This window comes from Aethalodelphis obliquidens, unplaced genomic scaffold (genome assembly GCF_003676395.1).
Source record: "Aethalodelphis obliquidens isolate GAN/ISIS:26980383/991018 unplaced genomic scaffold, ASM367639v1 scaffold5, whole genome shotgun sequence".
Classification (NCBI taxonomy): Eukaryota; Metazoa; Chordata; class Mammalia; order Artiodactyla; family Delphinidae; genus Aethalodelphis; species Aethalodelphis obliquidens.
In genome coordinates, this window is record NW_020837949.1 from 6,111,520 (window position 1) to 6,180,351 (window position 68,832).

Here is a 68,832-nt window from a genome sequence, read left to right on the forward strand (position 1 = left end):
TCTCGTTTTATGAAGATGTTCACTCCTTTCCTCTGTGCCTGAGAAAACTCTGACAATCCAGGAGGGCCCAGTATTCCCAGGAAGCCCTCCTGGCTTCCCCAGCCCACTCAGAGCCCTCCCTCCTCTGGACTCCCTTGCACATACTGTCAGTGGCACAGTGTCACACCAGATCGTTTTCATGACACTTCATGCCCATTGGTTCTCTCTCCCCAGTTAGATTATGGTGGAGTCCGTGCCTTATGTCTGTCTGTTCTCAAGAGACCCTCCAGTGAGGAGCACACGGCAGGGTGGAGCGGAAGATGGATGGGTCTGGGAGTCTTCTCACCTGCCCTAAAGGTGTCTCCCACTCCACTTATTTTTAGTTTGAAATAAACATGTAGGATGGACCAGGGTCCTATCTGTGGAGTAACCACTGGCCTCAAGGGCACCTCGATCAGAGAACAAAAGTAGGAGGTGGAGGTGGAGGCGGGTATTGAGGGAAAATGGAGAGTCGGCTGATGGGTGGAGGATGTGGTTGTGTAGAATTAAAGAATCACTCACTGTTGGGGCTGGAAGGGATCTCAGAGATCAGCTTGTTTGGTCTCCTCATTTTACAGGTAAGGAAAGTGAGATTGAGCGATCCTCCTACAATGACCCAACAAACGGGCCCTTTTCCATCACCTCTGACCTCGTTCACGTCTCCCGCATCTCTCCCTGGACTACTGCACAGCTTCACGTAGCCGATTATATTTTTCCAAGATGCTCACGCCAGTAGATCACATTGCACATGCTTTTCTTACGTCAGTGACACTCTTCCATTGAGAAGTAGGAGTCTATGTTCCTCTCGTTGAATCTGATGGGCCATGATTACGGCAGAAGTTATTTTGTGTGACTTTGTAGGTTGTTATTAAAGGTGGTACAGCTGCTGCCTGGACCTCTCTTGGGACACTTGCCCTTGGAACCCAGCCACCACGCTGTGAGGAAGCCAGGCAGCCACGAGGACAGGCTTCATGTAGGCATTCTGGCCCCGGTCCTGAGAGCCCAGCTGACAGCCAGCATCAGACACCAAATGTGAGTGAATGAGCCTTTCAGTCCCAAGCTGAGTGGAGCAGACACAAGTGAGGTCCTGGTGGAACCGGCCCAAATGGCAGACCCGTGGGCAAAATAAACGCTGTCATTGATTTAAGTCGTTGAGGGTTGGGATGATTGAAACACCTTATATCTGCCTCAGTCTCTCCAAACTATCATGCACATTTCATTCATTCAACAGACCTTTATTAGACACTGACCATATGCTAGGATCTGTACAAAGACAGACATGACTTCTATATTCAAGGACAATACATGTCAGCTGCACACAGAAGAAAACCCGCACTCCTCAGCCCTCTGCTCACGGCTCCAGCCTGTCACCCACCGACACCACACCAAACTGTTTTGTCCCCAGATCTGATCTCCATCCTCTGCTCTCTATGCCTTTGTTCATGTTGTCCCCGCCCCTGCAGTGCTTCTGCCCTGTCCCACCTCAACCTTCAAGGACCTTCGCTCTGAAACCTTGTCCCCTCACAAGGCCGCCCCCCGCCCCGACTCCTCCAGCGGAAACTAATCAACGCCTCCTCGCACTCCCACGGCGCTTCCCTCAGATGGCACAGCTTCTGTCTGCACACCACCTCTCCCGAGCTTCAGTGTTCTGTGAACCCCTGGAGGAGGGGCCCTGGCTCGTCCCTCCTGTCCCTCACAGCATCTCGCAGAGGGCCCAGTACCTATGAGGCCCCCAGGAAACACCTGTAGATGCGACTAGTAGCAGACCCAGAATTGAAAGCTAGGTGTTCTCCGGTGCCTTACTTCCTTCTTTGGATATTACCACGGCAGGGGAAAAGCCCCATCAGTGGAGGGTATCAGGTGGGTGGGAGAAGCCCTTGCCTGTGGCCGGGAGTTGACACGATCACTGCACGTGGAGCTGCAGGTGGCCACGAATGGACAGAGCTCTGGCTCCTGGCCAGGGCTTTGTGGTGGGTCCTCCCCCCCCCCATCTCCGTCCCTTCTCTTCTTCTCAGCAAGCCCTGAGCACCCACTTCTGTTTCTTTGATCTTCCTCTCCTCCAACCCCGGTTCATTTCTGAGCACATCTTCCTTCTCACAGGCCCTGCTGTGCTGGCTAAGCCTCCCCTGGCACAGCGAGGGGCGGTCCCGCGTTCTTCCCCATGGGGTTTCTGAGGAGCCATTCCGTGAGCTGCCTTTCCTGCGCCCACCTGACTGGGACTGCTTCCTGGCCCCCTGTGATTGTCACTTGCTCTCTTGGGTCCCATTCTGGCTGCATCTTGCCTGGCCCGTCCCTCGGGGGTACACCGGCAGGGTCAGGCTTCAATCCCTTTTCACTTCCCAGGACAGGATACCTCACACTGAACAGGAGTGGAGAGTGGGGTGGGCAGGATGTTTTCCAAAGGCTTTTCTCCCCAAACTGTCTCTTTCTAGGAGCTGGGAAGTGCCTCTGGGTCTCACAGTTGGTACAGCCTCCCGCTGCCTCAGCACAGTCACATCACAGGCCACAGTCACATCACAGGCCGGGTGGGGGTAGCTCTTCCTAGGACTGATTCCTGCAAATGGCTCACTGAGCCCCAGCGGGGCCGGGGCGGGTTCTGGCGGCTCGGGTATTAAGGTTGAGCACTTTCCTCTCTCTGAGGGATCTGAGGTTAGTGGAGGTGGGGAGGGGGTGGCAGGGAGGCTTCTCTATCAGCTCCTCTGTTGCCCGTTACCTCTTGGGGGCTGGTACCTGTGGCCCCACAAAGGATGCCTTTGGGGGAGCTCATCCCCATCTCACAGTCTCTCTTGCTTGTCCCAGGCTTGGCTGTGGGAGGGGCTCCGTGAGGCTTCCTTCAGGCTCTCTCCTCAGCCTCCAGGAAGGCGGAGATCTGCATTCAGCTCTGACTTCTGAGGTGTGTGTGTGTGTGTGTGTGTGTGTGAGAGAGAGAGAGAGAGAGAGAGAGAGAGAGAGAGAGAGAGAGAGGGAGGGAATACACAGGACGAGGGCTACTCTGTGTCCAGTCTCCTCTCTGTTGGGAGGATCAGTGGTCCCTCTGATTCCTTCATCCCCCCGATGGATAAGAGCAGAGGCCTGTCCTGGGAACATGGGAACCTCAGTGTGGACAGCTGGCCAGGCTAGATGAGATGCCCCTCTCTACTGCCTCTCTTCCCATGCCCATCCTCACTGCAGGCCCCTTCTCACTCTCTCAATCCCTTGACCTGGAGGGGAAGACACCCCAGTCGTAGGTTAATCACGCTGGACTTAGTGCAGTTAAAGCAGCATCCAGGGGTGGTCCCGGGGCGGGGGAGGAGCTGGACCAGTCATCAGCTAGGTTCCTCGCAGTACCCAGACGGGTGATGTGCCTGGTGCCAGGTCACAGGGGAAGGGGAGTCTGTGCCACAGAAGGCCTGGGGCGTCTTGAAGTGTGAGTGAGGAAGCTGCCGAGGTGGAGCGGCCGAGGGGATGACTGTACAGATAAGAGCCTCTGGTCTTTTTTAGCATCAGCTGGTGGAACCACCCCCTTCTCTCCCACTGGCTGCCTCCCTGAGTCACTGCCCACCCACCAGCAAATTAAAAAGGGGTGTCATCTGCTGGCCAGTCGCCCCATCTGGCCCCAGGGTTTGGCTCTTTTTGCTCCTGGGTGGAAGGTGAAAGTCTGGGTAGGGTGGTCTCATCAAGACCTGTTCCCCTGGGCCTTTCTCTTGCCAGACTCTGCTTCCTTCTCTGCCCTTTGTTCCTCCCCTCCCCCCCACCCTGCATCCCAGGATGGTTCTCCCCGGTGACAAGACCCACCCCCTTGCTCCAAGGACAGAGGCAGCTGCAAACCCTCAGGGGCCCCCACATGGCCCCATCCATCTGGCCTGTCTCTGATCTGGGCTGCAGGGGAGGGGACCCGCGGGGGGCAGCTCAGTTGCCGACTACGCCCCACCGGCCAGCTCAGCTGTCAACACTCGCCTGCCGGCCCTGGCCGTCCTGAGGCCCCGCCTGGCTGCTCAGGCCGGGGACACTGCGCCCCGGAGACCCTCAGTCAGACCCAGGCAGGCGGTGGGCAGGCGGCAGGCAGACACCCTGCCTGCCCTTGAGCATCCTCAGGCCTCCTTGCCTAAATAAGGGAGCTGTAGCTGGAGTGAGCCAGCCGGCCGCGGGGAGGGGCCTGCGGCTAGGCCAGGGTTTTCCGAGGGGCTGGGCCGCCGCAGCGCCGCAGGGCCCCGAGTCCGCCGATTGGGCCTGCACCGCTGGCCCCGCGCAGCAGAGGGAGGGCGGGCCGTTCGCACAAGGGGATCCCCAGGCTGGAACCTCGCGTTCAGAGGCCTCTCTTTGATCCCGAGGCTAGGAGGCTGAAACTCCTGTCACAATGTCCCGCTCTGGGCAGAAGGGCCTGGAGTAACCCCAGGGAGGGCTCTGTGTGCGTGCGCGCGTGTTGGGTGGCGGGCGCCCCTGCTCTGGGTGCGTGCCCCTCCTAAATCTCACCCACCCTTATTTCAAATCTCGGTGGCCTTAGGCCCCCAGATTGTCTTGCCCTTCACATTTCTCGGGTCTCCCCTGACCCTGGGCTCGTCTTCCCAGGGCCCAGGCCTCGCCCGTGTCACCTGCAGCGGGCACTGAGCGCAAGCTGTGTGTAGGAGCCCGTGCTCGGCGCGGTGGGGGACCAGGGCATAAAGGACCGGCCCTCTCCCTTCAAGTCAGGTCCCTCGGTCCTTCCAGCGGGGAGGGGGGGGAGGCGGGGCGGGGGCGGAATCCCCAGGCTCCTCCTTGGCCGCCTCAAAGCCGGCCGTCGCACCTGTCCTCACGGTTCCCCTACCTAAGGGCCCCTTCCCCCTCTTGGGGCGCGCGAGTCCCGGGGGCTCCTGGGCTGAGCGAGGGGCTGGGGTCGGGGGAGCCCTCGGCTCGGCTCAGCCAATGGGAAGGGCGGGCGCGCGGCTTGTGTGGGGGGAGAGGGCGGCGCTGCGGGCGCGCGGCGGGCGGGAGGGAGCCGGGAGGCGGGGGCCGGAGCCCGAGGGGCGCGCGCCGCGTTAACCCTTCCGCGGCCGGGCCGAGCAGCAGGCGCAGCCCCAGCCGCTGGCGCCGGAGCGGCTGTCGGCGCAGCGGGCGGGAGCCGGGAGCCCGGCGCTCGGGCAGGCGGAGCGCAGCGCGGAGACGCGGCGGAGGGGGGCCCGCGGCTCGGCTGGGGCCGGCAGACAGGTGTGCGGGCGGCCGGGCGGCCCGAGCTCAGGCAGCTCCAGGCCGGGCCCACGGTCCGGAGCCGGCGCCGAGCGGAGACCCCGCGCCCGCACCCCAGTCCGGGCCCCGCCCGTGCTCTGCCTGGCCGCGGGGTGCGGGGACCACGGCCGGGCCGGGCCACCGGAAGCCTGTGTTGGGCCGGGCCGGGCCGGGGTGGGTGGGGGTCCGCCCGGCCCGCCCATGGGCTCAGGATGCCGGTGCGGAGGGGCCACGTCGCGCCGCAGAACACCTTCCTGGACACCATCATCCGCAAGTTTGAGGGCCAGAGTGAGTGGGGGAGGGGGCCGGCGGGGAGGGGGCTCTGGGGGCGGGCCGAGCTCTCCAGAGTGTGAATGGGGGGGCGTGCCCGGGCCGTGTGCGTCCTGCTAGTGAGTCTACGGGGGCTGGTGACCCCAAGGCGCTGGCCAGGGGTCGCGGGGTCAAGGCTTGGTGCTGGGTGCCGTGGGCTTGGGGCCAAGGGGCCTGGTGTTGGGGAGCGCAGCAGGAAGCTCAGCTTAGGTTTCCGGGGTCGGGGAGTGTGTGTATGTGACAACCTGAGTGTGCAGGGAAGGGAGGTGGGATGGGAGTGTGCAGGTATCCTTAACTCTGGGTGCCTGGATGTGTGAATGGGGCTGTGTGGACGCAAGAAGGGGAGAATGTATCTGGCCCAAACTGTGGGCCCCGAAGAGTACCGTGCATGTGCCCGTCCAGACTGTGTTGCCGGAGACTGAAAGCCAAGTATGTAGGGTCAGTGCCTAACACGCTCTTTGGTGTGTGTGGGGTGTCTGTGTGTCATCCATGCCTTTGACCCTGCACGGGCGGTGGGGAGGTATCTTTGACAAGGCTGGGAACTGTGGGCCCTGGGGTGAGAGGGAGCCAGGGCTGAAGCTGGCCTTTGGGGGCCTAACAGTCTCCAGGCGATGACCCTATGTTGTTGCTTTTCCTGTCCTGAGCCCCTTTATGGGGACTACAGCAGCCCTAATGCTGGCCTGGTAGGGGAGCCTTCCAGAAGTGTCCCAGGCTAGGTGAATGTTCTGTGTGTGGGTATTTGCACCCTCCTGGCATGCGTGTTTGTCCCCAAGGCTGCATGTGCCCTGGTGGGTGTGACTGCCAAGGGCTCTGGGAGGGGGTGACATTCCTTGCCCATGACCCTGTGAGCACAGGACAACGTGTGCTTGTGACCGTGGTGGGGGAAGGGAGGGGTCAGTGCGCTGGGCAGCATTGTCTGAAGCAGAGGAACAGGGTGATCCTGAGGGGGAGGAGACTGCGGTGGTGGAGGGCAGTGAGGCCGGGGCTTTCACTCCCACAGGCTCGGGGAGGCTCTGTAGGCTGGAGGCTGGGGGCCTGCCTCTGGCCCCACCTTGCCACTGACTGCTGCGTGACCTTGAGTGACTCTCTTCCGAATCTGGGAAGGAGGGGGCGGCCAGAGGGGCCTTTCAGGTCCCTTCTGTCTCGCCTATTCTAGGAGCTCAGGGAAGGAGGCGGGGTGGTGGGGGGGTGGCAGGGGTGGGGCCTGCCTTCGAAGAAACTCACTCTCCTCTCCAGGCCTGGGAGCGGGGCCCAGGTGGTTTTTCCTCTCTGAAGATGGTGCGTACGTGGCTGGTATGTGGCTGCTACGAGGGACCGCCTCGGGCCCAGTCAGGAGTCTTTTCCTGTGACAGGGAGCCCTGCCTGTGGGGCTGATGGCTGCCTGAGAGTTCTGGGGGGCCTGGGGAACTGACCTAAAGATGACCCAACTTCAAAAAAGTAATTTCCTGGAGGCCAGGGTAAGGGAGGGGAAGGCAGGACGAGGCCAGATCCTGGTGCAGCAGCCTGGGCCTTGCACATGTGATTGCCCAGGGCTGCAGCCCGAGGGCTATGCCCACTAGGAAGGGGGAGGGCAGCGTTCCGACTGCTACCCAAAGCCCCAGCAGGAAAGGCCAAAGTGGCCGGAAACTTCTGTGTTTATAAAAACCTCTATCCTCAGAGCATCTCTCCTGACACAAGCTGGGGCTGCCGCCCGCCTGCTGCTCACCCACCAGCCTGGCTCTTGGGGCATGTGTGGAGGGAACGAGCCAAGTCTAGCTGCAGTGGGTCCACTGGGGCCTCCCCTTGAGGGGGCCGAACTGAGGAAGGCCTCACATCCCTGGAGAGCCGCTTTCATGGGTCTGTTTACAAGTGGGCCCCTCTCTCAGGCCAGGCTGGGCTCCAGGTGTTGCCAGGGTTTGGAGCTGCAGGTCCCTCTCCTTGCTCCCTATGACCTTGGGCCTCCGCCAGTGCCCCGCTTATTCCTCACCAGCTGCCAGGCCTAGGTTCGAAAGCGGGCTCTACCTTTTACAAGCTGCAAGATGAGGGCAAGAACTTCTTCTGAGTCTCAGTTTCTTCATCTACAAAACGAGGATAACGATGGGGTTGTCAGAGTATTAAATGAGAGAAAGGATCGTAGGTGCTCACGTGGTACTTCTTCCCTCATCCTCTTTGACGCGCCCACTCCCCAGCTCCTGACTGCCCTTGGAGGGGTCGCAGAAGTCCTAGGAAGTACTGACCTGGCAGGGTCCACAGATACTTGGGGCAGTGATTTCCTAGGGGTCCCCGGGGTAAGGAGTGCCCAGGGAGCGCCCCCCAGTCTAGAGAGCGGGGGTCAGGAAGAGAAGCCGGAGCGGTGCAAAGGGAATGGCAAAGGCTGGCCGCCATCTCTGGCCCTTCTCAGGCTCCCTCTCCAGGCCCAGTGTTTATCCCTCCGCCGCGGCTGCTGACACGCGTTGCTGACACCCGCCCAAGGCTGGCCTCGGCCTCGGGCGCGGAGGGGGCGGCGGGCCGCTGGCAGTCCGCCCGGGGGAAGCCACGCAGCCAGCCCGCGGGCCGGGCGGGGGAGGGGGCGCGCCGCCGGGCCGGGCCGGCCAAAGCACCTGTGTCGGGGCACAGCTGCGTTCGTCCCCTGCTGGGGACCCCAGGCCCGCTGTGCTTCCTGGGGCGGGGAGTCCCCGGGCGGGCAACTGTGTAGGACAAGAGAAGGCGGGGAAGGGCTGGGAACCCTGGGGGCAGGGGTCCCGCTCACGTGCCTGCTTATCCCCGCCCCCCAGGCCGCAAGTTCATCATCGCCAACGCTCGGGTGGAGAACTGCGCTGTCATCTACTGCAACGACGGCTTCTGCGAGCTGTGCGGCTACTCGCGGGCCGAGGTGATGCAGCGACCGTGCACCTGCGACTTCCTGCACGGGCCGCGCACGCAGCGCCGTGCCGCCGCGCAGATCGCGCAGGCCCTGCTGGGCGCGGAGGAGCGCAAAGTGGAGATCGCCTTCTACCGGAAAGATGGTAGGCGCGGGCTGGGGCGGGGCGGGGCGGGGCGGGGCCGAAAGGCCGGGGGTGGGGTCGGGGTCGGTGGGGTGGGGGCGGCCGGCGATTGGCCGGAGCCCCGGCCTGTTGCAGGGGGGCGTGACCTCAGCAGGGACCTATGGGGTGCGCCAGGTGGGAGGCGCGGGCTGGATATTGGCTCTCTTTATCCCGAGCACTCTGGTGGGGTGGTTTACGGGGTGCCCAAGGGGCTGCTTGGTTGTGGTCTGCAGTCTCTGGTTCCTTCCTCCCTGGGCAGATGTGGGCACGTTGAGCTAGGTGGGTTGGAGTTTGACGGCAGCACCGGGATGGCAGGTGCGTGCATGGATGGAGGTAATGGAAGTCCAGGCCGGTGGCTGGGCGCCGACCTCCGCCCACAAGGCCTCTAGCTACCCTCGCCTCTGCCAGGTGACTGACTGGTCTGGGGAGTCGTCGCTGAGGGCGAGGCGGGGAAGGGCTGCAGGACTCTGGCTGGCTCTCTGCCGCCCCTCTCCTGCCCCCTCTCTCTTCTGCTCTTCAGCTGCACCTGGCGGGAGGTGTGTGCCTCTCCCCACAACCTCAGTTCCCTTTGTCCCATCTTTTGAGCGCCCCGCCCGCCACCCCTTCCTGCGCCAGGTGTCTGCTCAGCCACCGCCTCCCCGCCCAGCTGCGCTGTCTTCCGGCGAGCGGATAAACAGAGCCATGGGCGGGGCTGCTCCCACACCGCCCCTGCCCTGGTGGGGTGGCCTTTGCTCAGGGAGGGCAGTGCCGCAGGGCTTGGGGGGACCTGCAGGTATCAGAAGGCTGGGGAGGGGGCTCTGGAAGGTGCCGCAGGGCTGCCCATCGGTGCCCGAACCCTGTCGCTCACCAGTGTGTATCTGATGGGCATTTACCGAACCCCTGTGAGCCACGTGCAGCAAGGTCTTGGAGATGGAGCAGTGCTCAAGACAGAGGAGGTTCCTGCCCACAGCAAGCTTACCTGCTGTAGACAGCGCTCTCTGTCTCTTCCTGGGGGCAGTGAGCCAGCAGCCCCCGTGTGCCTCTGGCCCTGTCCCTTGGAACCTCCCCTGTATGCTATGCTCAGGGTTGGCTGCAAAGGATTACATGCCCTGATGACCCTGCTTTTGCAGGGGTGCCCAGCTGTGAGATCCCTGGACAGAATCAGAGTTGGGGACAGTCACTGGGGACCTGTGGAAGAGGGTTTGCTCACAGCAAATGGGCCTCTGGCTGGGAGATTAGATGCAAACTCTGAAGGCAGGGCCTCCTTTCTGGTTCTTCACTGATATCTCCCCAGAACCTTCATCAGAGCAGATGTGCTTTTATATCTGCCTGGCTATCTAGTACTAGCTAATATCAGTGGGCGCCTTCTATGCGCTGGACACTGGGCCGAATGTTTCACTTGCATCATCTCATGGAATCTTCACAACAACCCTGGGAGGTAGATACTATTTTTTCTGCATTTTGTGGTTGAGGAAACTGAAGTTCAGGAAAATTAAGAAACTTTTGTAGAGAGCGCAGAGCTGGGAATGGAACCCTGTCTGTCCGATCAGAGCCCTGTCCAGTCTGCTCTGCTGTCATGTATTAAAAAGGAGGCAAAATGGTTGCAGGTATGTCTCTAAACCGCACGTTACTTTACGTGCACTTTTATTTTGAAAGTTCGCAAACCATTGGTGTCATGAGAAGAATGTGAATACACATGTCCTGGGTTCAGGTCTAACACCAGAAATTCTGTGATGCGGATCAAGTTGGTTACTGCCTTGAGCCCGTTTCTACTTCTGGGATAGTGTGCCCGCCGGACCCCTCGGCGGCAGGGGCCCGGGTGATTCTGTCTTCCCTGTAGTGTGTGTGAGGAGCTGCCCTCCCTCCTTCCTGCCCCAGGCTGGCTCCTTTGGGAGAGGATGGCCATGGGACCCCTTCTGCAGAGGTGCTCTCATGGAATCTTGGTGACCTTGAAGGTCACTTAATCCAGCCCACTCAAATTACAGATGGAAAAACTGAGAAGCAGAGGTCAAGTTACCAGCGAATCAGTGGAGGGAGTGTGGGACTAGAACCCAGGCCTCCCACCCAAGTTCAATCTCCTTCCCCACCCCAGGTTACTGCTCCAAATGGTGCTGTGACCCAGAAGGTCCTATGCCAGCCATCTCAGCCTGCCCCCTTCTCTGCTCTCACCTAGTTTCCATGGGGATCAGGTGTCTCCTGGTGGCCAGCAGGCTGGCCTTGGCCCTCAGGTTATGTGGGCCGCTACTTGTCCTGGCACTTGAGGCCTCGGGTGCAGACAGATTTCCTCTGCCTCCCCTCCCTCTCCCTCTGCTCAGTCCCTTGGGCAGATCTCTGTGCCTGACCCGGGCGGGGTGTGTGTGTGTGTGTGTGTGTGTGTGTGTGTGTGTGTAGATGTGAGGAAGCCCAATGCCACCTCTTGGCCACGGCAGAGCAGGTCCCTGGGCTTTAGCCCCAGGGAGGTGGGTGGCTGGGAAGGAGGCGGGGCCTTTTGCTGGCAGGCACCACTGTGGACAGCTGTGCTGTGTCGGTGCCTCTAGCCTAGCTCTGTGCAGCCTCAGGGCCTGGAGCCAGACAGCCCCATTATTTAGCTGCTGGGACTGCTGGGAGGTGGGGAGGCCAGACTGGGGGGTGTGGGCTGGAGGGAGAGACGCGAGGTGCCAGGCCCTCACTGGCCCTGTGTCCGTGCTCCTTCAGGTCAGGCCTGGGATTAAGGTGCAGCTGGGATCAGGGCCCCGCAGCCTGGGGCCGGCAGTGGCGGCACCCCTTGGGGCTCTGGGCTGTGCCTCGGCAGGAAGAGATGCTGGTGCACGCCTGCATTCCCACGTTGCCCCGGGGAGGCTTCGGGCCCTTCCACCATGGCTTCTCCTCACACGCTCCCCTCCTCTTCCAGGCCTCGGGAGGTCCCCTGCCCTCTGGCCCTCGTGTTCTCTCTGCTCTTTGTTCCCACCTCTCTGCCCTGCCCCTGCCATGCTCAGCGGCCGCCTGTGCCCGTGGTCTCTGCTTCAAGCCTCCCTGCCGGCTCTGTCCCCCGCGGTCTGCATCTCCCTCTCCCTGCAGCTGTCTTCTTCCCCCGCTTCAGTACCCCCAAGCCTTCCTCCCTGCCTCTCTCCCTCTGCCCCGGTGGCCCCCGCCTCTCTGGGCTCCATCTCCAAGTCTCTGTCTGGCTCCCCGTACCTCTGCCTGTCCTGGCCTGGTCTCCATGTCCCTGTGTCCCTGGGAGCCTGTGTGTGGGTGGGGATGGGGGTGTCTCTAGAGAAGAGTCTGTTGGCTTCTCCACTCCAGCTGCAGGCCGGTTGTCATGGTAACAGGGTCAGAGGGCCCCCCCGCTGCAACAGCTGAGCTGTGGGCTGGGGGAGGGGTGGGGACAGAGGGCCAGCGTGCTCCCCAGAGCCCATGGGGAGCCAGAGCCCCAGAGGTGACCCCACACCCACTGGTCTGTGGTCCCCAGACTCGGACCTCAGCCTCCCAGGTGCTTGCGCAGGTACTCCTGGCACCAGTGACTCTCCACACACCCCAGGCCATTTCACTGCCTCCTCCCTGGTCGCTGAAATCTGACTCTGCACTGTGACCCTCCCACACCACCGCCTTCTCCATCATGGCCCCAAGCTCAGACATCCACTCCTCCCCTCCCAGTCCTGTCCCCTCCAAGCTGTGATCCTCAGGTCCCCAGGCCCCCATCAGGCAGGGTGGCTGCTGCAGGAGCCCTTGGGTATTTTAAGGCTGGCAGGCAGGTCAAATGGAGCCTGGTACCTGCGTGTGCTCTGTGTCCTGAGATGGAGCAGGCCGGGGTGAGCCCCGGAGGAGTGAGGTTAGACACAGGCAGCACTTTACTTAGGGGCAGTGGGGAAGCCATCGAGGGGCCCCTCCACCTCGGGCCTTCTGGTCAGGAGTCCGGCAGGTGCGCACACCTGCACCATGGTGGCCAGGAGCAGGGCTCGGGGGCTGCGTCCGAGCCCAGCCTTGCCTTCGCTCCGTGGCTCCAGGGAGGGCAGCTGAGCCGGAGCAGGGTGCCCTGGCCTGCATGGGGGCTTCCTGTCCCAGCCCCACCCTGGGGGCCGGGCGGGCCTGCCAGGACCGAGGGTGTGGGCCGCTCCTGGGCTTCTCTGGGGTCTGGAGAGTGTCGGGCGGGTGGCTCCTCTGTGTTGTGTCTGCCGTAGCCCCTGAGAGGAGCTATGTAAATATTTGTGCAGAGGCATCTGGGATGGGAGCAGATTTTGACAGTGGCCTCGGGCTTGGGGAGGGGGGCCGTGGGCAGCAGGAGGGCCAGCATGGGGGTGTGAGACCGGGTGAGCCTCAGCCTCTTTTCTGCCCAGTGGTGGCTTCCAGGGTGGTGGGACTTCAAGGGGTCCAGGAAAGTCCTTTCACGATTAAACATCTTCCCCGAGGGTGCTTGAAATGCCTCTATTTGGGAACCTTTAGCTTGGGTGGAGAACGAACCTTTTTCTTTAAAAAGACATTCTCAAAAAAAAAAAAAAAAAAAAGACATTCTCTTCTCATCACTCCTCCCCTGTAAGCAGGGAGGAGTGTGGAAATAGCTCGCCCTCAGTGTGAAGGAGTTTCACAGAATCATTCCTCCCTGACATGGGGAGGGGCCCATGGGGTCAGGGCCAGAAGAGGGGGCACAGAGGGACACCTGGGACAGGTGATGAGTGTGGGAGAGGCTCTGGATGAACCGCTGTCCCCCTAAAGTCCCTTCCTGTCCTTAGTCCAGGGGCGCATAAAGATCTCCACGCTGTGCACTGTGGTTGGCCTTGAACGGACTTCTTTCCGTTTTGGTCGCGTGTGTACTGGAGTAGAAGCACCTTGAGGGCTGGGCAGCGTCTTCTCTTTAACCCACCATCTCCCTCACGTACAGTTCTGGGCAAGGCTGCCGTGTCTGACTCCCCCACTAGATTGGAAGCTCTGGGAGGGTAGACAGCGGCCTGCTTTGTTCTCTGTTGTATCTCTGTGTCTGTTGCATAGTGGGAGCTCAGTTCATGCTCCCGCTGAATGAAGGACTGAATGAATGTGGTGGGCAGTGTGCTGTGTTGCAGAAACCCTATACCAGGAGTCAGAGCCTTGGGAGCAATTTCTGGTTTAGTTATAGACTTGCTGTGTGACCTTGGACAAATCACTTCCCATCTCTGGGCCTCGGTCTCTCCCTCTGTGAAAAGCCTTAGAATAATAGAATGCCAGGGCTGGGAGGGGTCTTAGAGGATGGGGAGGCTATTGGGGCCAGAGGAAGATGGCCTGAGGTGGCCACTGAGAGAGCTGCAAGTCTTCCACCCCTGCCGTGTGGGGGACATTGTGGGGTACAGGGAAGGCATCTGGGGATTCTCAGCCTTCCTGCCTCATAGATGGACGGAGGAGGGCTGGATGGGGGAGCAGAGCTGGAGGAGGGGGTGGTGGCAGCTGCACTCATTGGCACCCTCACTGTTGTGACTGCACTTTTTTTTATTTTGTGGTATGCGGGCCTCTCACTGTTGTGGCCTCTCCCGTTGCGGAGCACAGCCTTCGGATGCAGAGGCTCAGCGGCCATGGCTCACGGGCCCAGCCGCTCCGCGGCATGTGGGATCCTCCCGGACTGGGGCACGAATCCGTGTCCCCTGCATCGGCAGGCGGACTCTCAACCACTGCGCCACCAGGGAAGCCCTTTTTTTTTTTTTTTTGGCTGTGTTGGGTCTTTTTCACTTTGCGCGGGCTTCTCATTGTGGTGGCTTCTCTTTGTTGTGGAGCTCGGGCTCCAGGTGCTCCGGCTTCAGTAATTGTAGCGCGTGGGCTCGGTATTTGCGGCATGAGGGCTCAGTAGTTGTGGCTCGCGGGCTGTAGAGCGCAGGCTCAGTAGTTGTGACGCACGGGCTTAGTTGCTCCGCGGCATGTGGGATCTTCCCAGGGCTTGAACCCGTGTCCCCTGCATTGGCAGGCGGATTCTTAACCACTGTGCCACCAGGGAAGTCCCTGTGACTGCACTTATAGTTTGCAAGCTGGGACGCATGCTTTGTGGCAGGTGGTCCTTAGATGGGGCCTCCTCGCCATCATTTTACAGGTGCCGAACTCACGGGGTCTTAGCCAGCTGGCAGGTACCTGAGTGGGAACTCCAGTCCAGTTTTCCTCTTTCCACTAGAGTCCTGCCCAACACGGAACACCACTGCACAGGCTGTCTTGCCCCAGAGGGCCCTTTGGGGTCATGATGGGCTCAGAGCCCCAGGAAATTTGGCTTTTAGCTTGGGTTCCCAGAGCTGCAGTTCCTCATTTGCTAAGAGGGATCAAAACACCTGTCCTCCCGCGTACTGCTGGGAGAGGTTCGGCAGATAAGAGGGTAGGTGCAAAGCAGTGTCGGGTGCCGAGGCTCTTGGCCTTCTACTCGCCATCAGGCAGGGCGTCACCCACGTGGCTGCAGGTTCTAGTCAACCAAGGAAGTGAGCTGACCAAGGGTCTCAGCGTCCCTGTTCCCTACGGCCACCACCCTGTGCCCTGCTCCGCCCCGGCCTGCCTCTCCGCCTCTCTCCACGGGCTTCTGCTGGGCCAGCTCCCGCTTCTTCCACAAATCATAGAAACCAGGGGTGTTTGTGTTACGGGTTTCTTCTTTCTCTCTCATTGGTTTTTCTCCTTTTCCTTTTTTCTCACTCCTCAGTCCCGTTACCCTCCCCTTAGGCAGCCATTCAAATGTACTTCCTGTGAATGTGTTGCTTGCATATGTTCTTGCAAAACGTGTGTTTTGTCTGACTGCATATGGGTTTAATTTATGTAAATGATATGTGCTATATATTGTATTCTGGTGTTCACTTTTGTTGCACAGGAGTCCGCCTTTAAGTCCAGCCAGCTTGTTCCTTGGTCTTGAGCCTATAGCTCCGTGTTCTCTGGTGTGCTCCCCCGTCGTTTTACCTGTCCACTCTCCTGGGGAGGGCCCTCCAGGTTGTCTCTATAAGTGATGCTGCGGTGAACGTCCTCATGCCTGGCCCCTTTTGGACTCATGTGAGGATGTCTTTGGGATTTTCCCCCAGGGGTGGAACTGCTGGATCACAGGGTATGTGGACACTTAATTCAACCAAGTACTGTCCGGCTGTGCCTGAGCAGGGCTGCATCTGTTGCCACCCTCCTGAGCAGAGCACGGGATTCCCCTGCAATCCTACCACACGTGGCCTTACCCACCTTTCTCATTTTTGCAAGTTTAATAGGTGGAAGTGATATCTTTCTGCTTTAATCTGCATTTCTTTGATTTCATGCGAGTCCGAACATCGTGTAGGCAGCCGTTCAGGTTTCTTTCCCGTGAATTCCGTGCTCATATCCTTTGCTCACTTTTCGATGAAGCTGCTGTCTTTCGTTCTTGTTGATCTGCAAGAGTGGCTTATTGATTCTAGAAACACAAATGCATACAGTTAAATAACCATTGTGTATGCTGGATACTAATCCCCGTTGAATCAAGAGTTCGTAAATATCTGTAAATATATTCGTAAATATCAGTCGTCTGTCAAATTTATCCAACAAAAATTCTTAATTTTGATACAAACAAATACATGGCTTTTTAGCTTTCTTCATGCTTTTGAAGTTTTGTTTAAGAAATCCTTCACTGTCCTGAGGTTGCAGAGGTCTACATTTTCTTCTGTTACCTTAATTGTTTTACCTTTCTCAGTTGGGTCTTTAATCCATCCTGACCCTGCCTTTGTCTTGGTGTCAAACAGGGATCAAGGTGTGTTTTTTTCTGTTTACTGAACCAATTTTCCCAACACATCTAGTAAACAGCCTGTTCTTCTCCGTTGACTTGTGGGGCTACTGTACCACTGGTTAATTCGCCATATATCCATGCGTCTGTCTTGGAGCTCTCTGTTCTGTTCCAACTATTTGTCTGTTCCTGCATCAAAACCATATTAAAAATATACGGTAGTTAGTATGTCTTAGTATCTGGAAAGGCAAATCTTCCCTCTCTGCTCTTCTTTTGAAAGGTTGACATACATATTTGTGGACCTCTCTTCTCCTTCGCAAACTCTAGAGAAGGTTTATCAAGTTCCTGGGAAGAAAAACCCCACCAGAATCTTGACTGGAACTAGATTGGTTTTATGGGTTAATTTGGGGAGAATTGACATCTTTCTAATATTTGTCCCATCTGAGAGTCTATAGCGTCTCTCCGTTTATCAGATGGTTTCTGCATCCTTTATTAGTTTAAGGTTTTCTTTTTTCTCCCCCGTAGAGACCTTGTGCATTCTTGGTCACTTCCTAGACACTTCATAGTTTTTTTTTTTTTTTGGCCATGCCATGCGGCATGTGGGATCTTAGTTTCCCGACCAGGGACTGAACCTGTGCCCCCTGCATTGGGAGTATGGAGTCTTAACCACTGGACCACCAGGGAAGTCCCCACTTCATAGTGTTTGTTGCTATTATGAAAGAGATCTTATTTATTTATTTAATTTTATTTTATTTTTTTGCGGTACGCGGGCCTCTCACTGTTGTGGCGTCTCCCGCTGCGAAGCACAGGCTCCGGACGTGCAGGCTCAGCGGCCATGGCTCACGGGCCCAGCCGCTCCGCGGCATGTGGGATCTTCCCGGACCGGGGCACGAACCCGCGTCCCCTGCATCGGCAGGCGGACTCTCAACCACTGCGCCACCAGGGAAGCCCGAAGGAGATCTTATTTCTGACTACCTACTCTAATAGCCTTCTGCTGGTGGAGAGGGGGCTGATCTTGTATCTGGCAGCCTCACTGGATGAAGTCTCTCATGAGCTAGTTCTAATTGTTTATCTGTTGATTTTATTGGTTCTCTAGGGAGATGATCCTATCATCTGTGAATAACGCTGGTTTTCTCTGTGTATGTTTGGGTCATTGCCATATGCGTTGACGTTGGAACGTTCCATCTGCCTTTTCAGCAGGCTTTCACATGCACTTGTATTTATTTGCTGGAGTCCTGTGAGGTGGGTGAGTCAGGGAGGGATTGCAAGTTTCGGATTAATGATTGAGAAGCTGCGGCCGACTGGGTGACCGATGGGACAGGCCCTCTGGGGTACTCCGGGAGCCAAGGTGGGAGCGGCACTTGCGGGGCCCTGGAGGAGGGCAGGGACCCCCACTGTCCCCTAGCGGACCTCGGCCCTTTGTGCCCTTGCTGCCCGTGGCCGGCTGTGTGAGGGTCACAGAGAAGAGGGCTGGTAGGGGTCTGAGGCTCAGAGATACCCCAGCCCCCTTGCCCGGATTCCTGGGCCGTCAGCCTCCGTGTTCCGTGCTGTTGACTAGATTGAATAGTGCTTCAGCAGAAGATGCCACCTCATTCCTCTGAGGGTTCTGACTGCTGTCCAGACTCAGGGTGGGTTTGCAATGGGCCAATCCTGTCCTGAAAGGGTAGTCAGTCAGTGCCCCTGGATCTAAAGGGAGCTTAAAGCGTGGGGAGATGGCCCTGTCCCCATCTGCCATCGGGGCAGGTCCCTGCCCCAGTCCATGATCGACTGGACACCTGTTCACCCAGTTTGTCCCGTGAAGCCAGCCCAACGCTGGCCTCAGGCCTCCGGCTCTGGGCAGAGGGAGGAAGCTCCCCCGGAAGCCAGTGTACAGTTAGCTCTCTCATTAGGAGCCAGTGTTAGAGGAGTTTTCAGCGAGAGACGTCCCTGTGGCCAGAAAATCTTTGTAGAGCGGGTCCTTCGGGGGCCTAGAGGGACGGGAGGAGTTGGAAGGAAGCGGGGTGGGGCCGTGGGGAGTGGGAGGGCCTGTGAAGCTGGGGTGCACTGGAGGGGGCACTGGGGCCAGCCTGCGTGTCCGGGGATGGGAGGCTAAGTGTGGAGGCCTCAGGGAGGTGGGGAGTGCGACGGTGCCGTAAGGGAAGCTTTCCCCGAATAAACATGGCCTCGTTTCACCTTCCCGGGGCTGTGACTCCCAGTGTACGGACTGTGAGGCTGCAGCCCCGAAGGAGGTCGAGTAGGGCTGAGCCCCAGGGCTTTTCTAGAAAGAGCTCTTCTCCCGAGGCCATCACAGTGGCCCCTGGGAAAGGTAGCACAGACAGGCCACATGCAGTGGGTTTGGGCGGGCACCTGGATGGCCCACAGAGGCCCTGAGGCCCTCCGTATGGCCCTATACATCTCTGGGAAGGTGTTAGGCTGGAGGGGCTCGTGGAGGGTCTGTCTGGAGATGCTCCTTCTGTGTGAGTTGGGGTCTGGATCGGGGCTCCCCAGCCCCAGCCCTGAAGTGAGTATTCCTGGGGAAGTCTGTCCCACTCAGCTCCTGGAGCCATGGGGATAGGATTGGCCTCTCTTTCTCTCTCACACACGGACACACACACGAACATACACGTGCACACTCATTCACTGGCTGGCCTCTCAGGCTCCCCCGCTCTGTCCCCTGGGCCTGTAGTGTCCCTGGCCTTCCTTAGGTCCCCACTGCCCGAGAGAGCGACGTTAGCGACACGGTGGCCCCTGGCCAGGAGCAGCTCCTGCTGCATCTTCCTGTCGCCGCCACCAGGCTAAATATAACCTGACACTGCACAGCCCTGGGCCGCCGCCGTCGGAGACAGCCTCTGCCTGGGGGCGGACAGGCCGACTGGAGCCCCAGCCTCCTGCCCCAGCAGGGCAGGACAGCGACCGGGGCGAGGATGGCTGCTTCCCCGAGGTCACCTTCCCTGCAAGGACCCGGCACCCCGCCTCGTTACAGCTCTGAATGCTTCCACAAGGCCATCTGTCATCTCATCTGGTACCCAGAGTACAAGTCACTTGTCCCTGCAGCACCCACAGGGAGTCTGAAGCTGAGAGGTGGCTGACCTGCCCACAGTCACACAGCGATCGCCCAGGTCTCCTGAGGGTCGGGGCAGATCAGCTCGGCTCAGCTCCCCAGGACCCCGCTCTCTGCCAACTCATCCCGGACTCCAAACTGGGGGTCCTGTTGACTCCCCGGCTCCGTGAGGGTGGGTGCCACGCCTGTCTTGTTCATGAGGCCCTGAACGCTTCATGTGCGTGTGCTCGGTGAATACTCCAGGGGGATGAAGAGCCCCCTGCAAAGGAACTCGATGACACCTAGTGTGCAGACGAGCCACTAGAGATTCTGACCTGGGGAGCTTGTCCAAGGACACTCAGGTCACCCGCAGGCCTCCCTTTCCCCACCTGCCCGGTGCTGCCCCAAGAGATAAGGCCTGCCCCCGCGAAAGCCGACGGCGGCTCCTGCCTGGCGACCAGCCAGGGGTTCCCAGAGGTGGGCAGCTGGGTTTGGGCCCCTGGATGAGTTGGGGTGCAGGGCAGGGACGGTGCCCCAAGTGCACTGTCGGGTGTGGGTCGGCACCAGGTGAAAGCAAACCAGCGTTGCGTTCTGATGAAGATGCTCCCTTCCCCGGGGTCAGGAGGAACTGGACCTGCTGCACCTGGAAGGTAGCCAGACCTGGTCCCCTGGGGCCCTCCCACTGCCCCCCTGCCCCTTCCTCAGTGGCCTGTGGTGAGCTGCATGACCTCTGCGGCCCTTAGGATCCGAGGCGCAGAGGAGCCTGTCCTTGTGTGGGGCTGTCAATCCATGATCACCTCTCCTCTCCTGGTCTTCATTCTCACAGGGCCCAGGGTGCCCCAAGCCCAGGAGGCAGGCGGAGGCTGGGTGCCCGGATGTCTTCAGCTGGGGCTGGGGTCGGGGGGTGTGGGGGTGTGGTGGTGGAGGTGGGGGGTGGGGGGGTGTGAGTCAGGTGTTCTTCAGCAGCAGCCACGTGAGCCAGGCTGGCCCAAGGGCCCTCTCCCTCTCCTCCTTCTCCAGTTACCAAGATGTCCCTTGGGGGACTTCCCTGGCGGTCCAGTGGTTAAGACTCCGCGCTTCCATTGCAGGGAGCGCAGGCTCAGTCCCTGGTGGGGGAAACTAAGATCCCGAAAGCTGCGCAGCGTGGCAAAAAAAAAAAAAACCTCCGCAAATAAACAGAAGCAAAAACAAACAAAAAAACCTCCCTTGGGCCCTCCGGCTTCACAGTGTTCTGTCATTCATCCCTCCAGCCCAGTGGGGCATGGTCATCGTCTTGTATTGCAGATGAACTCCCTGGGGCCGGAAGGGGGCAGGTGACTCGCCCAAAGTCATTCTGATGCAATGAGCAAAGGCCACTTAACTCCCTAGCCTGTGCCCCGCCCTTTCGCGCCCGGGAGCCCCACAGCCGTTCTGCGGGCCGGGCAGGGGCCCTCCGCTCCCCGTTCCCTCCTTCCCCGGGCGCTCCAGACTCCGGCTGTCTCGGGAGCGCGGGCCGCTCCTGCCACAGAGCGGCTCTCGGCGGAACTGCAGCCTCCGCCAGCTCTGGGCTCAAGTCAGCCTCTGCTCCGCGGAGCTGCTCTGCGGGGGGGACGGGGCGGAGGCAGGAGAGGAACAGAGGGATGAGCGGGGTCTGGGGTACGTAGGAGCAGGGCTCACGGGGGCCGAGGCACTGGTCCCGGCGTGCGGTGCCAGCCCAGGGCTCCGGGGAGGCGGCCCAGACACTGACTCTGAACATTTCTTCTCTGCTGAGAAGTTGTGTGAAGGTCACAGCCCCGTCGCCTGCAGGCCGCGATGTGCCGCTGCTCAGTTCTGGCTGTCCCTGTGCCCCACCCCTGGCCTGCTGACCTCCAGCTGCCCTCAGGGACCCCCCCCCCCACCAGAATTCCAGCCAGTGATGGGATGGGGTCCCCTGGCAGGTCTGGCTGAAGAGCTAGGGGTGGGTGATACGGCAGCTCACGGAAGACCCAGCCAGCCAGGCAGGATGGGCGGGAGGCAGAGCCTCTCGGAGCCCTGGCTGACCTGGGGCTACCTGCTTTCCTTCCTTTCGTGGCCCCCCGAAAATAGTAGCTGGAGCCTAACACCTCGCCTCCCCCCAGCCATCAGGCAGGGCTCCAGTTCACATTTTCGGTATAACAAGGACTTTTACAGGGTTATTTGAAAGGGAAAATTCCTTGAATGTCCACCAAGGGAGAGGACCAAGGGGGCTCCGTGTGTGAGTGTGTGTCTGTGTCCAAGGGCCGGGAGTGGGCCTGTGCTGTAAGGGGGCTTATATCTGGAGTTTCTGCGGCCTGGCGTGAAGGGGGGCACCATTTGGGATGTCAGGGTCCTGGGCTGTCCAGGCTGCAGAAGGCAGTTCTGGCCTCTCTTGCTGAGAAGCTGGAACTGAAGTGGGCCCGGGGTGTTGAGGCCTCAAGTTCAGAATCCTGAGGCCGTGCCCTGGGGGCAGGATCCCCAGGCCATCCTGCAGGGTTGGGCTCATCAGGGTTCCAGACTCTGGACTTATGTGAGACGAGTTTCCCAGCGAGGAACCAAGACCAGGGGCCTGGATCGCTGGGCTCCCAGGGGGTGGGTGTTGGGGGGGGTCTCCAGGGCTACGGTTTCCTGGTCTCTGGCCTCTCCTTAGTCCCTATGAGGGCCGGTCCCTGTTCAGGCTGCTGCCGGCCATCACCATATTAGGGCATAAACTCTAGGCGGGCTGTCTAGGTGCCAGACGGTCTCCAGCTGGGCCCGGCCTCCTGCAGCTCCCAACACCACGGCAGTGTTTCAGCCGGGCCATGTCAGAGGCTGGAGGTCAGGGGACAGGAGCAGCTACTGGAAAGAGACCCTGAAAGAGCCCCCCAGCTCAGGTCCCGTGGGCCAAGCCGTGAGGGCCTGGGACGCGGTGAGTGCAAGGGCGTTGGGGTAGGGCAGAGAATTCTTGGCCAGCCCCTGCCCTGGCCCAGCTCCCCTCATCCCAGTGCCATCCTGTTTCCGTTGGTTTCGGAGGATCTCCTTCCACCAGATTAATCCCACAGCAGTTAGAATTGCTCCCCTGCCGCTCCCTCTCGGCCCTGTCCCTATAGCAATCGCCCCGGAGCCCGGCCAGCATCTCCTAGGAATCAGGCCCTTTATGCCTGGCCTTCTCAGGTCTGTGGAGGACCTGCGGCTGCACTTCCCAGGGCTGGCCCACAGGGCTCATTGGCCGTCGGCCCCTCCAGCTGGTTGGCCTTGACTCAGTTCACCCCAGCCATGTCCTCTCCACCAGCCCTGATCCTTGACTCCTCCCCCGCCGTTAGCCCCACCCCATCACCAACACCCCTGGCCAGCGCCTGCTCCCTGGTGCGTTGTTCTGGGTGCTAGGCCCTTCAGAGGGGACACAGACGCTGGTGAGTTAGGACCCGGCAGTGCAGAGAAGACAGATGAGCACCAGGAAAGAAGTCTCTGCCCTGGGAAGAGAAGATGAGGAACATGCTTGGTCCCCATCAGGTCCATGGAGGAACAGAATGTTAATGCGCCTTCTTGTTGCATCAAGGAGGGCTTCCTGGAGGCGGGGGTTCTGAGCTGGGCCTTAGGCAGAGCCTGAGAGCGCACCAGGGTCTCTTTCAGAAATCAGCAGAGAGGAGGGTGTGGGGGCCGTGCGCTGCTCAAAGGCAGAGGCGGAACAGGTACATTGGCCTGGTGAACTGACAGCAGCTGGAATAGGGGGCCTGGTGGCCAGAGAGAGACATTGGGAGGGAAAAAAAAAATCAAGAACAGAGAAAAAGACGAGAGACAGAAGAAAGATCTAGAAGCAGCGCCTCTCAACTCTGGTGAAGGATCAGTTTTGTTTCTAACGTGTCACAGACCAATACTTGTGTGAAATACAAAAATCACATGCTTGGGTGTTGCGGCAACGCCCAATTGCTGTAAAGGTTTGGAAGCTCTTGCTCTCAAGTTCTGAACTTATCTTCTTGTGGATGACACAACAGTTGGGTACGGACGAAGAGGAGCAAAGACAGACAGAGAGACAGAGGGTGATGGCTAACCTGTCTCTAGTGTTCGGCGCACGCCAGGCACTGCCCTAGGTAGCTGGCACGTGTTGACTTATTTAATCTTTACAACTCACGAGGAACGAATTATCATCGTTCCCATTTTATAGATGAGGAAAATGAGGCACAGGGAGGTTAAAAACGTAAGAAAAATGCATCAATGACAAGGCAGCAGAGCTGGGATCTGAACCCTGAGATCCTGGGCTTAAAGTCTGTGGGCTTAACCTCCAGGCTGCACTGCCTTGCATGAGGAAAAGCAAAGATAGAGTGCGAGAGGATAGGGAAAAAGGTGAGACAACCCAGGAAGAAAGGAGCAGAAGGCAGTGTGAGGAGAATGCACATCGGGAGAGAGGGCTGGAGAACCAAGGCAAGCAGAGAGGGAAAGGGAGAGCTTTGAAAGCGGAAAGCTGGAGCGGCCAGATTAGGGAAGCAGCTCTGGCCGGCAGGTGGCAGGAGGAGGGGGTGGGGCAGGAGGCAATGGCGAGAAGGGGCAGGACTGTGTGTGGGAGCCGTGGGGGAGGCAGAAGTGGACAGGCCCCTTCAGGTTTCGGGGGCGCATTCCGCCTGGTCGCACAGTGGCCGTGTCTCCGCTTTGCAGGGAGCTGCTTCCTCTGCCTGGTGGATGTGGTGCCCGTGAAGAACGAAGATGGGGCTGTCATCATGTTCATCCTTAACTTTGAGGTGGTGATGGAGAAGGACATGGTGGGGTCCCCAGACCGTGACACCAATCACCGTGCCCCTCCCACCAGCTGGCTGGCCCCCGGTAAGTGCAGCTGTGTTCTTGGGCTGGCGCAGGAATACACGGTTTCCCTTCCCTGGGGCCGTGAGGCTGCCCGAGGGCAATGCTCTGTAGGAAGGGATGCGGAGGGGATCCCTTCAGGGATGGGGACATGGAGGACACGGCCGGTCCCCTCCAGCTCAGCATGGACAGATGCGGTGGAGTGACTGAGCCCAGATTCACAGGTCCCTGGGGCAGGAGCATGGCTGGTTTCATAGCCTTACCCGCTTGGAGTCCCACCACAGCATCCCCTGGGAGTGACCCTCTCTCCAGCCCCAGGGATGGGGGATTCACCCTTCCCAGATGGCCCTGGCCACTTCGGGGCAGCCCCCTCTTCTCATGAGAAGGCTCCGTCTCTCATGGACTCAACTCTGTGAAGTTTCTCTCTCTGGTCCTTGTTCCTGGACGGGTCAGCTCCCTGCCGTGGCCTTGGCTACTTGAGAAGAGGATGTGAGGGGACTCCTCCCTGTGGCTGGAGGCGTGGAGGCCTCACCTCATCCCCCCATGACTCAAAGGCTCAGACACCTCCTCCTCCCCCTGTGTGGCCTTTTTGGGTTTAATTTTTTTTTTTTTTTTTGCGGTACGCGGGCCTCTCACTGCTGTGGCCTCTCCCGTTGCGGAGCACAGGCTCCGGACGTGCAGGCTCAGCGGCCATGGCTCACGGGCCCAGCCGCTCCGCGGCACGTGGGATCTTCCCGGACCGGGGCACGAACCCGTGTCCCCTGCGTCGGCAGGCGGACTCTCAACCACTGCGCCACCAGGGAAGCCCCACTTGGGTTTAATTTTAAATGTTCCCTCAGAGTCATGGCGAAAGAAACCACCTCTTGGTTTCTCAAGCTCTAAAGTGGCAGCATTAGTAACACTGGCCCCACCTGTTCCATGGGTACCACCTCCAAGGTGGCAGGGTACGGCGGGAACCCGTGGCATCACTCCTCCATTTGGATGCAGGCCCTGCCATTTACTGTGTGACCCCCAGCAAATCACATAACTCACTGACGCCTAAATTTCCTCAAGTCTAAAATGGAGGTAATGATACCCGATGGGTGCAGTGGTGAGAGCCACAGGTGGTTTATGTAAAGACTACCGGTGATGTGAGGCTCAAGAAATGGTGGTTTATTATTGGCGGAGTCTTAGATACGACTGCACTCTAGACTTTTTCTGGAGACTTGAGTTCTGTGCAGTAGGAGTGGGGGTGGAGGGGTGCCGGCGGCTCTCGGGGCTCCCACTTTCCCTCCTCCCTCCCCTTGGTGACTGGGCTGCAGCTGCTAGGCCTGGCCCTCTCCCGGGCTGCTGACGCCACGCACCTCCCCTCTCCCCGCAGGCCGCGCCAAGACCTTCCGCTTGAAGCTGCCCGCGCTGCTGGCCTTGACCGCCCGGGATTCGTCGGTGCGGCCGGGTAGCGCAGGCGGCGCCGGTGCCCCGGGGGCCGTGGTGGTGGACATGGACCTGACGCCCGCGGCGCCCAGCAGCGAGTCGCTGGCCCTGGACGAGGTGACGGCCATGGACAACCACGTGGTGGGGCTCGGGCCGGTGGAGGAGCGGCGCGCTCTGGTGGGCCCGGGCTCGCCGCCCGCCTGCGCGCCCGGCCCGCACCCGTCGCCCCGGGCGCACAGCCTCAACCCTGACGCCTCGGGCTCCAGCTGCAGCCTGGCCCGGACGCGCTCCCGAGAGAGCTGCGCCAGCGTGCGCCGCGCCTCCTCGGCCGACGACATCGAGGCCATGCGCGCTGGGGCGCTGCCCCCGCCGCCGCGCCACGCCAGCACCGGTGAGGGTCGGCCCCACCCCTGCAGCAACTGCCCGGCTGCGTCCTCAGCCGCGGGCCTGTCCATTCCAGGCCCTCAGCTTCCTCCCTCTCCGCCCTGTCCTGTGTGCCTGGGAGATGGAAATCCTATTAAGCGCTTACTTAATCCCATTAAGTAGCCTTTTATTCCATTAAACGTGCATTCATCCCGTTGCATTCTTCCACTCTCAGAGCAGGTGCTGGCCCCGAGGAGCTGGCTCTCCCAGGCTGGCCTGGAGCGGGGATGCCCACGGGAGTCGGGAAGGCGGGAGAGGCATCTGGGTCCCTGCCACCACCTGGGCCTCTGGCAGGCTCCCAGTGCCTGCTGAACAGACCCGTATAGAGGCTCTTTCCCCTTCGTCATCTCATAGCTGCGTCAGGCGCGCTTCCTTACGGTGGGGAGGGGCCTGCCCTCACTTGTTTCTCAGGGACTCCACTCCTGTTTCCTGAGCTGGCCTCAGTGAACCCCACGGCCTGGCTCCTGCAGGGCCCGTCTCCATCTCAGCTCTGTGTCGTCGACCTGACGGCCTTTGCCCCTGCCTGCCTGCCACCCTGACCCCCTTTCCCCTCCACCCCAGGGGCCATGCACCCCCTGCGCAGCGGCCTGCTTAACTCCACATCAGATTCGGACCTCGTGCGCTACCGCACCATTAGCAAGATTCCCCAAATCACCCTCAACTTTGTGGACCTCAAGGGCGACCCCTTCCTGGCTTCGCCCACCAGCGACCGGGAGATCATAGCCCCCAAGATAAAGGAGCGGACCCATAATGTCACTGAGAAGGTCACCCAGGTAGGTGTCCAGCTCGCTGGCTCTCCGCTCACGTGGGAGGAGCTTGGAGGGAGTGGAGTGGGAGTGGACTGTGGTCAAAAGGGGGGTGGAGGGGTGCAGTCAGTGAGGGCCTCCTGAAGGTGGCGGACGTGCCGGCTGGGGGTGAGGGTGGCGTTTCAGAGCTGGGACGAGAGAGATCCTGGAGCAAGGGAGACTGGAGGGGGTGCCCACGGGAGGGGCAGATACAGAGGACAGGTGGATGGGGCTCAGGGAGGACAGGGCAGTTGAGGCCGGGCACCTGGCAGGGTGAGGGTGGGTGGGAGAAGGTGGCCACGGGGCACAACAGAGTCCTGGGCGCAAACCAACGGGAGGTTTCCCGTTAGAAGGGGCCACAGAGGTCAAGGTTGGGGGTCCTGATTCTTCTAGGCCAATGTGATGAGCCAGGCAGAGGGTGGGAACCCGGTGCTAGGGCCAGGGTGGCCTAGAGGTGCCCACCCCTGTCCCCAGACCATGGGAGAGGAGAGTTTTCCTTCCCAAGTCGGGAGGGGAGGGTATGGAGTTGGGCGCACAGATACAAGAGGGGTCGAGTCCCCGAATTCCAGACCAGAGAAGATTGCCAGCCCGGGGGGGGGGGCACTGCCCAACACTGCCCAGTGGCAGGGCCAGCCTGGTCTCCTGCCCCCTCTTGGCAGCAAGCCAGCCCCACTGCCCAGTCCATCCCAGCTCCTTCCCGTCCTGGCCTGGGGGTGGGGTGGGGGAAGGTCAGGACTGAGAAGCCGGGGACAGAGGGGCCTCCCGGGCCACGCCTGGCTCGCCTCAGTCCCACCGCCCCCTCCAGCTCCTTGGGGCTCCCTGAGCCGCCCGAGTGAGGGAGCTGTCCGCGCGCTGCCGTGGGCCTCCTCAGCCCTCCTCCTGGCCCCGCTCCGCTGCCGCCTTGGCTCTCTGGGTCCCTGCCAGGTCTCCGGCCCCTTGGCCTTGACTCCAGAACGTTCCCCCCCACCCTAGGCCCCATATCTGGCTGCCTCGGCCTCACCCCCTCCCACCTCTGCCTCTCTCGTCCTCACCTGGAGCCCTGCCGGCTGCCCTGCCCCTGTGCCCACAGCGTGTGCTGTCGTGTTGTGGTCTGTGCGCGACAGCGTGAGCCTGTGCTCCTGGCTCTTTGGTGGCCGGCCGGTCGCTCCATCTCTGGGTGTCTGTCTGACTCTGGCTGGCTGGGCACTGGACCGGCGGGGCGGGGGTGTCGGGGAGACCATTAATCTGCGGTGACAGGCCGGGCTGCCGGGGGGAGGGGGAGGGGCACGGGCCGCGGGAGTGGCTGCAGCGGGAGCCCGGAGCAGCGGGCCGCGGGGGAGGGGGCCTCTGGCCGGCGGGCGGGGCGCGGGAGCCCGGTGCCGGCGGGGCGGGGGTGGGGACCTGGGAGGAGGAGGGGCCGGCTGGAGGAGCCGAGGTTCCTACCGCGGTGCCCTGCCGCTGCTGGGCTGGCAGCGGGCAGAGCGCAGCACCCTGGCAGCGCGGCCGGCACCAGGGGACCATGGGCGGCCTGAGCCAGGCGGGCTGCTGTCCGCGCTCACTGCCAGGGTGACCCCAGCCCCGAGGCCCAGCCCCAGTGACCCTGGCTTCGTGCCAGAGGCTGCCCTGGGAGCCAGGCCGCCAGCGGCTGGGGCGCAGCCTGGGCCGAGGCTGCTGTTGAGGTGCAGGTGAGGCGCTGGCTGGGCCCTTGGGCCCCGGGCAGGCAAGCTGGGGGGAGCCAAGTCCTCCATGGCGGCCCCAGCGGGGAAGGCGAGCAGGACAGGGGCTCTGCAGCCCAGGGCCCAGAAAGGCCGGGTGAGGCGGGCCGTGCGCATCTCCAGCCTGGTGGCCCAGGAGGTAGGTGACCGCCCCAGCCCCTCCCCTCCCTCCGGGGCGGGGGCACCGAGTTGGATGCGGCCCAGAGGGCTCTGGCTCCAGGCCGGGAGAGGGCTTCTGAGATGCAGGATGGTTTGGGAGCCCTGGGATCTGTGGCCCCGCTCGTCCCACTCCTGGCTCCGGCTTGCTCGCTCTGCTCCAGACCCGCTGGGCCTAGGTGGACAGTGTTTTTCTTGCCAGTGCTTCCCTTCTCCTTGGGCTTCCGTGGCCCAGCCTTCTAGCTCGAAACGCACAAGGAGGAGAGGGGAGAACAGGAGCGAAGTGGGTGCGCGGAGGGGATGGCGGGGAGACGGGGGAGGAGAGGATGGCTTCCACCCCCACCCCACCTCCCCCAGCCAGCGGGCAGCAGCTGGGCCTGGCACAGAGGCGCAGGGGCTCCACCCTTCCAGCGCTCTGTGTGTCGTGAGCGGACCCTGCGGCGGGCGAGGGAGGCGTGGGCTGCTTCGGGGGTCTAGGTTGGGGGGCTGGGACCCGAGGAGGCTGGGGTCAGAGGCCACTGGTTGAGTGGTGAGGGCAGGCTGAGCCGGGCACCGGGTCCACCTCTTCTGGGGCAGCCTGAGGTGCTGGTGGCTACGCTGTGGTCCCCCAAGCTGCCGACTCTATGGGCACCTCCTGGGAGCCACGTCTCCAGCCCCGGGGGGCTTCTGGCAGAGAGCCAGAAGCCAGCTCAGGGAGGATGGCCCGGGGAGTTGGAAGCGGCTCACGGGTGGGTCTGAGAATCCCACCCCTGTCGCCTAAACTCTCTGCCGTGGCTCCTGTGACCCTCCCAGCTGGGGGACAGGTGTGGGAGGGGATTCTTCGCAGCCACAGGTGAGGCCCGGGGTTTGGCTTAAATGAGCTTCAGTATTCTGTGTGACAACAGGTTATGTAACAGGGGAGGTTAGATACCGGCAAGGCCGTGTGGCGAGCTGGTGGTTGCAGAGCTGAGCAGCCCGGCCAGCCCCCACAAGAGGAGGGCTGCGGGGCCGGGCCTCGTGCCCTGGCCTTGCCCCCGGCATGTGTGCTTGTGTCCTGGGCGGTGCTGGTCCTGCTGTGGGCGGACTCAGGTAGGGGGCAGGATCCCATTTGTCAGGTGTGGTTCAGCACCGCCTCCGGGGGCCTGGCCTCTCAGGTGTGGTGAGGAGCCCCATCCGGGAACCTTCTCCTGCCTCCTTGTCTCTGAGGGCCCTTTGCAGTCCCCACTTGACCCCTGAAAGTTCACCGCCCATGTTTTCTGCCTTAAGGAGCAAGGGGCTCGGGCTGAAGGCAGGGCAGAAGCGGGGGCCTAGAAGCCACGTGCCCCTTCTCCTGCCCTAGGCCCCAGCTGCCCACCCCACCCATCCTGTGCCTCTGGAGCCCCTGTGGCCAACCCCTAACTATGGTCCATCTTAACTTCCGGTTACTTCCACTAAGGAAAGGCTCTCCACACAGTCCATCTGGTGAGGGTGGTTCCAGGGGGTCCCCAGCTTGAATATGAATGGGAGTCTGCGGCTCCACCCACCACGGCCCTTCCCAGCACAGAGGCCTGAGGATGCGGGGCCCTGGCGCTTAGCGCTGCTCCCGCGGGGCCGGCAAACTTGGCTCTCAAGGGGGCGGGTGAGGCCTTGGGTTTGGCTGCCCAGGGATGGCAGGGCCAGGCTGGGAGAGTTTGGGGATTCTGAGGGGCAGGAGGAGGCCGCAGGGGGACAGATAGAGGCTCCTGGGACAGCACGAGAAAGCTGGTCTCGGCTCCTCTAGTTTGGCTTGGGGGGAAAGAGGGTTGTGACTTGCTGCCACCTGGTCCGGATGGCGAGCCTGCCTCTGCCTGGGTGATGAAGGGGCAGGACAGGAGGTGAGCCGGTGCGGGGCTGGGTGGTCACTTCTGAATGGCTGCCCTGGGCCAGGGTGAGGAGGGAGGGGGAGTGAGTGTCATGGTCTCTCTTTCCGGGATGCCAAAGGGCCTGAGGCTGGGTGGCTGATATCCTTGGGCCAGAGGCATGAAGGGACATTTAGGCCCTCAGTCCCTGGGCCACCAGCAATGGGACTTGTAAGGAGCTGCAGTGACCACCACCATTTACATCGCCCAGGCCGGAAGCTGTAGTCCTTAGAGCATTATCAGGACAGAGACTGTAGTTATGTGGGACGTGTGTGTGTGTGTGTGTGTGTGTGGTGTTTGGGGGTGTGGGTAAGATCTCACGGTGGGAGTTACATCCATAGTTATCGGTCTGTACTGCTGGTGGGGAGCAGTACTTGTGGGTGTTACTGCTTGGTGCCCTGGACTCAGCCAGCCAGGAGGTCCCGTGCCACGTGGGGAAGGAACTCTGGTGAGTGGCCGTGTCCGCTTCTCTGAGGTGGGCTTCCCCGCCTACTCTGCGTGGCCTCTGCTCTGGAGGGCCCAGCAGAGATGCTAGCTGCTCCTACCCTGGAGGGCCCCACGGTCTGTCCTCCCTGCCCAGACCCTGGCTGGACATCATGCCCTCACCTGCACCTTCCCCGCCGGCTCAGGTCCTGTCCCTGGGGGCCGATGTGCTGCCGGAGTACAAGCTGCAGGCGCCGCGCATTCACCGCTGGACCATCCTGCACTACAGCCCCTTCAAGGCCGTGTGGGACTGGCTCATCCTGCTGCTGGTCATCTACACGGCGGTCTTCACGCCCTACTCGGCCGCCTTCCTGCTGAAGGAGACGGAAGAGGGTCCCCCGGCCCCCGACTGTGGCTATGCCTGCCAGCCGCTGGCTGTGGTGGACCTCATCGTGGACATCATGTTCATCGTGGACATCCTCATCAACTTCCGCACCACCTACGTCAACGCCAACGAGGAGGTGGTCAGCCACCCCGGCCGCATCGCCGTGCACTACTTCAAGGGCTGGTTCCTCATCGACATGGTGGCCGCCATCCCCTTTGACTTGCTTATCTTCGGCTCTGGCTCTGAAGAGGTGGGTTGGCAAGGAGGCAGGGGCAAGGGGAGGGCAGCGGGTGGTGGGGTGAAGGGGTGGGTGGGGACAGAGGGAGGGTGGCAGACGCATGGCAGAGCCCCAGCTAACCCGCACCTGCTCCCCTTTCCATGTGAGCCACTCCCCAGCTGGAGCGGTCCAGAGGGCTCACCTTTTCCTAATGTGTCTGTGTCCAAAGTGGCCACTGTCTTTTACTTCACATGGAAGTGCCCTGGAAGCTAGTGGGAGCTCTGGCCGGGCACCTGAGGGGGGTGCACCTTTCCGAGCCCCACTTTCCTCATTCTGGCCCTGGGAACCGTGAGCCCTTTGTCACAGAGCTGGCACGAAGGTGAATGGGCTCCGTGCTGCGCCCAGCGAGTGGGAGGCGCTTTTATTTTGAGGAAGTCCCGGGGAGAGCTCCTCGGGGATCTCGCCTCCGATGTCCCGCGAGAACTGCAGCGCCCCCGCTCCTCGTTTGCCCCCCTCCCCCACTGAATATCCGCCGACCCCCATAGCTGATCGGGCTGCTGAAGACGGCACGGCTGCTGCGGCTGGTGCGCGTGGCACGGAAGCTGGACCGCTACTCCGAGTACGGGGCGGCCGTGCTTTTCCTGCTCATGTGCACCTTTGCGCTCATCGCGCACTGGCTGGCCTGCATCTGGTACGCCATCGGCAACATGGAGCAGCCGCACATGGACTCCCGCATCGGCTGGCTCCACAACCTGGGCGATCAGATCGGCAAGCCCTACAACAGCAGCGGCCTGGGCGGGCCCTCGATCAAGGACAAGTACGTCACCGCCCTCTACTTCACCTTCAGCAGCCTCACCAGCGTGGGCTTCGGCAACGTCTCGCCCAACACCAACTCGGAGAAGATCTTCTCCATCTGTGTCATGCTCATTGGCTGTGAGTGCACCCCTGGGGCGGGCGCGGGGGCCAGCCAGGGGCCCGGGGTCTGGGAAGGGCCCGAGACAGAGGAGAGGGTGGGTGTTAGAGGAGCCAGAGCGGGGCCCTGGGCCTTAGAGACCCCAGGGGCCTCCACATGGCATGTCTGGGGCTGGGACACCAGGGCAGAGGCGCAGGGCAGAGCCGAGGGGTGTGTGTGCCTGGGCTTTTGTGTTTGTGCATCTCGCGTGTGTGCTTACAATGAGACGTGACTGCATGTGCTGCTGACCCGGTACCGGTACAGGGGTGGGCGGGGCCCCTCAGACGCTGACGGCCCCACTCACCCCGCCCCCAGCCCTCATGTACGCCAGCATCTTCGGCAACGTGTCGGCCATCATCCAGCGGCTGTACTCGGGCACGGCCCGCTACCACACGCAGATGCTCCGGGTGCGTGAGTTCATCCGCTTCCACCAGATCCCCAACCCGCTGCGCCAGCGCCTCGAGGAGTATTTCCAGCACGCCTGGTCCTACACCAATGGCATCGACATGAATGCGGTGAGGCCGCTGGGCTTGGCCTCTGGTTGATGGTGGGCTGGAGGGAGCCGCGTGATGGTAGGGACTCCTCCTGATGTAGCGGGCACGTCTCAGACCGCCAGAGTCACCCTCCCCCGTGGTTCAGGTGGTCCCAGTTAGCGCCAGGCGGGACCCTGAGAGGAACGTTACCCTCCTTTTGCCCATGGAGCTCGTTTACTGGGTGAGCGGTCGCTTTGGGGCAGGTGCTAGACCAGGCTGTGGGTGATCGTGTTTAATCCTTACGACAGCCCCAGGCAGGAGCTGGTCTCCGAGCCTCACGCGTTAGAACGTGGAGGTTAGAGCAGTGAGGCGTCGTCCCCAAGGGTGCACGGCTGGAAGGGGTGGAGCTGGAGTGGGCACCCAGGTCCTTCTCCTGATACCGGACGCCCTGGTGCTCCCCGCTGGATCTCCGGGTGGGGGTGGGAGTGGGGTCCCGGGAGAGGGCATGCTGAGCTGCCCCCTGCCTGCAGGTGCTGAAGGGCTTCCCCGAGTGCCTACAGGCCGACATCTGCCTGCACCTGAATCGCTCGCTGCTGCAGCACTGCAAGCCCTTCCGAGGGGCCACCAAGGGCTGCCTGCGGGCCCTGGCCATGAAGTTCAAGACGACGCACGCGCCACCAGGGGACACACTGGTGCACGCCGGGGACCTGCTCACCGCCCTCTACTTCATCTCCCGGGGCTCCATCGAGATCCTGCGGGGCGACATTGTCGTGGCCATCCTGGGTACGGCAGGGACCGAGGCCTGGAGGGGTCCCACCCAGCCCGTTAAGGACACAGCCCTAGGGGCTGTGGCCCCGGGACTACCCACAGGGACCTTGGGCTCCTTTAACTCACTCAAGCTCAGGCCTTCCAAGGGGTCGGTGGAAAGGACTCTGGGGGTTTCCAGATTCTGCTTCCCTTCAGGGTCTCCTCACGGGCAGTGACACTCTTGTTCCTTAAAACAGGACCACATCCAGATGCTCCAGGGTAGACAGTGGAGGGAGGTTGTACAGCCTCAGGCAGTACAACCAAGCCTTCGCCTCCAAAGCAAAGGGAGTCCTGCCCCTCTTCCCCTCACGCTCCTTCTTCTCTGCCCTACCTGTGCACGTGGGCAGGTGTACCTGGGCACTGGAACTCCCTGCCCTCTGCCTGTCCTTCCTTTGGCCCTGGACACCTCAGGGCAGATGTGCCAACGGGGGGGGGGGTCTTTATAGATTTTTTATTTCTCGGTTCGGCATAAATACGTGCTTATGCCACAAACACCCCCAAACACAACTGAAACCAAAGTTTTGCTAAACAACGGTCGCCTTAACTACATCCTGGTGTTTCCTGTTCTATGCTGTGCTAAGCTGTGCTATCCTGTTTTCTTTCAGTAAACAGAATGCTGGTCTTGATTCACTACTGTGTTTGATCTGTAGTTTGAAGAACATTGTTTATGGGGGTGCAGTGTTTGGCCAGGAGGGTGTTTGGGACGCGGGCTTTGGGGGGTACCAGAGGAGTTAGAACCCAAGGAGGAAGCCAGGGCCACGGGCAGCTGCTGGCTGGCCCCCACGCCCTGCCTTTGCGAGCTGGGGGAGGATGGGCTGGTTGATGCTTCCCTGGCCCTGGGGGCTGGGGCCTGGCAGTTGGTGACCAGACTGAGGGGAGGCGCCCGGCCAGGGTGAGAATGCCTGGAAGTCAGGTGCCCGCTGCCTCTGCTGCCGCCCCAGGGGCTGAGCCCCCCTCTCGGTGGCCTCCAGGGAAGAATGACATCTTCGGAGAGCCTCTGAACCTGTATGCGCGCCCTGGGAAGTCCAACGGGGACGTGCGGGCCCTCACCTACTGTGACCTGCACAAGATCCACCGGGATGACCTGCTGGAGGTGCTGGACATGTACCCCGAGTTCTCCGACCACTTCTGGTCCAGCCTGGAGATCACCTTCAACCTGCGGGATGTGAGTGGGCCGCGCTGCATGCTGGGTGGCTGCCCCTTCGCCGTGTGACCTTCTCTCTGGGCTTGTTTCCCTGTCTGTCGAATGGTATCTGGGTCAGACCAGGTTGTGAACGTCCCAGCCTCAGCCCCGGTCCCGGGGCAGAGCTCACACCCCCAACCCCACCTTCTCTGTTCGGCAGGGGGTCTGGCCGGGACCGGGCAGGCTGGGTGGGCGCGGAAGGGCCCTGACACCGTTCTTGGTTCCAGACCAACATGATCCCCGGCTCTCCCGGCAGCGCGGAGCTGGAGGGCGGCTTCCACCGGCAACGCAAACGCAAGCTGTCCTTCCGCAGGCGCACTGACAGGGGTGAGGCGGGGGGAGGGGAGGGGGCGGGGTCCAGGTGAGCCGGGAGGCGGGTGGGGGCGGGGTCTAGAGGAGGCGGGGCTGAGGGCGGAGCGCGGGGTCCGGCGGGTCTGCTCCCCCCAGGCTACACAGACCTTCCGGTCCTACCTTCAGTGTCCCGCCCCCCACCCCATCACCCCATCCTTTCAGGCCCACTGGAAATGTCGCCTCCTCCAGGAAGCCCTCTTCCACCCTCCAAGGCAGGGCCGTGCCTAAGTTTCTTTGGTCCTCACAGGGCTGGTGTCCTGGTGGGCACTGCTTTGAACTGATGAGGGGAGGAAAGACAGGACAAAGGAGGGCAAGGAGGCCAGCACGGGGGCTGAGGGCCCGGGGTCCCAGAGAGCCCCTCCCAGCAGTGCCACTGCCCGTGCTTGGGCAGCCAGTGGTCACAGACGACCTGGTCCCGCCCTCGAGTTCTCCGTCCTCTTGAAAGTGGGGGAAAGAGAGCAGAAGAAACAACTGGGGACAAACCAGGGCGTCCAGCCATAGTCGTCTCCCAGACCTGCTCCAGTCCCCTCCCCTCTCCTCCCCTCCCCTCCCCTCCCCTCCCCTCCCTTCTGTGCCTCCTGCCTGCTCTGAGGCCCCTTCTCTGTTTCCCACAGACCCGGAACAGCCAGGGGAGGTGTCGGCCTTGGGGCCGAGCCGGGCGGGGGCAGGGCTGAGTGGCCGGGGCCGGCAGGGGGGGCCGTGGGGGGAGAGCCTGTCCAGCGGCCCCTCCAGCCCTGAGAGCAGTGAGGATGAGGGCCCAGGCCGCAGCTCCAGCCCCCTCCGCCTGGTGCCCTTCTCCAGCCCCAGGCCCCCCGGAGAGCCGCCGGGTGGGGACCCCCTGACTGAGGATGGAGAGAAGAGCAGCGACACTTGTAACCCACTGTCAGGTAGGGGGAGGGCCCCCTGGGCAGGCGGGCGGGGCGTGGCCTCTGTCCCAGCCTCAACCCAGCTCTCTGGCTCCAGGCGCCTTCTCAGGAGTGTCCAACATCTTCAGCTTCTGGGGGGACAGCCGGGGCCACCAGTACCAGGAGCTGCCTCGCTGCCCCGCCCCCGCCCCCAGCCTCCTCAACATCCCTCTTTCCAGCCCTGGCCGCCGGCCCCGGGGCGATGTGCAGAGCAGGCTGGATGCCCTCCAGAGGCAGCTCAACAGGTGAGGGTGGTCCCTGGGATCAGCCTGGGCCCGGCTGTGTGTGTCCAGGGGCGCGGGCTAGTAGGGGTGGGGCATGGGCATACTGCAGTGTGGCCTGTGGGTTTCGGGCAGTGTCGTAGGGTGAAGTGGGTGTCTGCTCTGTCTAGGCCTGTCCACGTGTCCAGCAGCTTGACCCTCTCCTTGTGTTCAGAGCCGAGCCAGGGGCTGCCACACCTAGAATGAAGAGTGGACCTGGGGTTGACCAGTTGGCTGTCCAGAGGGTGGTCCTGAAGTTGCAGTCACTGGTGTCTCCACTTCCCTGAGACCCAGGGCGTCCTCCTCCTTCTCGCCCCAGGCTGGAGACCCGGCTGAGTGCAGACATGGCCACTGTCCTGCAGCTGCTGCAGAGGCAGGTGACGCTGGTCCCGCCTGCTTACAGTGCTGTGACCACCCCGGGGCCCGGCCCCACCTCCACCTCCACCTCCCCTCTGCTGCCCGTCAGCCCCATCCCCACCCTCGCCCTGGACTCGCTTTCTCAGGTAAGTTCCAAGCACCCCAGCCCTGCCTCTTCTGCACCGATTCCACCCCAGACCGGCTTTGCTGCCCTTTCTGCTTGGCCTTGGGCCCCAGCCGCCTCCCACCCTGTTCCTGCCCTCATCCCAGGCTGTACTCCTGGAGGAGGGCTGCCCTAGGAGCTGCGAGCACAGAGCACAGCAGGAGAGCCCCCAACTAAGCCCCCAGACAGCTGGGCCAAGGAAGCCAGCAGGCCGAGTGGCATTCGCTCCCCTAGTGTCACCTGAATGGCCATATCTACTCAGGGTGCCTGTGTCATGGCTGTGGGTGGAGGGACTGTTGAGCCAGGGGCCTGGTGGTGGTGCTGGGTGCCAGCGTGCCCTTGGGATAGGGTCCCAAGCCCCTGCTGCGACTGATACCCGCTGGGTCAGGTTCTGCTGCCAACCGTTGACTCTCATGCTCAGCGCTTTGCGGGGTTGTCCTGCAGGCTCTGGCTAAGCCCCAGGGTAGCACTTCCGGCCCGCATCTCTCCCCTCCTGCCAGAGATGGGCCTCTGTTGCCCTTTGTCCTCTCCCAAGTGGACACGTGTGTTCCTGGCCTCCTGACGGGACAGCTGTGTCTGGGTCTCAAGAATGGGGCTCCTCTGGCGACAAGAGGTGGCCTGGGATCTGCTCCCCCCTCCCTCTGGCATCTGCTCTCCCCTCCCTCTGGCATCTGCTCCTGTTTGCAGACACCAGGGCCCACGTCAGCCAATGTGCCAGTCTCCCTTCACAGCCTCCTCCGCAGGGATCTCACAGCAGACTCGTCAGCACCCACAAAGCCCCCCCTGCCGGCCCTGGTACTCTGCCTGGCCTTCCGAGGCCTGGCCGCCCGCCTGCCTCTGTTTCTAGGTCCCTGAGTTCTAGATTGGAGGAAAGAGCCCTGTCTCTCTCTCTGTACAGCTTCTGTGCCAGCTCAGGGCCCCTTATTCTGGATTGGGTTTGAATCCAGCAGCCATGTTCCCTGGGAAGGGGAGCGGCTGTGGCCTCAGGCTCTCCCTGAGTCAGGCAGAAGCTCCCGAGGCCCCCAGATGCCCGGTCTGGCTCTTGCCCACCCAGAGCGCGTTTCTCCCAGAGCCGGTGGGAGTCGTGCTCTGTCTGCCTTGGCCCTTCTCCTGTGCCCTCCAGGCCTCTTCTGTCTGTCGCCAGGGTCTCCTGACCCTCTCTATCCTCTGACCCTCCCCTGCCCCTTGGCTTCTAGCTTCTCACACTCCGGTTTCTTTGCAGGTTTCCCAGTTCATGGCGTGCGAGGAGCTACCCCAAGACGGCCCTGCTCGACGCCTCTCCCTGCCGGGCCAGCTGGGGGCCCTCACCTCCCAGCCCCTGCACAGACACGGCTCAGACCCGGGAAGTTAGTGGGGCTGACCAGTGTGGACACATGGCTCACCCAGGGTTCAGTGCGCTGCCTGGGCCCCTCCTGTGGAGGCCCTGCCCGGGAGGCCCTGGCCGCTGACGGGAGAGGAATAGGAAGGCACAGCTCCTCCTCCAGCCCTTGGGACCATCTCCTCCTGCGGTCCCCTGGGCCCCATTGTGGGGGGCAGGGGCAGGGACAGGGCCGGGCAGTGGATGGGGGTCTGTGGTCCCCTCACTGCCCTGGGGGCAGTAGCCGGTCTAACTGCCGGAGGCACCCGGCCCTGGGCCTCAGGCACCTCAAGGACTTTTCTGCTATTTACTGCTCTTATTGTTAAGGATAATAATTAAGGATCATATGAATAATTAATGAAGATGCTGATGACTATGAATAATAAATAATTATCCTGAGGAGACTCCAGGGGTGCTGGGAGGGTGCCGCCATCAGCACGCTGTACCCCACGTTCACGTTCATAGTGTCCGGTGCACTGGCCTCTCTGAGGGAATCCAGGCCGATCTGTCTGTGTGCACAGGGCCTGCAGGGGCAGCTCCGACGTCTGGGTGTGGAGTCTGTGCCGTCGGGGTGCTCTCTCGGGGCTGACACAAGTCACCTCCAGGACCTCTGGCCTCCGGAGCGCCCTGCTTCCATGTGGTCCTGGATTCAGGATGGCAGAGAGCCACCTGGACTCTTTTACATATAGAGATTGTCCTAATGGGTTGCCAGGCCTGGGGTCCCACCCCTTGGGGTCACGGTGGCTTGCTGGGTGGCACACTGGCCCCCAGAGCTGGCCCCAGGCTGACTGCTGGCGGCTGTACTCTTCCCTCACACAGCTCATGAGCCCAGCCCGTACTGACTTTAACCTGGGGCTGTATTTGGCCAAGCCCCCAACTTGGCCTTCTCTTGACCTTGACTCAGACTCACGCGGATCCTATATAATTGGCCCCCCACAGCAAACCAACTCTGGGCACGCTGGTTTTCTGAACCCTGACCAGAGCCCCCGCTCCCTGGTGTCTGGCTCCAGACGGGCCTCACCTCCGTCGCCTCCGTCACTTGGTCACCTGTGATCCCCGACCAGCGGAGCTGCCTGAAGAGGGTGGAAGTTTCAGGCGGCTCATTCCCAGTATCGGAGGGGCAAGTCAGAACAGATGTCCTGGGGCCAGTGAAGGGCGGTGGCCGTGTGCGTCCGTGTGCTCGTGAGTGTGCGCGTGTGCACGTGCCATTCTGGTCTTGCGCGAACACCCAGCGTCTCAGAGGAGCTGCCGTGCAGTGGCCGTGGTAGGGTGGCTGCCAGCCAGCAGGAGGGGCCGATGGGCAACAGTGCTGCCCAAGGCCTCCAGGGTCGCTTAGTCCTGTAATCCCTGACCCTCCGAGGTGGGTGTGTTAGCCTTGCTTTGAACAGAGCCCATTACTGCCCATGCCCGGGATGGGGAGACCCTGGTCTCTGAGTCACCTGGAGGGTGCTCTGTTTCCAGAGCGGGTAGGAGAGAAGTTCCTGGTGGTTCTGCAGCAGGGCCTTGGCTCCCCTACCAGAGGGTGGGACCAGGGAGGGGTCCCTGTGAGTTCAGCGTGCCCTGGGGGACAGGGCACGGGGAATAGAGGTGGGGGAATAGACCCGGGTGGTGGGGAGGGGTGACCCAGAGAGGTGGGCCAGGCAGAAAGGGCAGCTCTGTGCAACGGAATCTGGCACGTGTGTACGCGGTGTACACGTGAGCGTGAGCGTGCATCTCTTCATGGTTTGGGAGCGCACACGCAGGCCTCCCTGGTGGATTGATGTGTGTGGGCGTGGGGTGGGGTTCTAGCTGGGGGGATGCCCTAGATTCAGGGTCAGCTCACGGATTACGGGCGCAAGCAGACGCCGTCAGGATCTCAGCCCCGGACACCGGCAGAGGCCCCCGTGAGGTTGATGGTGAGAAATAAAATGACAGACGAAGCTCGCTGCACTTGGCACGCGGGGACTGAGGTGCTGGGCCAAGTCCCCGCTCTCCAGCACTCTCTCCATCCTTCTTACCATCTGTACCGTCCTTAGAGCATCTTCATCTGGGAGCTCAGCTCCGATTCGCCGCACTCTGTCCAGGTGTGGCGGTGAGGGCTGGGGGAGCCTGGGACAGCCTGCGGGAGGGGCTGAGGGCCGGCGCAGCGAGTCAGGGCCCCGTGCTGGTGGGCGTGGGGAGCAGAGGAGGTGAAACCCGGGCCCGCACTCCCTAGGCTTTGTATCACGTTTGACGCTGGTTATTCTCTGGGGCACATGCCGGCATCCACAGTCAGCTGCCCGCCACCAGGGGAGTGCCCTGCCTGGGCCTGGAGGCCTGATGTGTGCGCTTCCAGGGATGTGTGTGTGTGTGTGTGTGTGTGTGTGTACACGCACACGTCTGTGCTCAGGGTGGGGGCTGGCGCAGCAGAGGGGAAGCCTCTCCGTGCTTGTCCTCGATGGAAGCACGTGGGTGCCCAGGGGCTGGTCTGCTCAGTCCGGTTGAAGGAGCTTTTCTGCATGGCCAGGACACAAGTACCAGGTCCCTACCAGGAGCCACCGCTGAGATCTGAGAGTGGGCGGAGGCCAGCGGTCAAAGTGGCTCCATTTACGATGGTTCCACCTGCCCGGCTGTGTCATTTAACCCCTAACACCCCGCAGAGGTGGGTGCCGCTGGTCCATGTGAGGAGGGTCGGCAACTGACCAGTGTTAGTGCTGCGGGTAGGTGGCCGTGCGCAGCTCCGGGCTTCACTGGAGGGGCCGCAGTGGCCCTCAGGGCACAGCACTGGGGCTAACAGTGGCCGGCCACAGGGTATGGGCTTGGACCTGGGCCTTGGGGGACCTGAGAGGCCGGCGGGGGTGCAGTGAATGGGCAGTGCAGCCCAGTGTGGAGCCCGGCGAGGAGACTGCTTGCCGCCGTTCCCAGCCTGCCCCACCCTCCCCTGCCCTGGCCAGGTGGCAGCACACCCCCTCCTGCCAGCCTGGGACTGTGCTCCACCCAGCGCACGAAGGGTACCATGAAACACAGCTGTGCCTGTGACCCACGAGCTCTCTGTCGGGCGGGGGCAAGTTCTCGGGCAGGGTCTGCTCAAGGCTGAAGGCTGCCTAGAGCCCAGAGGGGGGCCCCAGCCCTCATGGGGTCCTGCTGCGTTCCTGGGACCAGGAGGGCTCCCAGGTGTGTTGGGAGGGGTGGGTGGTAATGCTGGGGGCCGGCTGGGGGTACAGCAGGCTGTTTCCCTCCAGGGACCACCTTTGTTCACCATGCATTGATGCATTGCCCACTCTTTTAAGGTCCAACCTCATCGTTTTTTTTTTTAAAATAGAAATCAGTAAAAATGCTTTGGAAGGAAGATGAAGGACCATCAGAAGCCAGTAGCCTGTGAGGCTGGGAGAAGGGATGCCTAAGGGGCATCTCGTTCCTGGGGCTCAGGAAGAGAGGAAAGAAGGAGGTGTGGGGACCACTGTGCCGCCACTCTGCACCCTAGGACAGGTTCCATGGTCAAATGAAGGGCGCTTCCCCTGCCGGCCTGAGGCAGTGAGCTCTGGACTGTCAGCTCCCTGCGGGTGGGGCTAGTGTGACTGTAGGGCCCCCGAGCAGTGCTGGGCACTGGGATGTACGCAATGTTTCCTGAATGAACGAAGGAAGCGCAACCCTTCTCCCCGGGACGGAGACCCTTGGGCTTAGCCAGCAGGGCTGGGGAAGGCCTCCTGCGGCTGGCGGAGCAGAAGCGGGGCATCTGTGCAGGGCTCTGGCCCTTCACCCTGGGCCCGCGGGTCACCATGCTCTACTCCATTCCTGTCCTTGGGCCTGCACTGCCCAGTTCTGTGGCAACTGCCCGCTGCCCCAGACCTGATCCCTGGTCTCCCCCGTCACCTGGGCTCCTGGAGCCATAGGACTGTGGTGACGGGGGGGCAGGGCGAGGGTGCAGTCCCCTCCTCTCCTGCAGGGCCAGTCACCAACGGCGGGGGGTGGGCTGTTGTGCAGACTGGAGGGTTCTCCCAAACCAAGAGGGCCAGAGGGGTGGGGCGGGAACTGCAGGGGCCGTGGCGGGCGAGGAAAGGTCCACGCGGTAGCCGATGCCCAGGAAGGCAGGTGGCAGAGCCTGGAGCCGGAGTCTGGTCAGGGGCGGGGGACGGGAACCGCGGGGCAGGCCCGGCCTGCCTTCCCCCACCTCCACCTCTGCACCTAAAGGTCCAGGAGCGGAGTGAGGTGCTGGTGGTGCCTCCTGGCCGCGTGACTCAGCCACTGCCCGGAGTCCAGGTGCAAGCGCGCCCCGCCCTGTCCTCACGTGGACCCCGCTCCTCTCCGTCCAGGCAGTGGCGGCTCTCACGTTTCAGTGACAAGTAAGAGTCATCGATACTCGTGGAGCCCATCCTTTGCGGTGAGCATTATTCTGACTGCCTGAAACCCGAGGCCCAGAGGCTCGCGGAACCTGCCAGCATCCGCGGCTCCTGAGGGTGGAGCTGAGGCATGAACCCGGGCAGTCTGAGTCCCCCGGGCTGGCCCGAGCCTGGGGCACACCATCTCCCTTAGGCAAGACAGGGACTAGGAGACCTTTGCAGGTGTCTGCGATTTCTAGGACCTCTCTCCCCTGCAGGCTTCTGTACCTTCTGTTCCTTTGCCTGGAGCGCCCTTTGGTGAATTCCTGCTGGTCCTTGGGTGGCTCTTCCAGGAGTTGCTTGGTGCGCCCCCTCCCTCGGGCTGGGGCCCTCTCTATGCTCCTGCAGCACCCTCTGCTCTCCCCACCCCGCCTTCCCTACCCTGGACTGCCAAATCCAGGGGCTTGTCATCTCTGCGCCACACCGTCCCTGTCTCTGTCCCCCAGCACCACGCGCAGTGGCTCCCCCGAGCGAGCACGCAACAGTTTACTGAATGAACGTTTCTGGATTTGGGGAGCGATTAGCAGTAAAATCCTTTTTTTTTTTTTTTTTTTGCGGTACACGGGCCTCTCACTGTTGTGGCCTCTCCCGTTGCGGAGCACAGGCTCCGGACACGCAGGCTCAGCGGCCATGGCTCACGGGCCCAGCCACTCCGCGGCATGTGGGATCTTCCCGGACCGGGGCACGAACCCGTGTCCCCTGCATCGGCAGGCGGACTCTCAACCACTGCACCACCAGGGAAGCCCAGCAGTAGAATCCTTAATATCCAAAGGGCCCGTGTGCTTGACTTTGGGGGCTGTGACTTCCTGTGCAGCCAGGCTTGGGGTGTGAGGGCTGAGGAGGGGGCTCTGGGGTAGCTGGCATTCCCTGAGCCGCCTCCGCTGATAGGCAGACGTGAGGTCGGGTTGGCCCCTAAGGGCCCACGGGGTTTACGTTTTCTACCCCACTCTGTTGGCTCAGCTCAGCGCCTGGGGCTTGGTCCTTGCTCTGGGTTACGATCAGGGAACTTCTCTGATGCCACCTGGAATCCCTCCCGGTGGGCATCTAGGGGCACAGCTGGATATCCCGTGGGCCGTCGCTCACCTGAGCTTTGGGGAGCCCCTGCCTTTGCTTCCCATCACAGCAAGTTCATCACCCTCTCAGATGCCCGGTCCCTGGCCTGGCCATACCTCCGGGGGCAGCCCCTGCAGGCCTCTTTTCCAGGCTCTGTTCTGCCGCAGTGCAGGGCAGCAGGTCTTGTGCCAGGCCCTTCCTGCAACCCCCCTGCCCACGTCGCAGGAGCAGATGGGCTGAAGCATGCCCAGGTCCTGATGTGACAGATGGCTCCTTCCTCTTTGCCTGCAGGACAGAGCCCTCCATGTCAGCCTGGCACAGAGGGGTCTCATCTTCCTTTCCAGACTCACCTGCCTTTATATCTCCTGCTGCCACGTGGCCAATACTCTAGCCTCATGAGATCACGTCCTGTTAACTATGCTTGGGTTCTCCCTGCATTTGCCTGTCTTTCCCTCTTCTTGGAAACAGGCTCTGTCCTTCCCGGCCTGGAGAAACTCTCCGACCCTTCAAGTCCTAGCTCACACGTCACCTCCTCCAGGATGTCCTCTCTAGGTGCCTCAGTGGATCTAAACCTCGCATTGCACTGGGCTCAGGCCTTTGTCAGCGCCTCCACACACCCTGCCTGTTCTCCTGTCTGTCATCCGAAACAGGACTGGCTGAGTATTGGCCATCTTCTCATCTCCCTTGGAGGCCTCTGTCGTGGGGCCGGGGAGACGGCAGGCCCTTTGCCAGTGTGTCTCGCTCCATCTCCACTTCCCAACGGGCCTCTGCGTGGAGGGCTCCTGCCCACGGTCCTCTGTGTGGCCGCTCATTTGTCCTTTGATGGTCAAGGCTGAGAGCGATTTCTCGTAGGGCTTTTCTGTTTCAACCTCAGGTCTGAAGGATCCGCCTTTCTCCCCAGTGGTGGCCAGTCCCGTGGGAACTGGAGGGTGCTCAGCCTGGCTGCTCAGGGTGACCTCCAGGGCTCACACGGTGGTCCGACCACACAGGGGCCGTCAAAAGCACACAAGTAGTGGGTCTCGTCTATCTCAGGTGCTCAAAACTGTCGGAACAAATTTGAATCATAGGGCCTTTCAAGGTCACTATTTGGAAACAATTTTAGATAACTGTATATCATAAAAGAGTGGTTGGTGTAAAAATCAATAAGATTTAGTAAAAGACTGAATAGTAACAGGTTTTTTTAAGCCGCGTAGGTGCATGTTATTAAACCCCGTAAAGACTCAATTTATCTTGATCATCTTATTGTATCATTTAAAATAAAGTGATTCTTGATACTTTATTTTCTAAAAGTCTAAGTACAGGTCAAGCCCTTTTCTTTTCTTTTTGGCTAACTTCTGTCTTTCAAAAAAAAAAAAAGAACGTGTTCTGAGGCATTTGTTTAAATAATCAGCTTCATTATTTTCTAATCACACCTTATAAGTGAGTTGGAAGTTGGCAAGAGCCATCGCTTAGAAACCAGAGCAGAAGAATTTAGCTCAGCCGTCTTACCATTATTTTAAAATTAGCAATAGCATAAGGTCTGGCTGCAAAAGGCTTAGATGCTAACTGGCAAGAAACTCAGTCATTAGGGAAACAGCCTGGAGAGGGTAACGGCTTGGCTTCCTCTTTCTGTTCTGCCAGGTGATGACAGCTGGGGAAGCAGAGGGAACGCATTGGTCAGGGACACCAGGAAGGTCAAGTGAAGCTGATCTCATGGTCTCAAGAGGCCTAAGTGGAATGAAACCCTTAGCAGATGGGAAAATGAGAGTAGAGAGCTTTAGTTAAAGTCAATCTTCCCTGGGCCCCCGGAACTGTGACTGTCCCGCAGGGAAGTTTGGCTTGATGTGAGGCTCTGAGCGGCCATAAAGAAGCGTTATTCTCAGGGCCGGTGAAAGGGGCTTGGGGGGACGAGGTTAAACAGTGATTGTGCCATGACCCAGAGGCCCTCCGTCCTCCAGCCCCCAGGGAGCCCTTCCCCTAGGGTGCTGAGAAGTGGCTGGTGCCCCATCCAGGGGAGAGTAGGGGGTGCCTAGTGCCTCCCCGGGTCTCTGGGGATGCCCTGGGGGTGAGGCTTCTGTTCTAGGCTAGCTGCCCTGTGACCTGTGAGACACCTGTCCCCTAAGTGTGTGGTAATTCCTGTGCCTGCTGCCACCTCTCTTCCAGGGCGCTCTGACTTAAGGTGGACACCCCTCCTCTTCATTATCCCAAAGCACCACTCATTAAAGGTGTTGCACGTAGCGGTTGATTAGTGAAGATCTTGGAGGTCATTGTGAACACTGGGGAAGTCATCTCACTGTACAGCCCAGAAGACAGCCTAAAAGATGATCCCAGACATTCCAGTCCTAAATTCTTGGCTGCTTCCTTGTTGATGACTTTCTCATTGGCTGACCTCCTTCCTAGCCCTTCCAAGACCCTCTTGGTCAGTTCCCATTTTCTGAAGACGCTTCTCTGACTCTTCTTTTTCCCACTTCCCTGGCCTGCCCCACATTTACCCTCACTACCTCGGGCAGATCCGTTCAAGTGTCTCCAGGCTGCTCTTAGCTGACCTTGCCGGGGCACCACTCTTCTCCTTCTGAGGCCCTTCCAGACTATAGGGATGCTATCCAGACACGCGCCCGATAGACCCAGAGTGAGCCCCCCGTGCCCCTAGCGGAGAGAGGGGGCTGCAGTGAAGCTGGCTTTCTTTTCCCTTCCTTCCTTCTTTTCTTTTCTTTTTATTTTTGGCCATGCCACGTGGCTTATGGGATCTTAGTTCCCGACCAGGGATTGAACCCTTGCCCTCAGCAGTGAAAGTGCAGCGTCCTAACCGCTGGACTACCAGGGAATTCCCCCTTCCTTCCTTCCTTTTTTTTTTTTTTTTAATATTTACTTATTTACTTGGTTGCGCTGGGTCTTAGTTGTTGCAGGTGTGCTCCTTAGTTGCAACTCGCCGGCTCCTTATTTGCGGCTTGTGGGCTCCTTAGTTGTGGCATGAGAGCTCTTGGTTGAGGCATGCATGTGGGATCTAGTTCCCTGACCAGGGATCGAACCCTGCCCCCCTGCATTGGGAGCGTGTAGTCTTAACCACTGTGCCACCGGGGAAGTCCCCCCTTCCTTCCTCCTTCCTTCCTCCCTCCCTCCCTCCCTCCCTCCCTCCTTCCCTCCTTCCTTCCTTCCTTCCTTCCTTCCTTCCTTCCTTCCTTCCCTCCCTCCCTCCCTCCTTCCTTCCTTCTTTTTGATTAGCAAACAGTGTCCCTGCAATAATAATTAGTAATGCATAATGAGGGCATCTAGGGGCAGAGATGGGGGGTTACAGAGGAGGTGAGGAAAATGCAAAGCAAACAGCAGAGTGGGAGGCAAAGAGCCCAGAGGGGCAGATCTGAGGACCACTCGGCTCTGCCGCTGTCCCTCCACACAGGCATCCCGAAGGGCGGGCAGTCAACGCTTGGTTTGGGCCTGAGCTGTTCCGGTCTCAGGAAGTTCTCTTCACGAGCCAATTAGCTTCCCTCTCGCAGAGGCACAGACTCGTGGGACCTCGGGCGTTTGGAAGGGGTGGGTTCAGGAAGGGACAGTCGGAGCCACTGCTTATTAGAGACCCACCTCACATCAGACACGGCCCTGAGGAAGGGTCGGGGCAAAGGGCTGCTTGTCGAGGACAGAGTCCTCATGGTCTCCTGCTAACTTTTTGCCAACTGACTGGCCAACATTGACTATTCTGAGTCACCGTCCAGTTCGTGGTTTGGAAATGCATAAAATGAGGAAGAGCTGCAAGCGACCTTGGAAAAGAGGCAGCTCCTTGGACTAAATGCTGGACAAGGGGGACGGAATGGACGCCGACGGGGCCAGCACTTCTCTCTCCACGCTCCGTCCTCCCCGGCTGGCGTCCCCCTGGCTCTAGACCCTGCTTAGCCCCCCGGGTGCCTGGGCAGCGCGGCTGAGGGTCCTGGCCCGTTGGCCTAGACTCCAAGCAGAGCAAACTCAACTGTCTGGGGTTTTCACGACCACAGCCTCCCCCAGCTTGACCTCAACCAAGAGCGGGATAATTTTCAAGTGAAATAGTTTTCTTGAGCGCCACCCAGAATGTTAGAAAGTCAAGAAAGGCCCTTAAAAAAAAAAAAAAAAGGCCCTTAAAAAACAGAGTGAGTCCCCTTTAATTTTCAGTGGAAGAGTTGCCAAAGGCCGGAGAGTTAAGGGCAACATGGCTTCCTGCCCCACAGCCTGCTGCAGGCCGGGCGCTGGGTGGATCCCAACAGCGGTTGTATGAGACCCAGCCACGGCCGTCAGTATCTTGTAGTTCAGCTGGAAACACGGGAGGGAAATGGAAGAAGATAGTGAAGGTCCCCTTCTGAGGGCCCAACAGAGCTTCTTGTATTCCTTCTCGAGTCCTTCGCTCCTGCCAAGCCTAGCCTCGCAGTTGAACTTCTCCATGAAGACTTGTCCGTGGCGTTCCTGTGACATGCGATGCTGCCCCATCCGGTGACGACTCTTAGCTGTAAGAGCTGTGTGTGCCGGTCACGCAGAGCCGGGATTTAGGGGGCCACCTCTTCAATGTGGGTGGAGATGCTCTCCTCCATGATGACCTGTCCTCTCCCAGACTTTTTGCCTGAAAACAGGCACATCGTTTTATTTTATTTTTTTTTAAAAACATCGAATCATACACTTTATTTATTTATTTTAAATAAATTAATTTATTTATGTTTGGTTGCGTTGGGTCTTTGTTGCTGCACGTGGGCTTTCTCTAGCTGCGGCGGGCGGGGTCTACTCTTCTTTGCGGTGCGCGGGCTTCTCACTGCGGTGGCTTCTCTTGTTGTGGAGCACTGGCTCTAGTCACGCGGGCTTCAGTAGTTGTGGCTCTCAGGCTCTATAGCACAGGCTCAGTAGTTGTGGCACACGGGCTTAGTTGCTCCGCGGCATGTGGGATCTTCCCAGACCAGGGCTCGAACCCGTGTCCCCTGCATTGGCAGGCGGATTCTCAACCACTGCGCCACCAGGGAAGCCCACACATCCTTTTGGACTTGCTGCATGGTGGGGCGTCCCTGTGGGGTCTTCACAGATGGGATTGGGGAGGCCCGCTGTTTAGGGAGTGGTGACAAAGAGCTGTGACCCACCTGGTAGTCCCCCCCATTCAGCCTCTCCACAGTGTGGTCTCTCCGCAGTTTTCTCAATTCCTGATTTTCTCCCTGGATGCAGGATGCCCCCTGACTCATGGGGGCACAGTGTGTCTGTGCCTTGTCCTTCCTCCAGCTCTGTGCTGGTCCAGTACAGCTGGTAATCTGGGGAGAGTGTTCCCCCTTTCTTCAGTAGCAGAGGCTCCCCTAACTGTCAGGTGTCTGGTTCCAAGTCCTCTCCACCCCTTCTCCCCAAAAGATCGTTGGAAGCTGCCCCACATGGGACCAGCGTCCTGCGTGAACTGTAGCCTGGGACTGAGGTAAACTCAAGTTAGAAGAAATTTCCTTTTAGGGCCACCCATGTGCTCTCTGGTCACCTGGGATTCTGATCTCACTAGCCACCACACACCCAGATGGTGGGCCCAGATAAATCTTGAAAGGATGGGACTTTCATTTCTTGCCGCAAAGCCAGCCGGGACAGAGGCTTTCTGGACTCAGGTTGCATTCTCTTTGCTCTAAAGGGGAGCTTGAAAAGGGGCTTCAGTAGTTAACACCAGCACTACGTTACTTTCTAAACTCTTTCTGGCACAAAACTGTCCCACATAGAAGAGGAATCCACAGACTGGAATCCGAACCTGGGTCCCATTTGTCCCCTGGCTCCTCCGACGGGGCCAGTCTGATGACGATTCAGCTGAAGCCACACACTGATGCGCAGCTGTGCGTGGGGCGGGGTCGCTAGAACTGCAGCTCTGGGGGCTCTGTGCGGGCACCTGGGAATGAGATGCGGGAGCAACAGGAGTTCGGACGCCAGCACCCGGAGGTCTGCGAGGGGCTGGAGGAGTCTTACGATATCCAGGCTGCTGTAACAAAGATACCACAGACCGGATGGCTTGTAGACAGCAGAAATGTGTTTCTCATAGTTGTGGAGACTGAGAAATCCAAGATCAAGGCACTGGCAGATTCTGTCTGGCGAGGTCTGCCTCCTGGTTCATAGATGGCTGCCCTCACGTGGCTGAAGGCACGAGGGAGCTCTTGGGGGGCCTCTTTCACAAGGGCACTAACCCCACTCATGAGGGCTCCACCTTTAGGACCTAACCACCTCCCAAAGGCCCCACGTCCTAATACCATCACCTTGGGGATTAGGTTTCAATATATGAGTTTTGGGGACACAAACATTCAGTTCAGAGCAGAATGGACCAACCATAGCAGGAGCGTCCAGTTAGACCAACTGGCACACCCTTACATGGACCAGAGGGAGATCCAAGAGTACGGGGAGTGATCTATAAATGATGGATTTGTTCTTTTCGTATTGTTTTTGTAAATCTTTTTTGGTAAATTAAAAAAAAGTACCATTTAATAGACAGCGTCTCCCTCCATGCTTTTCCTTTGCTTTTTTGGTTTTGATCGAAGGATCTAGGTTGTTTGTCTTCTAGAGTTTTCTACAACTGGGTTTTGCTGATTTTGTCCACGTGATGTAGCTTAATATTAGGGTGACCAATCAACCCAGTTTGCCCTGTGCTCGAATCCGGAAGTCCTTAGCAAATCAGGCTGGTCACCCAACTTTTTTTTCTGTCATCTATATTTCTCGTAAGTTGGTGGTTAAAGCTAAAGCCTTTATCAGACTCAGGGTTAGTTTTCTGGCAGGATTCTTCCCTAGTGGGCGGTGCTTTAATTCCAACAGGAGACACATAAGTAGCTGGTTGCCTCTCTCTGTGATATTACAGCATTTAACGACCACGGCTTATATTCATTCATTCAGCACGGGTTGAAGAATGGTGATCTTATCATTCTACCTTCCCTTTCTATTTATTAGCCGGACTTCTTTTATTAGAGAAACGCTCTCAGCAACTCTTTGGTTACCCAGAGCTGCAGTTCATAGATTAAAGGCACTATCAGTGCTTGATTCTTTCCCTTTGTTACCAGCTTTTCAAAATATGGTTCCCTGGCATGCCCCCAAAGTAAAGAATGAGTTGCCTTTAGGAACATTATAAGCTCATGGATGGCAAAAAATATTTCAATCTTTTGTAGTTATTATTCTTATTGATGCTCACGTTTCCATCTTGGAGAGAACTTATTCAGGTTGGTTCCTGAGTTATTTTGCTATTTAAAAAAATTTATTATTATTTTGTCTGTATTGGGTCTTCGTTGCTGCGCGCGTGTTTCTGTAGTTGCGGCGAGGGGGGGCTATTCTTCGTTGCGGTGCGCGATCTTCTCATTGCGGTGGCTTCTCTTGTCGCGGAGCACGGGCTCTAGGCGCGCCGGCTTCAGTAGTTGTGGCTTGCGGGCCCTAGAGAGCAGGTTCAGTAGTTGTTGCGCACGGGCTTAGTGGCTCCGTGGCATGTGGGATCTTCCCGGCCCGGCGATCGAACTCGTGTCCCCCGCATTGGCAGGCGGATTCTTAACCACTGTGCCACCAGGGATGTCCCTGATTCTGCTTCTCATGTACCTTCCCACGCTCTCCCTCCCCTGTTTGTGAGAGTTGTATCATATCCACCGTGTTGGAGCACAGCCATTTCCTTCCCTATGTTGTCCCTTATTATTGTCATTTAGTCTTGGTGCCAAGCTTTCTGCCCGGCTTCACACTGATGTCTTTCCAGTCAGCGTTGTTGTTTGAAGCTTCCTCTCTCGTGGATTCCTTATTAAGAGCTCATGAGAGTAACAGCCCCCGAATTCTTGACTGTTTACAGCAGTCTGTCTATGGTCTTGACACTTAAAGGTTGGCTTGGTTCCCGTTTTCTTTCCTTGAGTAGCAAATATTTCACTCCACTGCTTTCTGGCATACGGTATGGCTGCTGAGACATCAACTGCACTCCTATACTTTTTCCTTTATAAGTGACTTGGACTATCTAACCAGCGTCCAAAGATATTTTTCGTCCTGAAAGTCCTATCATTCTACTAGCCTCAGCGAACTCTACTATGTCTCAGCGAACTGCGTACTGTCCTGGGTGGACATTAAGTGCAGTTTCAAGTATTTTTACTTCAGGAAGAAGGCTCTAAACTTTGATTTTGAGTACTATCCTGTTTTATAGCTTTGGTTTTCTTCTTGAGGTTTCCTATTATATGAATATTTGATTTTTTGCCTATACCTCCTGCCACTTTCTCTTGAAGTCTTTTCATCTTCTTACTCATTCCTTTTGACTGAAACAGTTCCCTTTTTCATCTGTTTCACTTAAGACATTATCCGCTGTGTTTATGTGCATTTGTGAGTCTGGCTTAGTCCTCATTAGTAAAGTCATTTTACTTCGTAGCTCATTCTCCCTCCCCCCCTTTTTTTTTCATACACTCTTTTTCTTCAATCACTTCCTTTCTGAGCTTTTCTAATTCTGATTCATGATGTTCTTTCATACTCCTTTCCTTTTATTTATTTTAGCTCATTTTGCAATATGAAGTGGCAAGTTTTTTTTTTAATATTTATTTATTTATTTGGCTGCACCGGGTCTTAGTTGTAGCATGTGGGATCTTTAGTTGTGGCATGTGGGATCTTTAGTTGCGGCATGCGGGATCTTTAGTTGTGGTGTGCGGGATCTAGTCCCCTGACCAGGGATGGAACCCCGGGCATCCTGCATTGGGAGCGCAGAGTCTTAACCGCTGGACCACCAGGAAAGTCCCTTTGAAGTGACCAGTTTCCCTCTGCGTCTGGCCACGTCATTCTGCTGTGTCTTCGTGGGCTGTGGGGATATCTCATTACCCCTCACATCTTTTCTCTTAAATTAACTTACTGTGATATTTGAAAGAAATTATCTTCCACTGCTCATGTTCAAGTAAAATGAATTTTCTGTACTTCTGGAGGAAAAGTTTGGACCAAGAGAGCTGTTTTGAACTTCATGACTCCAGAGCTTTTGTTTCTGTTCTCTTCACCAAGGTTCATAAAATATGGCCTCCTGTGCTCTGAGATCTGTCTTCTCACCCGTTCTGCACTATTAACTGGGCCTTCTCTTCCCTCTGCCCCTGTGGGCCCTGACCTGATCAATTCAGATTCTTTTCTTAGCAGTTTCCCCCTCAGCGCTGGGTTTGGGTTTGAAGGGAGCTCTGGTGTTAGTTTTGCGAGTTCACGGGCCCAGGTCTCTCTGGCATGGTGTGGTGGTCCCTTCTTCTTACCTACGACTTGCAGCCTTCGTGGGGATACACTGTCACCGTTTTTGCTGTAGATGTTGTCCATGAAGTTTTGGTTTTGTTATTCCAGTTCTGTTCTCTTTTGCTGTGGAGACTTGGGGATGTTAAAAAAAATACGGGCCGTTAATATTCATCTCCCATCCTTTTGATTAATTGAAATTATTAGGAAATTTTAAATGTAGCTATGTACCTGGTGGTATTAGTGAAATGCTAACCAACCACTGTATCCTGTGTGTCAGAAATGTCCTCTCCAGGCCACACGTCCTCTGACGGTTCTAAGGAAGGATTCTTGCCTCTCCTGCAGCTGTGGTGGTTACCAGCAGTCTTTGGCTTGTGACTGCACAGTTCCTATCTCTGCCTCCGTGTTCACACGATGTTCTCTCTGTCTGTGTCTGTGTCTCTCCTCCTGAGGTCACCAGTCATTGGATTAGGGCCCACCTCATCCAATATGACCTCATTTTACCTTGATTACCTCTGCAAAGACCCTATTTCTAATAAAGCCACATTCCCAGGTACAGCGTGGACATGGACTTTTGGGGGACACTATTCAACTCAGTACAAGGGTCTTAGGCTAAATAAATGTATAATAGGAGGATTTCCTGGATAAAGAGAAAGAAATATGTCTCCCGAAGAAGGGAGTCAGAAGATTTAAGCTCTTCCCGTCTCCGTATCAAGCGAGAGGCACGTGCCTCATGACTCAGCCAGGGCTTCAGAGACAAGTGCCCTCCAGTCAGCTCCGGACTCCTCCTGAGTTTCCACTGTGCCCTTGGAGGTCTCCTCTGGGCTAATCGTCACGTGGCCCTTGCACAAGGCTGGCGCCTAATTCCCTGCCATCCTTTAGGGAGCCCGTAATCTGAAAAGCTGTCATAGAGAAGCCTTCTATCTCTGGACCCAGTGGGTGGGAAGTCAGAAAGAACTGTTCTGTGCTCCCTTTCCTGACCATTGAATTCCTATAATTGAGCTTCTTTTTAAAAGCCTGAAACCCTCACACATGCAGAGAAGGAAGCAAGGAGTCAGAATACGTGCCAAGAGCTATAAATTTTCTCTGTCTGTCTGGGGCCATTATTCCACTGCCTACAGGCACTCACTCGGCAGCTCAGAGCACATCAGTCACATCCACCAACCCAGGTGGATGCGTTGGTTATTTAATTAGTTGGATGTACGTAGTTCGGTGTCCTGGCTCTTGCATGGGGGTGTCCGCCAAATTCTCAGCAGTCTAGAAATATCCCAAAGAACTTTTCTGACTTATAAATAGAATTGTTATAACCATCTCTCCTTTGTTCACCCCAAGGCCCAGCTCTCATCAGTCTGTTTTAACAACAGTAGTAACAATAACAACAGCTCCATTCCGATCCATCATTTCTGGACAGCGTTCTATGTCTTTGGGACATCGGCAGCCGCTTCACAGTGAATGTGGGAGGAGTCTCCTAGCTTGCTGACATGGTCTTAGGCCAGATTAATGTGCCCTTTGCCTTTATGCATCATTTTGAAAGGATTTGAGGAGCTTTTCCAGGAGCTTTAACTCTACTGGACATCACACATCGAATGTTTGCGACCTGAGGCCGCCTGGCCGGGTAGAGTTAGCTGCTTATTCTCCAGATCTCATAATTACCCAGTCTGTCCCTCACTATCCCCTACCATTCTCATCAGTCTCCTGTTCATCTTCTACTAACTCCTACCAACTTTGAATCAACCTCACAGCAAGTCGGCCTCTCAATTCCATATCATCAGCCAGTTATCTCTCAACCTCACGTCACTGTTCCTAGCATCCAAGGCCAGATGCCGTATGGACTTCCTTTTACTCTCTTTTTTTTTTTTTTTGCGGTACGTGGGCCTCTCACTGTTGCGGCCTCTCCCGTTGCGGAGCACAGGCTCCGGACGCGCAGGCTCAGCGGCCATGGCTCACGGGCCCAGCCGCTCCACGGCATGTGGGATCCTCCCGGACCGGGGCACGAACCCGTGTCCCCTGCGTCGGCAGGCAGACTCTCAACCACTGCGCCACCAGGGAAGCCCTCCTTTTACTCTTATATGGAACATCTTCTTGGGACTCTAATGGATGGTGCTTTTGGATCATTTGGGCACTTGTATCTGTCACTGCACGTATATTTCCATTTCTGTGTATCTTAACACATTCTTCTTTCCCTTCTGGTCTTCCTCCCTTGGATTTCTCCTCTTCCTCTGGGAACTAGATCTGTCTAGCCTGCTTTCCCTCTATTCCTTTCTCTAACAGGGTTATTGGGCAGACTTAAGTTGCAGGCAAAACGAGCAGCTCCAGCTATTTCAGTCCAAGAGGGATTCAATACAGAGAATAGCTGTTTATAAAATTGTTGCCAAGACAGGAAGCTCAGGCTCTAGGCTGAGTGTCCATGCCCAGCTCCCAGAGAAACACTGAAGAACCGGCACAGGCATATTTGGTGAGCACCAATATCTGAGCAAACATCTCAGTTCTTTACTCCGTAAACATGATAGCTTTCTGCCTTTTCATTTTCCTTTGAATTATTATCTCATAACAATTCCTGTAGCGCATCCCAACATTGCCTCAGCTGTAATATCAGGAAAAGGGGTGCTCACACTTTCAGACTCAGGCCAGGATTGGGGGGAGGACCTGGGATCACCTAGAGGACGTAGTGTTGAGGCTGCAGCAGGAAAGACATTTCTAAAAGAGATAACTAAATACATCAGAGAAATGAAGGAAATAAGAAAAAGGTTATAGGAAGGAAAAACTGTGGGAAAGAATCAGGGCTAGTGCTAAATATAAATTCCTCACTCTTGGAATATTCCATTACATCCATGCAAAATGAAAATCCCCTCCACTCTATCCCAGACGGATGGACCTCTGACCAAGAATGGCGCGCGTTCTCCTTTACTGGACAATGTCTGTTATTAGGCTAAACGTGTCTTCTTGCAAATTCCATCCCTTGGTTCTATTTCTTTTCTTTTCTTTGTATGATATATAATTTTATTTTGATTAAGTGTTGTTTTAACTCCTAACAAATATTTTTATTTGTTTTTTTTTATTGAAGTATAGTCGATTTACAATGTTGTGCCAGTCTCTGCTGTACAGCAAAGTGACTCAGTTATACACATACAGACATTCTTTTTTTATATTCTTTTCCATTATGGTTTATCACAGGATATTGAATATATTGAATATAGTTCCCTACATATATACAATGGGATACTACTCGGCCATAACAAAGAACTAAATAATGCCACTTGCAGCCACATGGATACAACTAGAGATGATCATACTAAGTGAAATAAGTCAGAAAGGGAAAGACAAATACCATATGATATCACTTATATGTGGAATCTAAAATATGACACAAATAACCTACCTGCAAAACAGAAACGGACTCTCAGACATAGAGACGTGACTAACAAATACTTTTCACCACATCAGCTAACAAATAGCAAGATGGCTAGATTTTATTAAAAATTAAAAAAATTAGGCTTCCCTGGTGGTGCAGTGGTTGAGAGTCCGCCTGCCGATGCAGGGGATGCGGGTTCGTGCCCCAGTCCGGGAAGATCCCACATGCCGCGGAGCGGCTGGGCCCGTGAGCCATGGCTGCTGAGCCTGCGCGTCTGGAGCCTGTGCTCTGCAACGGGAGAGGCCACCGCAGTGAGAGGCCCGCGTCCGGCAAAAAAAAAAAAAAAAAAAAAGTTTTGTTTTTGTTTTTCTGTTTCATTGGTTCTAGTTCTTCTTTCACCAACCCCCTGACAATGACTCAGATATATTAGGCAGATGCCTTCGTCTCCTCAACCTCTTCTTCTCCAGGCAAAACGATGCCCAATACTTCAGTAACTCCTTATACGGTGTAATTTGGAGATGCTGACAGCAAATGGCACCGCAGCCCTCACCAGTGGCCTGAAGCCACTGATCTCATTAGCCCGCAGAGCTTCAACCTTGGGTTACCCCCGTGGGGAGGAAGTGGGGGAGCCCCTCAAGGCTCCGAGGGCTTGATTGATAAAATCAACACAAATGGTAAGAGGCCATTTGTCAGACCAATGGTAAGAGTGCTTCTGGGTCAAACACAAACCAAAGAGATGGCATTAACAGAGCTATAGAAATAATATGACAGGAGAGAAGGGGATTTGGGCATAGATGCAAAATGGGGGATCAGAGAGATGAAAGCTGACAGCATCTGTCCGGTACAGTCGGGGGACTGGACGTTGAATCTGAGTACTATGCACAATCAGGTCATGGGACAGCCGGTCGGCTTGGGTGAAACATCCTCCGGTAATAGCCACCTGCCTTTAATCTGATTCCACGTTCATCAAGCAGTGTCTAGACGAATAATTTCACTTCCTGTTTCCCTGATACTGGGAAGGAGAATGTGCTGGTGGGAAACATGAGAATTCTGGTCACTGGAATGGGATCCCCTGCTCTGCGAATGAAGACGTTGGTGTCTGGTTAATATCTTAGTCTATGTAAGTTGGGAAATATCAAATGTTCCCTGCTCCCATCACCCATAGGTACTGTGCATCACAGACAGTTGCCTTCCTATCTATTTTCCATTCTTCCTTATTAATAGAATCCCACGTGTCCACCTAAAAATTCTACTTCCCCTGATTCCCTCACAGCTCAAGGTAACCACGTGCCACAGTTCTGGCCAATGCAACGTAGATGGAAGTCCCTCGGAGTGTGTTTGTTTTCTGGAGAATGAAAAGAAAGCCTTACTAGGAGAAAGTGTTTTTGCCCTTTCCGCTTTTATCTACTAAAACGTGGCTGTGATGTCTGGAAGTACAGCAGCCATTTTATGACAACAAGGACAAAAGTCACACCCGAGGATGTCAGAGAAAGAAGATAGAGGGGCCTCTGGCTCCTTATGACATCCATGAGCAGCTGCAGGGGCCCTGAATTGCTTTCCTCCAGAGACTGTTAGAAAAATAAGCCACTATCTGTTTAAGCCAAAGTTGGTCGGGCGTTTTACCATTTAGAGCAGAATATAGTCTTCATTGGTGCGGGGTCTAAGTGGAGTTTCTAAGCTGGCAAAGCAGACAAGACTCTAGAATGTGGTTAATTCACAAGGTGAAGCATCTGTGAGGCTCCCTGGTGGTCATGCCCTGGGGATGCCTCTTGGTTTTCTTCTGATCATAAACGTAACTCATATATTTTGTGAAAATTCAGGTGAAACGTAAATCATAAAGAATAAAGAAAAAAATCACTCTAAAGTCTACCACCCAGAGATAACCGTTGCTTGCACTGTAGTGAATGTCCTCATAGACGTTCGTTTATGTAACACAAATGTTGATACTACAGTTTTGACATAAAAGGGATTTGCATTTTGTAACTTGCTATTCACTTGACAGTTGTGGACATCATTCCTGTGATTTTGTTTAGAAAATCCATTCTATTGTCAGATTAACTATAGATCTCTCTTATTAATTGTAGCTATTTTAATATTCAAATATTGTTATTTAATTAGGTCTACTATAATTTAGCCAACAAATCCTCGGTTGGTATCTAATTTTGATATTCTGTATAGGGCTGTAGTAAAATGTCTTGGGTAAATATTTTTGGGAACTTTTCTGATTATCTCCTAAGAAATCCCTGGAAGCGGATTGCTGGCTCTGAGGGTTCTGCAAGTGTGCCTAGGTCTCACTCATGCGCTCCAGGCCACACTGCTTCCTACTGTGTGATCCCTGCATTCCAAGGTCATTCTGCTGACTCGTCCTTCTACATGTTTAAGCTCTCTAGTTTCAGTGGGGCCTGACATTGCTTAGAGTGGTTTAACCACTGCCTTTTCTCTAATAAATGCTCCACGAGAGCTGTTCAAGATTCTGCGGCATTTCTTAAGCTCTTATTATGGGCTGAATTAGGCCACCTCTCCCCAACCAATGAATACGCTGAAGGCCTAACCCCTAGTACCTCAGAATGTGACTGTATTTGGAGATAGAGCCTTTAAAGAGGTTATTAAGATAAAGTGAGGTCATATGGGTGGGCCCTAATCCCATATAACTGGTGTCCTTATAAGAAGAGGAGATTAGGACCCAGACACACACAGAGGGAAGGTCATGTGAGGACATGGGGAGAAGACGGCCGGCCATATGCCAAGTAGAGAAGCCTCAGAAGAAGTCAACTCTGCCAACACCTTGATCTCGGACTTCTAGCCTCCAGAATGTAAGAAAAGAAAATTCTGTTGTGTAACTAGCCAGCGTGTGGTCCTTTGTTATGGCAGTCCTAGGAAACTACCAGAGTCCAAATCTCACCTTTCCGGAACCACTCTCAGGGGAGGTTTCCTTCTTCGTAGACCCAAGTTAGGCTCAACTGGGGTTCTGTTTATGAAACCGTACAAGGTTCCACTTTCTAAGAGAGACAATAGTCAGAATGGATTTTCTTAACCAAATCCCTTTATTTTCCAATAAAGCACACATTGAGTAATAATCCCACCCTCCGTGGCATTCAGCCTCTCTGTGGAAGTGGTCTCTCTGCACAGCACCCAGCATCCCACCTGTCTCCACTCTCCCCACTTAGGAGAGGCAGGCAAAAAGAGGTGAGGCTGCGGGACACTTAATGGGTATAAACACATCACTGCTTTTCTCCAGGGAGGCTAGCTGCACCCCTTCTTTCTGCCCAAGTCGATCGACAGTGGTGACAATGGATTTCAATATTCCTGTCCTCGCAGGGGAATTGAGAAGCAGGCTTCCTCTGATCTCTCATAGAGATATTGTAAAGTAGCTAGCATGCAAAGTTTTCGAGTGAAACAGTGTAAGACATAAAGACTAAAAGAAGATTCCGTATCTCACTCTGGCGATGTCTCATTCCTGTTAGGTTTATACTATCACTTAAAAAGAAATTCCATCTGTGGGATTTTTAGACATTTTTGGATGTCAAGGTGTCTGTTCCACTGCGGCCTGGCCTCCCTGGAGACTCCTGTCCCCTGTGTGGGGCGGAACCACGCCGGGCTGGACGGGTCCCTCACCTCGTGTGTTGTTGCCGTGGCCAAGCGTGGCCCTGCATCTTTTGGTTAAACGGAGACTTCAGGCCTCTGTCACAGGGGCCCCCAAAACTGGAGGGTGTGGCTGGGCCCAGGACAGGCCTGGCAGCCCCTCCTTCCCCGAGCCAGGGTCCTCATTGCTCTGTGATGTCCAGGGTGGCCTGAGGCCTGCACCAGGCAGAACCAGGACCCTCCGTTTCCAGGCTGGAAGACCGCCAAGGAGCCGAATCACGTGTTGACAGGTCTTCAGGCTTTTCTACCACAATATCGGAGTTGGACACATTGGCCAAATAAAGTTGAAAGTTTCTGCCGAAAAAGAGAAGATTCATGCCCTCTTCTATTCACTTGTTATAACTCCATGAAGTGTCTTGTGGGACCAGGATATCCTAGGCCTTGGTACCAGTCTCTCTTAGTGATGGTTTTCAAAATCCATACATTCACAGGTGACGGAAACATTGTAATTGGCAAATGGACAAAGGTCATCCCCCAACCCACCACGTCTACAGAATCGCCCAGGTGTCCCTGGCAGAACAACTCTGTTTTGATTGCCTCCTGGATACGAGGAGAGGGAGATTTTTTTTTTGCCTATTTTTCTTTTCAAAAATTGTGGTAGACTACACAACATGAAATTTACCATCTTAACCATTTTTTTTTTTTTTTTTGAGATACGCGGGCCTCTCACTGCTGTGGCCTCTCCCGTTGCGGAGCACAAGCTCTGGACGCGCAGGCTCAGCGGCCATGGCTCACGGGCCCAGCCGCTCCGCGGCATGTGGGATCTTCCCAGACCGGGGCATGAACCCGTGTCCCCTGCATCGGCAGGCGGACTCTCAACCACTGCGCCACCAGGGAAGTCCCTGTCCCATTTATTTAGATCTTTTATTTCATTTAATAGAAGGTAAAATTTTCCTGTTGAGAGTGATGTATTTTTTGTCATATTTAAAGATATTTTATAGCTTTTGTTGCTATTATGAATGGTACCCTATCTTGTACTGCATTCTAGGTGGTTATCGTGGTACAGAGAAAGTGTTATTGATCTTTGTAAGTTGATCTTACATTCATCCAATAACCTCTTTTCAGTTCTAATACTTTGTTCAGATTTCTATGTAGATGATCATATTGATCACAAATAACAACACTTGCAGCTCTTTCCTTCCAGCTCCTACACCTTTATTTCTTTTTCTTGTTTTATAACATTGGCCGGGACCTCTGGTTCTTTGTTACATAATAGCAGTGCTAACAGGCATCCTTATCTTGTTGCCAATGTTAACAGGAATGTTTCTAAGTTTCTCCATGAGGTATGATGTTTGTTGTGGAGTTTTCATATACAGCCTTTAAAAGTTGAGGTGGTTTCATTCAAATTCTGGTTTTCCGAATTACTCTGTGACTCTGTGCCGGGAAGGGCTGTCCATCCCTGTGCCCCCAGCCCACGTGGTGTAGCCACACTCCAGCCATTGGATCCACATTGCAACTTCATGATTTGAAGATTTCCAAGTCACATGTCAAACACATATAGGATGTCCCTACTCATGGGAAGCATCTTCCATTGCTGTCCTGTCCTCCATGGCAGCTCAGCCCAGGTGGAGATGATGACACCTTCCTACTACACACAGACATCATCTGGGCACACCTGTGGGGCCCAGTGCCTAGATGGGAGGTGACGTGGAGGGAACACTGTGAATCAGGCTGTCTTGTGTTTGAAACTGCAACCGGCCACTTGCTAGCTGTGTGACCGTGGCAAATTATTTAACCTGTCTAAGCCTCAGTCTCCTCATTTGTAAAATAGGGAAAATAAGGGTACCTACTTCCCGGGGAAGCTACTTGGTAGGTTGTCAAATAAAATAATCCGCAAAAGCATTCAACAGAGAGTAGCAACTGTCAGCTATTGGCTTTGTAACCATGAAAGGAAAGTCAGTAACACGTTCAAGTATTTTCACAGGACTTTGAATGATATGCAGAAGGCTCTTGATAAAACGTTAAGCGAAAGCCGCAGGTTTCACAAACTAAGTCAACATTTGTTTAACAGTGTTTTAAAATCTGCATAAGTAAAAGACTGAAGAGAAATGTATCAAAATGAAGCATTACAGGTGATTTTTTTTCTGTGTTTTCACATTTTTCTCCAATGAGCACACGATTACTCTTATAACCTTTAAAACATGTTTTATGGAAACAAACAACTCAGTGTGACTCAGCTGTGACAAGTTGGCCAAGAAAGCTAGTGCTGTCTTTGGCTGTCTCAGGAGAAATCCAGCGCCCGGAGCTGGAGGTAACGGCCCTGCCACGCTTGGCACTGGCCAGACCCCGTCTAGATTAGGGTTTTGTTTAGCTCTGGGCATAGGTAACCATGGGAATCTTAAATGTCATGGTGGAACAAAAATGTAAGTGTGCGAGGGCCTCAAAGTCTAGAGGAAAACAGGGCTGGAAAAGCAGACAGGGAGTGAAGACAGATTGGGAGAAGCAGAGGGGCTCCCAGCCCGGGGCGGTGGGGGGGGGGGGGGGGGGAGGAGAGGGGAGAAGAGAGGAAGACAGTGAGAGAGAGAGAGAGGGAGGGGGAGAGGGAGAGGGATGGGGGAGGAAAGCAGAGACGGGGGGAGAGAGGAGCATCGGGAGAGAGGAGCCCCGGTTGGGGACGGGGCTTCTGCTCGGGGCCATCTGACTTAGGGCCGCCATTGCCTTTCTTGTCCCCGGTGTCTGGCACATTCTCCCGGGCACTGCCCTTTTCTACCCCGACTGTAAGGTTGAGTGTGGGTGCAGATTCCTTACAGATCCTGCCCACTGCCTCACGGTCCATGGATCCTGGCCAATAGATGTCCTTCCGGGAAGTTTGTACACTGGCCCTGGGGACAGCATCACCTCCTGTCAGTCTGGGGGCCGCGAGTCCTGCACGTGGAGCGCTCCCTCTGGGAGGATGGACTCCCCGCAGAGGCTCAGGCACAAGGCGTGGACGTTGACCTCTGGCGGCGGGCTGGTCCCGGGTCTGAGGGGATCTGTCCTTCTCCAAGGTCTGGTCCTTTAACCCGCCTTCGCTGGAAGCACCACCCAGATGGCTTTTCAAAGCCTGTCTCTCTTTCCTCAACCTGATTCAGGCTGGGTGTTTATCACTTGCAACCAAAACAGTCCTGAGTAGTTCAGAACGACAGATACGAGTGGCTGTGAGGAGCTGAAGTGAGAGGCTCTGTCTGTCTGTGTGTCTGTCTGTCTGTCTCTCTGTGGTTTCTCTTTCTCTCTGTCTCTCTCTGTCTCTCTGTCCCTGTCTCTCTGTCTCTCATTTTCTCAGCCTCAGTGTCTCACTTTGGCTCGCCTGTCCAAGCCCTCTCTCCCCGCTGGCCCCCACTGTCTGGAATGAGTTCTCCCCAGGCTCCCATCCCGCTTCTCAGCTCCGCTGCACCCCTGCCTGTCCACCTCCCCACCGCGCCCCCCCAGCGGGGCTTTCTCCACCCAGGGGTCCAGCTCTGTGAGTGCTCCTGGCCCGACGTCCTCTTCCTCGTCCACAGCAGGCCCCCCTCCTCCCTGCCCTCCCCCGACCCTCGGGTCCCGCTCGGCGGGGTTGGGGGGTGCCGGCACATCTCCACAGTCAGGCTGGAAGCCCCGCGAGCTGCTCCCCTTCCATCTTTCTCTACCTCCCATCGCCATGCGCAGTGCTTAACTTCCTGGAGTGTTCTGGAATCTGCCTCTCCTTCTAACCCTCCCGCCCCTGCCTGAGTTGGCGTCTTCTGTCTCTGGTATGAATACTTTGCGTGGTAAATCGTCTCTCTGCCTCTATGTTTGCTCCTCTTGAACCCACCCTCCTGGCTGTCATCTTGTACAATCAACAGATCCATCGTCTTGCCCTGCGGAGAGCAGTGCCGAGGGCCCATCAGCCCCAAGGAAATCTCAAGGGCCCTCGGAAGGGTAGGTGGCAACTCCCGCCTTCTTCTCCCGCTCCAGCCACAGAGGAATTTGCAGTTCCCAGCGCAGAGCACCACGATTCCCTTCTCTGGGCCTCCTCTCAAGCCGCCACCCTGCCTGAGCCCTTCCCTCCCTGCCTGGGCCACTCTGTGCCTCAGTTAGACCCCCGGTCCCTGCCAGACCCTCTCCACCCCTGCCGCACCCCGGCCCCCCGGGAGGGAGTTCTCTGCAGCCCCACCAAGACTTCCAGTTATTTCCTCAGGGATTGGTGTTTCCTACTAATCTCGGGCGCATCCGGACTGGCGGCCTCTGCACCCCGTCTCTGAGGTGTGGTCCAGGAACGTGGAGAAGATGAGGTCTAAGGGTAGAGATGGAGATGGTGTTTGTGTAGCAGAAGCAGGGTGTCCAGGATGGCTTCCCAGTCCTTGGCATAGGTGGGGGACTTGAGGATGGAGTCCTGGAGCTGGGAGCACGGGAGGAAGAGCAGGTGGACGGGGACCGGGGTGGGAAGGTGGTGAGCTGGCTTGGATTCTTGTAGGACATTTAGGTAAACATGCAGATCCTGGAGTTTAGGAGAATAATCTGGACATGGGACACACATGTGTGAATCATATCAATAAAGGGGTTGGAAAGTATGCTGTGTTGGCATAAAGGAATTCTCAGCGTCCTATGTTAATAGGTGGCCGAGGTTGCTAGTTGCTTTCAGCTCTCCATTCTCACATTCTTTTTTCCAAACTGAACCCTGAAATTATTTGGGGGTAGTGATGTTAAGGTAAAAGATTCCAGTCTCCAGCCTCCCTATCTGGCCAATGAATTGTAAGTAGAACTACACGATGTCTCTGAATTCTGGGAAAGCTCCTTAGAGCATGGGGCCATGCATTTCTCTCCCCATCTCTATCCTACAGCATAGTACTCAGATGTGATGGCTGGAGCTCTAGCAGTCACTTTGGAGTAGGAGGCTGAAGGCCATATCCTAGGGGTCTGTGTTGAAGAGGAAGGAGGCTGCCTCCTGGACACACACCTTCGTGGAGTTCCTACACCAGCCCAGGGCGCTTTTCACATAGAAACAAATATAGCTTCTTTCTCGCCAAAGCCACTGTTTTATTTTTCTGTTAAATTTGGTAGTCCAAATGAGTACATTATTGGTCAAGCTCTAGCCTTGTACCTGTGGGCATTTCCAGTCTCGGTGAGGTTAGCAGTGGGAGCTGACAGCTAAGGTGAGCTGTGCCACCTGGTGGACACACGGCAGACAGCACGCCTTTCACAGAAGCACAGCGTTAAGCTGCTTAAGCCGGGATGCTTTTCCGGGCTGTCTGGCTTTTCCCAATGGTCTGCACCCCAGCTTGCTAAATTGACCTCAACCCCAAGTCGTCTTTTAGCCAGCAACAAGATGAGTGTTCCAGGGTCCTGAACGTCAGTGGACCTCTGAGAACTCCAGGAATTCCCAGCCGCACTGAGTTTTTTGGCCTGGGTTGTGTTCTCAGAACTAATGAGGCTGTTTCTAGCTACCCCGGCTGGGTCCTCCCGCCCCTAAGCTGAGAACTTCTGTACTAAATAAAGGATTCCATGTGACCTCTCCTCTCGCAGACTCTGGTCTCAAAGCCATCGTTAAAGGAGGAGAAGCGGGAGGGAGATGACTCACTGCCTCTCCGAGCGGGAAATGAACACCAAGGGAGCCGAACCTGCCAGCCGCAGCGAACAAACGGATTTGTAGCCATTGTAGCCACAGGCAAAGTGGGCTGGAGTGGGCAGGCTGCCGGCTGCTTCCTCCTGCTGACCGCTGGTACAAGCCTCAATGGCCAACCATGTCCCAAGTAGAGTTCAAATTGCAGAAACGAGTCTTGGAGGTTTAGAAATTCCAGAGATTTGGTGGAAAGACCCCTGGCACCCGGACACACGGGTTTACACCCAGTCTGGTCATGGACGGTGTGTAACCCGGGGCCCACTTTCTCTCTCTGGCCTCACTTGGGACAGGAGGTGGCTGGGACACCACTGTGTTGCCGCCTAGGCCTCTGTAATAAGTGTGGCCCTGCGTCACTAAAGCCAGACCGCATAGGCTTTGGGGAGAAGCACAGATACCAAGAGCAGGACGATGGCTTCTCCAGCTTTAACTGGGAGCAGGAATGAGACGCCTGCCATGCGGGGAGGTCAATGTCACCTAGGAAGTGGTGGACTTCAGCAGACTGACGTAGGTCCTTGGTTTTTCCCGGGGGTGGGGGCAGGGGACCTGTAAGGCCGGGGTGGGGGAATGCGGTGGGGGGAGGAGAGCCAGAGGGCAGACAGAGCAGCCCCAGGGTCAAGGGCGGTGGGGCAGTGAGTATGGAGGAGATAGAGCTGGAAGAGGGAATGAGGTCTATGGGGCAGGGAGAGGGGGACGAAGGGCACCCCCAGTCCAGAAGCTGTGACCCTCAGGCTGGAAGGAAGGAATGAGTGTCAAGCCGAGGAAACTGAGTCGTGTGTGAGTTGCACCGCATGGCGCTTATTGGCAGAGCTGGGCTGGCCCAGGCTCTCTACCTCCGGGGAGGATGCTCCAGCCTGAGGGGCCCTGGGGTTAGAGTCCTGCTTCCCTGGAATCAGAACCCAGACGACCGGAAGGCTCTGCTTTGTAATTCTTTCTCCTTTTTATACTTGAAATGAGAAAAATGAGAACATTCTTAAAGAAACCCTACACCTGTTGACTCTGCTCTGAGACAGGGGTTCCTCCGTGTGGGCCAGGAGGTCCCCCACCACCCCCTCCCCCGCCCCTCCTTCCCAGAGAAGCTCTCCCTCCCTGCCCCGGGGTTGCTTTAATCTGTGCCCCATTCTTGGAAGGCCTCTCAAAGCAACAGGTTCCTGTTTCCCTAAATCTTCTGGCTTCATCCTCTGTCGTTCTGTAAAGCAATCTAGTCCTCTCTCCCTTTTTCCTATTTGCATCTCCACCTGGTAGAGGAGGGGCCACAGACAAAATGACAATCTGCTTTACGCGGGAGGGGGAGCGGAGGGAGGGGGAACCTGTTGTTCTCTCCTCTTCTCTCGATGGTCCAGGAAGTTTCCTGGTGGGGCGGTGTCTCTTCCCACTCAGAGCTTCTCCTTCTTCCCGTGCTTCTCCTTCTGTCGCTGCCCCGCCAGCAGCTTTGCCGAGCCTGGCATGGGGGAGCCCCGCAGCAATGCTTCCAGCAGAGCTGGGGGAAATGCATAGGACCAATCCCCCCATCCCGGGGTCCAAGCCTTCGGCAGGTACGGATCCGATGGGGGAAGGTGTGTATAACACGGTCTCCCTCTTCGGTACATCTTCTCCCTCAACCAAACACACGTAGAGTCGTGCCAGGCAACCCCTATATTCTGGGGTCTGAGCCGCCAGAGGACCGTGGGCCAGTCTGGCCACATGGGAGGCAAATCACAGGACACACCCACGGCCCAGGCTGCAGTCTGCCTACCCCAAAGGATGCGGCCAGGGTCCTCCTCCTGGACACTAGCTTCATAGATGTGACTTGGGTCAGACCACCCTGGCAGCCCTGTTTGAGCACCGCCGGTCCTGTTTCCTGGGGGCCAACGTGACATGAGCCAACTTACTGAACAGTCTGAGCCAGAAGGGGTGAGAAGTGGAAATGGAGGCTTCCGGGGCTTCCCTGGTGGCGCAGTGCTTGAGAGTCCGCCTGCCGATGCAGGGGACACGGGTTCGTGCCCCGGTCCGGGAAGATCCCACATGCCGCGGAGCGGCTGGGCCCGTGAGCCATGGCCGCTAAGCCTGTGCGTCCGGAGCCTGTGCTCGGCAACGGGAGAGGCCACAACAGTGAGAGGCCCGCGTACCGCAAAAAAAAAAAAAAAGTCCACATGCCACCGCAACTAAGAGGCCCATATGCCTCATGGAGGATCCCACGTGCAGCAACTAAGACCTGGTGCAGCCAAAATAAATAAATTAATTAAAAAAAAAAAAGAAAAGAAATGGAGGCTTCCACCTGCTGCCTTTCCACCTGCCGTGCAGGTCCTGGGACACTTCCTCTCCCTCCCTCCTCCGTCTGTCTCTCTGGGGACAGGCCCTGCGGCTGTGTCTTCCACGCTGCAGGTTCCACCAGCGGGAGGCCCTGCTGGGAGATTGGGGTGGGTCATCCCCATCCGTCTCCGTCTGTGGACAGACGCCCACAGGGTCCAGCTTCCAGGGGTGAACCTGGCCCCTGGGTCTGGGAGCCCCTCTCCCTCCCTTTGTCCCCCACTCCCGGGCTGGACATGTCTCCCGTAACTGCCGTCTCTGGAATGCCTGCCCCTGCTTGTTTCTTAGCGCCTCTGTCACCCAAGCCACCAGGTCCCTAACTTCATGGGTCTCTGTGCTAAGTGCCCCAGGGCTTCTGTTTCCCCACAGCCACGTCTGCTGGGCCTTTCATCCTGGCCTTAACCTGGGAGCAGATCCCACCATTGATTTTTTTTTTTTTTTTTTGCGGTACGCGGGCCTCTCACTGTTGTGGCCTCTCCCGTTGAGGAGCACAGGCTCCGGACGCGCAAGCTCAGCAGCCATGGCTCACGGGCCCAGCCGCTCCGCGGCACGTGGGATCTTCCCGGACCGGGGCACGAACCCGTGTCCCCTGCATCGGCAGGCGGACTCTCAACCGCTGCACCACCAGGGAAGCCCCCACCATTGATTTTTGATTATGTTTGGGTATTAAACACCCTGTCAAGTTGATTTAAAACTCTTATCTGACATCCAAGTCAAAGTTTTTCCTCCCACTTCTGCTGGATCCCAGGTCCACGGGTCCTGGCCTGGGAATGGGCAGGGTCTGCTTTCCCCCCACTGGGGCAGGGCCAGGCAGGGGTGGGATGAGGATTGAGGAAAACTGGCCCTGCTGGTGTGGGCCATTCCTGCCATCCCCGGGCTCAGGACGGCAAGCGGCAGGTACGTGACACCCAAAAGGACCAGGTGGAATGCAGCGAGCTGTATGGGGACCCTCTCCCGCCTGCTGGGGGGCGCGAACAGGAGACAGCTGGGAACTCATGGTTGGGCCTCTGGGGCCCTGTGACGCCCAAAGGTGTCGAGGCAGTACATGACATTTCAGGCCCTCCAATCCATCGGGGTACTCTGTGTTTTCAGCTTTGGGCTCTACCAAAGATTTGTGGATGCGGGAAAAGCCCCATTCCGTAATCAGTTGCCTTTTCTCATCCTTCTTTCTAATTAGCTTCCCTAAGGGTGAGAATTCAGGCATCTGCTCAGGCTTATGGTCAAGTCTAAATCTCTCCAAATTCTTTTTGGCTATAAATTGTTCCAGCAGTGACCTGACCGGCCAGTCCGGAGCCTCCTGCTGGGCCACGGACACTCAGCTCGGAGGGCCAGCAGCCAGGTCATGTGGGTTTCACTCTCATGCTGACACTTCTTCCCTCTTGTTGACGTGGATCACAGCCGGGAATTCCAG

At 57.6% G+C, this 68,832-nt stretch overlaps 1 protein-coding gene across 2 annotated transcripts; it reads left to right on the forward strand.

Moving 5' to 3' along the window:
- Nucleotides 1-5,027: 5,027 nt before the first annotated feature.
- Nucleotides 5,028-38,465, forward strand: KCNH2 (potassium voltage-gated channel subfamily H member 2). 2 transcript variants are annotated; one of them, XM_027101286.1, is made up of 15 exons: nucleotides 5,028-5,487; nucleotides 8,262-8,492; nucleotides 23,756-23,920; nucleotides 25,257-25,700; nucleotides 26,294-26,505; nucleotides 30,853-31,281; nucleotides 31,794-32,181; nucleotides 32,516-32,715; nucleotides 33,204-33,456; nucleotides 34,452-34,645; nucleotides 34,891-34,990; nucleotides 35,629-35,901; nucleotides 35,978-36,164; nucleotides 36,499-36,682; nucleotides 37,922-38,465. In XM_027101286.1, exons 1-15 carry the CDS (start codon nucleotides 5,412-5,414, stop codon nucleotides 38,048-38,050), a joined length of 3,465 nt encoding a protein of 1,154 aa, XP_026957087.1. In that variant the 5' UTR covers nucleotides 5,028-5,411; the 3' UTR covers nucleotides 38,051-38,465. The 2 variants fall into 2 exon arrangements, with proteins under 2 accessions (XP_026957087.1, XP_026957088.1); XM_027101287.1 differs by lacking the exons at nucleotides 5,028-5,487; nucleotides 8,262-8,492; nucleotides 23,756-23,920; nucleotides 25,257-25,700; nucleotides 26,294-26,505 and adding an exon at nucleotides 27,837-28,350 and having other exon boundaries at nucleotides 37,922-38,460.
- Nucleotides 38,466-68,832: the final 30,367 nt, after the last annotated feature.

Excerpts from the sequence above, each read along its gene's own strand:
- KCNH2 (XM_027101286.1), top strand. The coding sequence starts at position 5,412 with ATGCCGGTGCGGAGGGGCCACGTCGCGCCGCAGAACACCTTCCTGGAC. Across the intron at positions 34,991-35,628 it reads CCGCAGGCGCACTGACAGGG|ACCCGGAACAGCCAGGGGAG; the intron begins GTGAGGCGGGGG and ends TGTTTCCCACAG. Across the intron at positions 36,165-36,498 it reads CTCCAGAGGCAGCTCAACAG|GCTGGAGACCCGGCTGAGTG; the intron begins GTGAGGGTGGTC and ends TTCTCGCCCCAG.